The 72,089-nt window shown below is 33.2% G+C and overlaps 1 protein-coding gene across 1 annotated transcript; it reads left to right on the forward strand.

The window, feature by feature from the left end:
• The first annotated feature begins 32,427 nt into the window (after positions 1–32,427).
• On the forward strand, positions 32,428–32,927 carry LOC149562185 (uncharacterized). Its single transcript, XM_089823863.1, has one exon. The coding sequence runs from the start codon at positions 32,469–32,471 to the stop codon at positions 32,664–32,666; it is 198 nt and encodes a 65-aa protein (XP_089679989.1). The 5' UTR covers positions 32,428–32,468; the 3' UTR covers positions 32,667–32,927.
• The last annotated feature ends 39,162 nt before the right edge of the window (positions 32,928–72,089 follow it).

The raw sequence follows: 72,089 nt of genomic DNA on the forward strand, positions 1-72,089 counted from the left end.
ATTGAGGAGAAAAGAGCAAAAGGTTTGTGTTTCAATTGCAATAGCAAATATAGTCAAGGACATAAATGTAGTGAAAAGATATTGTTCTATATTGAAGGTCAAAGTGAGAAACAATAGGATGAGCCCATATCAGAGGAGGATAGGGAGTTAGGTGAGGAATCACATGATTCTCAACCAATCATTTCTTGTCATGCACTTTTAGGTTTCAATGCACCACAAACTCTCGAGGTAGTGGGTTTCTTAAAGAAGCAGAAAGTAATAGTGTTGATCAACTTAGCTAGTACTCATAATTTCATCAAAAAAAAGTTGGCAACTATTCTAAATTGTTTTATATATCCAGCCCCAGAGTTTCGGGTTTTGATTGTAGATGGGGGCATAGTTAATTGTTTAGGGAAGTGTCATAGTATCAAATTATCCATGGGAGATTATAAACTTTATACTCCAATGTATGTGATATCCATGGGTGCAATGGATATTGTTTTGGGAGTACAATGGCTTACTACATTGGGAACAATTGAGATGAACTTCCAAGAACTATTCATGTGATTTCAATCAAAAGGAAAGGTAATGGAGCTAAGGGGATTGAAGGAAAAATCTCTACAAATGGTAAGCTCTCATCAAATGCAAAATTTTCTTAAGAAAGGTGTGGATGGATTTGAGGCCCAACAATGTTCATTAGAAGTCTCTCAATCTAATCCTCTTACTCTTCCAGATTTACAAGCAATAATTGATTGTCACTTAGTGATTCTTGGAGATATGCCTAAAGGACTTCCTCCTTAGAGGGATCATGACCATGTTGTACAACTAGTTTTAGAGAGCCAACCACCAAACATTAGGCCTTATAAGTACCCACACATACAAAAAAGTGAGATAGAAAAAATTGTTGATGAAATGCTAGAGGCATGAATTATCAGGCATAGCCAAAGTGCTTACTCCTCTCATGTTGTGATGGTGCATAAGAAGCATGAAACTTGGTGCATGTGTCCAAATTATAGAGTGCTCAAAAAGTACACCATTAAAGATAAGTTTCCTATTCTAGTCATCAATGATCTTCTAGATGAATTAAATGGAGCTTTGTATTTTACCAAGTTAGATCTTAGATCAGATTAGCATCGAATTCAGATTAAGGAGGAAGATATTTTTAAGACAATATTTCAAACTCATGAGGGTCATTATGAACTTTTGGTGATGCCATTGTTGGGTGATGCGATGTGCTCCCCTGCCCACAGGTGGTTAATTATGTGGTGTTCCATGTTCACTAACAGTCATGGCTTTTGGTGCAACGGAAAATGGGCCTTACAATTGGTATCAGAGCCTGGTTTTGGCTTGGTCATGGGTTCAAATCTCCCCGGTGCCTTTCTGACCCGCGTAAGCACCTGGTATGCGCGTCGAGGGGGAGATTTTTGCGTGATGTGATGCGCTCCCCTATCCACAGGTGGTTAATTATGTGGTGTTTCATGTTCACTAACGGTCATGGCTTTTGGTGCAATAGCAAATGGGCCCTACAGCCATTTGATCTTACCAATGCACCATCTACATTCCAAAGTTTGATGAATTCCATCTTTAAGAAGTTCTTGAGAAAGTTTGTGTTAGTGTTTTTTGATGTTATAATAATTTATAGCAAGAATTGGGAAGAACATTTGCAGCATGTAGATCAAGCATTACAATTACTCAAAGATCATCAAATCTATGCTAAGCCATCCAAGTGTGCTTTTGGTCTTAAGTAGGTGGAGTATTTGGGACACATAGTTTCACATGAAGGACTAAAGGTGGACCCTAACAAAATTAAGGCTATTAGGGCCCATTTGGTTGCTAGCATAGGAATTGAAAATTAGAACAGAAAAATGGAATGGGAATGGAAATGGGGAATGGGAATAGAAAAGGGCAATTCCAATCCTGTTTGGTTCACTTGGAATTCAATTGAGAATATGTAATCCATTGTTGTTTGTACAAAAATGGAATAGGAATAAGGTTAAGTTTAGTATTTTAAAAAATATTTCCCTTAAATTTTTTTTGTTTTTAATTTATTGTTTTTTGGTTAATTTTTTCAATGATGGTAAAAAGGTTAATTTATTTTCATTTTTATTTTATTTATTTCATTTTTTTAAACAAATAGATATAATTTAAAAATTTTATTAACAAAATGTTGAAAAAAAATTAATTATTTTTAAATTCAAAAAAAAAATTATTTATTTTTTTAAATTAAAAAATAAAAAATAATTAATTTAAAAAAAAATCAAATTGGGAATAGGAATGGCCTATTCCAATTACAACTATTTTTTGGCATAGACATATGCTTATTTTAGGGACAAAATTGAAATATGTCTTCCTATTCTCAATTCTGATTGAGGGTACCAAACAATGAATATAAAACATATTCTAACTCTTCCTGTTCCATTCCTATTCCAGCAACCAAATAGGTCCTTATGGAATGTCCTATTCCAAAAACTGTTAAGAAGCTGAGGGGTTTCATGGGTTTGATAGGATACTATAGAAGATTTGTGAAGAATTATGATCGTATAGTAGCAACCCTTACCACTCTATTGAAGAAGGATTATTTTCATTGGAATGAATCTGCTAATGCATCATTTGAGCAATTAAAGAAGGCTATGTGTACAACTCTAGTGCTTGCCACTCCAAAAGTCACCAAGGAACTCATTGTGGAATGTGATGCTTCTGGAAATGGGATAGGAGCAATTATCATACAAGAAGGTCAACCAATTGCTTTTGAGATTCATTAATTAAAAGGTAAAAATCAACTCAAACCTATTTATGAGAAGGAAATGCTAACAATCCTTCATGCAGTTAGAAAATGGAGGCCTTATTTAATGGTTGATACTTAAAGATTAAGACTTATCATAATAGCCTAAAATATTTTTTGGAACAAAGACTATCATCAGAAGAGCAACAAAAATGAGTCACTAAGATGTTGGGATATGACTTTGAAATTGTATATAAGAAAGGGAAGGAAAATATTGTGGTCGATGCACTTTCCAGTAAGCATGAAAAAGATGAAGCCTTATTGTGTGCCCTTTCAATATTAAAAAAAAATTGGGTGGTAGAAGCCAAAGAAGAGTGGCAAAATGACGTTGCAACAAGTAATCTCATCCAACAAATAAAAAGTGACCCTAGTAGTTCATATAAGTTTTTTTTAAAGGGGGATATTTTTTGGTATAAATAGTGCTTGTATCTCTACAAGAATTCCACTCTTAAACACAAGATTCTCAAAAAACTACATGAACCCCCAATTGGTGGTCATTTAGGATTTTTGAAGAAATATCATCAGGTCAGGAAAGATTTTTTTGGGGAAGGGCTAAAAGGTGATGTTCAAAAATTTGTGGTTGAATGTCTGGTTTGTCAACGAAATTAGGGGGAAACAATTAAGACACCATGTCTTTTGCAGACTTTATCTATTCCTAGCCAACATTGGGAAGAGGTATCCATGGACTTCATCACAGGGCTTCCCAAATCTAAAGGTCATAATGTCTATAAGGAAAATTTTAATAAAGAAATAATATAATAATTTCCACATAACCCATAATATATCTGAAATAAATACAAAATTAGTAATCCACATGCAACAAAATAGACAACATACCCACAAAAAATGTGACACAAGATATACCCTGGGAAACCCTCATTGAGGGAAAAACCTAGCCTCCAAAAGCATCCATCTCCATGTATTATTCAGCAAAAAAGACCATTGCAATACAACCATGAAAGTCTTCAAAGCCATAGCCACAACCGATAAATCCATGTGAACAAGCATGAATCTACACATCCCATGCCATGCTTCCAACCTTCACAAATGCTCCCTTGTCTAACCTATCAAGCCTTCTCACTCAACTCTTTCCCATTTTGTCTTTTATCTTCTCTCTCCCACCAACAACTACCCTTGTGGCTTCTTATATAGTAGCAAGTCCTTCTACACACACCTCTAGATGTAAATTGTGCAAGTATGATCTCTCCATAAAACTCCAACAAGAAGCCTCAACAACACCCATACCATACCATATAACTAATTATGGATGTAAGCCTCTCACAAGAAGATCAAACTCATAAACCATTCCTAATCCAAGGAATATGCCCAATATAAAACCATCTCCCAAACTTAACCAGCATAACAACAACATATGCATAAGGAGATAAACAATGCTAAACCATCTCTTAAATGAACCCTCCAGAACTAACTCATGTAATGTAGCTCAAGATCCATATCCATGAAAGGCAAGCATAAACATAATTCACCTAAGAGAAACAATGGGCTATACCTCTTAAGTAGCAGATTGTCAGGTAGACCAAGAGTGGGGAATGAGAATGCTCATCAAGATATCCAAGTCTCCAACCAAGACTCATCTAAGAAAAATATCTTCTCAAGTCCATATCAGGTGAATACCCCTCAAACTTCCTACTGAAATCATCAACCATCCCAAAAAATACTTTTCTAATCCAAGAGAAATCAACATCACCACCATCTCTAAGTATCCATGAGCACCTATAACCAATCAATCCATGCCAACTCCAAATGCAACATAAAAATATCATGAAGTATCCAGCTTATGATCAATATACTCAATACTGAGAAACTAAACCAAGATCAACGTCAAAGTTCCAACCATGGCCTTAGGAACATAAACATTGCAACATAATCTTACCATCTCAACCAAAGAGATAACATTCTCCATATGAACACACTATAACATGTCACAACTCCAAATATGTATCAAGAGTATACCATGACATAATAATGAAACCATCCTCACACCAAGGATAGCATGCCAAGTGAAAGCATAAACCACACCTTTACCAAGAACCTTGTTAGTCCTCAAGATGCAACCACCTCCACACACCATCAAAAAACCATCTCACCATCTTCATATGCCATGAAGATAACCAAGTGCACTATGCAAATGTTAAAGACACTTCAACAACAATAGGATCTAAGACAAATCTCCAACATCTACAAACACTCAATAAAAATATCAATGCCAAAAACTCCCACTCAACCATGGTACCAAGTCATCCATGGCATCATAAAATCCATCTCCTACGTGAAGATCCTCTAGGTCTACACTCAAAACCAAAGTGTCAATACCAAGTGAAACCAAGATCTCCAAACCCAAGAAAATAAAAACTAAACTAGGAAATAACCCTGCACTGTCACCTCATCACTATCACAAGCTTCCACTAAACTGTGTATCCAAGCTATCCATGACATCATGATGGAAAAGCCATCCCCTAACCATGAGAATCAACCAAGGCATCAAACCATCAAAGAACTCAAAGTGCACATCATGAGCTCCTCAAAACAAACTAAATAAACATGATCCTCAACCAAGAAGATATATGACCATAACCAAATCAGGAATCCAAGCCAATGAACATCAAGGATGTACTTGTACATCTAATCATGTCATGCAAAAATCCAAGGCACCATGATCACATCCATGAACTGAGAAACTAACTCTCAATATGTCTAACTTGTCAGCATAAAATAGTCAACCACAATCCTCTACCATGACTGTACGTGGTAACAACATCTCATCCCATCTACATGAAAAAAAAACTAGCAAATCATGTGACTTAGGGCATATAAAAACCAAAGTCAAGCCACCAATATGAATATGAATCAATAATGAATGATCAATGGGCAAAGACACCTGATAACCAAGCTATATATGCAACCTATAAGTATAGACTGCTTACAACACTACACAACTTGTAGACCCAACAAGTCATCATGCATATCCAAACCAAAACACTGATAACCATACCACCATGAGATCAATTTAAAATATGAACCCAGTATACAATAACATCAAATATTAAATCTCCAAAATATACAATGTCATAAACTCACAATGTTACCATAGTCAATATATACCATAAACTATTCAGATCAATATATCACCAAATAAATCATGCCAAACCTACATCAAATCTAAACCAATGTGTAGAGTTCTCCAAGAGCTTTATGTTGACTACTTAAAGTCCAAAATCTAACTCTGTATGCCCATGTTATGCCCTAATTTGTGCTCAAAATAAAAATCTAACATTTGGGCTCTTAAAATCTGACAAAATGTCAAAATCACAGAACCAAACCTACACCAATTTTTAGTGCTTTGAATTATTTTTTCAATGCCTATAAGAAGTCTAAAATCTAATATCTTGAGAGGAAGTTATGGACATTTTACTAAGATAGTCTTTTTACCACTTTCATTGTGATTTTTTTTTTTGTGATGAAAAATTTTGACGAGATTAAATTTGACAGCCATCACGGGCTAAAACTAAAAACTCTTTCATTTCCTCTGAACATGGCCAAACTAGAGCAGATTGTATATCAAAATTGGTGAGGTCTATTTTTACCTAAGAGGTCATTTCTGCAAGCTCCTCCTAAAATCCTCATTTAAATGAAACATCCAAAAAATCCATTTGCCCAACAATTTCACATGTCCAAAAAATCTACCAACATCCCATCATAACAAAAAATCCAAAAACCTCATATTTGTAATAAAAACTCATATATATTTTCCTATCTTTTATCGTCTCATGCATTCCCATGGATTTGATCTAAGGTTATAATAATAAAACCATAGTTCTGATACCACTTGTAAGGAAACTTGCAATAAAGAAATAATATAATTGTTTCCACATAACCCATAACAGATTTGAAATAAATACAAAATTAATAATCCATATGTAAGAGAATAGACAACATACCCACAAAAAATGTGACACAAGATATACCCTAAGAAACCCTCATTAAGGGAAAAACCCAGCCTCCAAAAGTATCCATCTCCATGTATTATTTAGCCAAAAAGACCATTGCAATACAACCATGGAAGCCTTCAAAGCCATAACCACAACCAAGCAATCTATGTGAACAAGCATAAATCCACACATCCCATGTCATGCTTCCAACCTTCACAAATGCTCCCTTGGCTAGCCTGTCAAGTCTTCTCCCACTTGACTCTTTCCCTTTTTGTCTTCTATCTTCTTTATCCCACCAACAACTACCCTTGTGGATGCTTATATAGTAGCAAGTCCCACAAAACCACCAAGTGGTATTACATAAACCATGTGCTACCTAACCCATTGACCCCACATTTATTATTAGAATTTTAATTCTTTCCCCCAATATTAAATAATTATATGAAATATTATCACAATGTTACAATACAACTCATCAAGTATATCCTTTGGGAATCTTTTCCATGTTGCGTGTTCATCTAGATGCAACATTACATAATAAAATAAAATAATAAAATATAACAATATTATGCAATGTGTGCAACACCCATTATCTCATCAATGCCATCATGGTAGTAGTTGATTGCCTCATTGAATATGCACATTTCATTGCACTATCACATCCTTTTACAACAAGTATAGTGGAAATTTTTTTCTTGGAGAATATCCAAAAGCTACATGGTACACCCAAGGTTATCATTAGTGATTGTGATCCTATCTTTACTAGTCACTTTTGAAAAGATTTATTCTCATGTTTGGGTACTCACTTGGCTCATAGTTCTTCATGCCATCCTCATAGTTCTTCATACCATCCTCAATCAAATGGGCAAACTAAGGTTGTTAATAAATGTTTGGAAGGATATCTACATTGTTTCACTTTAGAAAAATAATCTCAATGGGTAGATTGGCTACCTCTTGCAGAACGGTGGTATAATACTTCTTTTCATAGCTCATAAAAAATGTCTCCATTTTTGGCACTTTATGGATATTATCCTCCTTCCATCACATCTCATTAAAGGTGTCACCAAGAATTCATGCAGTAGAGGACCACTTGCTTCATCAACAACCCTGTACTTTCAAGACTCAAGGAGAATTTAGCTATGATACAAAATCGAATGAAACAACAAGTGGACCAACATCGTAGTGAAAGAAAATTTGAAGTTGGAGACAGGGTCTTCTTGAGATTGCAGCCTTATAAACAAATCTTAATGAAGCAACAAAAAAAGAATAATAAGTTGTCTCCAAGATATTATGGACCATACCAAATCATGCAAAAGATTAGTAGTGTTTCTACAAGCTTGAGTTTCCATTGACAACAAAGATACATCTAGCTTTTCATGTTTCTTGTTTGAAGAAGGTAATTGGGCAGAATATGCCTACTCAAATAGTACTACCAGAACTTGATGAAGAAGGAAGAATAATTTTGGAACGAAAGTACATTCTTCAAACATGCACAAAGAAGCTGAGGAACAAAACCCTAACTTAGTATCTCATCCAATGGAAGAACTTAGTAGTTGAAGAGGCCACATGGGAGGATGTGGAGTTCATTCAAATTAGCATTGAGGAAAATGTTTCTTTAAGAGAGGGGGCATGATACACCTTAATATTAGTGTATATAGATTTATGAATAGTCAACTTGTGGCTATCTTAATCCTTAATTAAGTCATGTTATCATTATTATATTATTATTTATGTAGATAGGTCAGCCTAGGTGTTATGTAGGGTTGTGTCAATTCAACCTAAGCATAATTAGATATATATAGGAGGTTGTGAGTCTTATTTCAACATCATATTGTGAAGTGTGTTCTCATTGGATATATTTGGAGGTTGCCCCCTCGAAATGGCCTATTACTCAGTTATTATCAAGTATTTATATAATATTTCATATTGTTTCTTCTATTGTGCAAGTTATTTCATTACACAAAGAGTGTCATTACTAAAGGTGTAAAGCCCTGCTAGAGAACCCAAAATAAATTAACCTATTATATCACTAAGTTTGCCAAAAATATTTTTTTTTAAAAGATTAAAACAAGAGATAATATAGCGAAAGCAATAACTCACATACATACACAAGCAATACATTAACAGTCACATGGCATAAACCAACATGCATAATCATCCTCTATACAAGTCATGGGGTATGAAATGCCAAAAGAATATACATCAAGATAAGATACAACATCTCATAGGATCTCAAATAATCACAATACAATAAATTAGAATATGACCATAGAACAACTGCACATGTACATCCAACAACCACATCTAGCTGTTAGATCTCAATGGTATAAGAAACACTACCACTCGACCTCATGGAACCTAAATGGCCCACTCCAACTATGTTGAGAAGATAATGTTAAGTCCCAAATAGATAACAATCCAAAAGTCGTAACAAGAATCTAGGTCAAGGAATCTTGGTAGAAATCTATCACAAAGGTACCAAGTACACAAGTAACTTCTAATCCTAGAGGCAACAAAGACAGGTAGGAAACCTAATATGCATGTGGGCAAGTGTCATCACATGAATCAACTCTAAGGTTACCCTGGTAGCCGCTCTAGACTCTGGGCCCCTAAAGACTATGCAACATCAATATCTTTTTTGATAGATAAGGCTTACTAATGAGGCAAGGTCATAACCAAGCATCATCTCTACTCCCATCCTAGCCTATATTAGCACTCGAGGCATGGGTGAGGTAAATCACTGACTCTTCTCAATTCATTTTAACTCAAATTAATGAAATGTTATCACTTATTAATACAACTTACAATGGGTCACCCAAGCAACCTCTTCAAGACTCTAGCCTCCATTGCAAGTTAGTTCCTAGTATATACATAGATAACCTACCCTAAATTCATAAAGAGTATTATTCATAAAATCACAATATTCACCTCAGTCCTATACAAGCAACTGGAAAACACCACTAGATAAATCACAATATTCACCTCAGTTCTATACAAGCAACTGGAAAACACCAATAGATAAATCACAATATTCACCTTAGTTCTATACAAGCAACTAGAAAGCACCAATAGATGAATCACAATATTCACCTCAGTCTTATACAAGCAACTGGAAAGCACTAATAGATAACTAACCAAAAACATCATAGGTTACACCAAGAAAATCATAATACATAAGCTTACAAAGGGGAACTCAATCTCATCGCACAAACACATAGATATAGCACATTGGTTGGGAATAAAATAATCGTGACAAAAAACATCACATAAAAGCATCACAAAAACAACCATTTCCCAAGCCTCTGGTAAACACGTCTATATGGTCAAACTACTAAGTTTCCCCCAAACCCGCAACAAAATAAAACATGAAATCTTAATAAGCATTTAAAACAAGTGTAGTTATTTAGTTTTCTTTTTATAAATATAATTTCATAAAAAATGATTTGCGTTAAATTCAAGTTTACATTTCATAATCGTATCACATTTGGATAAAGGTTATTAAACATGCAATATTATCATGTTATTAATTTAAATAATCTTTAATCACGAATGATTTAATTAATAACATAAATGTATATTATTAGTTTAAATCTTAATATCAATTTCATTTCTAAAACATTAATTTGACTTCTATTTAAGTCCAATACTAATATTTATTTTTCCTTTAATTCATAATGCAACTAGAGATAACTCAAATTTGAAATTATAATTTTAATTAAGTTATCTATAATTTCTCTCATAGTATTTAAATATTCACAACTAGATGATTATATAGTGAACTCCACTATAACTTCCCTTAAAATATAACTAAATTACAATTATTTATTTATTAACTTCCCACTTGCATTAATAAATATAAAATCATTTATATGCAACTAATAGTTTAACTAAACTTAAAGATTCTTTGATACCAACATCCACTTTATAACTAAATGAGCAGTATTCATTTAATTTTTTAAATTAATAAATAATAATTTTTAAAAAAAAATTAGAATTAATAAATAATTTTAAAAATGTCTTTTAAAAAAAAATAAAAATAAAAAATCCAAAAATTGAATTTTTTGAATTAATAAATAATCATAAAAAATATTTTTTTTTAATAAATAAATCTGAAAACTATATTATATTTTTATAAAATAAAAATAAAAATAGAAATAGTATTTTTGCATGCTTTTGATCTCTCAAATAATGCAACCATACTATACTTAGTTTTTTTTTTATATTTAGTATATTTGTTTTCATATGCATGTATAAGTTTAGCTACAACATGCTTTTCTCTAAAATAATCTTTTGTTTTCCAATAAATTTTGTAATTAAATTATTTTAGATATAAGAAGAATATTTATCTTTATTTAGAAAACTCATGATAATTCTCATTACAAATTTAAAGTTCAAACCGCAGTTGTTCAATTTGTTTTTTTTCTTCCAATTTTCTATAATCAAATTAGAAAGTGTTTTAAAAGAATATAGTCATAATAATTTTCTAAAATTTTCTACAATTTTCCTCAATCATGTTTTCTTGATTAATAAGTTTTCCTTTTTAAAATCTACAACATAATTATTTATCCAAATATTAATACAATAAATTAATAAGCATTATGCAAGCACCTAAGAAGACACAAAGTAGACAAATCTTTCAATAAAATTCTACAATGGGTTTTCAAACCTTACCTCAAAACAACAACTAAAATCTGAGACAACCTGTAAATGCATGCAAATCCAAACCCTCTGAAACTTTCAACAATTCTTTTGGTCAAATTCCAAGTTTTGCTCCCCAAAACCTTTGTGTGTGGAGAAATGAGATCTAATCTCTTAATAAAGAAGTTCTCAACCTAGGGTTTCAGTTTTTCAAACATGCAAAAGTCTTTCTTTTCATTATTTTTATTAATTTAATTCTTTATGCATACTTTTTACTTTTTAATTAGAATAAATTTTATTTAAATTGTTCTCACTTGTTGTTATTTAATAATAAAACTTAATTAGAAAGTATATTTATTACTGTCATATTTGATTTTTGGGCATGATTGTGTGAGTTTTTTTGTCATCAATGTTTCGAATCATACTACATGATCCATCATCAGGATGCAAGAGAATCAAGGAGAACAAAAAATGTAGAATATAGTGTAGGATTTGAGCAAATAAGCCAATCAAATCCACAAAGCCTTCGAATCCCTGCATGCAAAAACTTGTCACAGAAGAAAAAGACGAGAAGAGGCAAGGGTTTGCTAAAAAATGGAGATAGAAGAAAAGTTGCTCTCAAATGAAAAATGCATAAGAGATAATGAAAAAAGTGCAATGCTCAACCTTATAAAGGTGAGATAGAAACCCTAAACTAAAAAGCTAGGTTGCACAATATAATTAATAAAATATTAATTATATGCACCTACAAGATAGCTTAAGAAAACTAGAGTAATAGGCAAATTAATTAATTAAATCAAAGTGATTTAATTAATAAGTGCAAACAAATAATTACTCTAACACCCCCCCTTAAGCGAAGCTCAGGAGGTAAGCTAACCTAGCACAGATATGAAAGTAGAATTGGGTCCCGGCAACAATGCCTGATTAGGTACCCAATTACAACAAAATCTCTATAAAGAGGAGAAATAGAGAAAACCACATGGGAAAAACCCTACTCCAAAAAGAGATAGCAAAGAATGTTCCAGAAGAAGGAACAAAGAGATTAGAAGAGAATCATTGAAGCATGAAGAACCGCAAAACTCTGTCAAAATGTTGATCTATAGAACCTCCATGGAAATAGAAGGCATGAACCGAGCGTGTCTATATGGTAGATGATCCATCTCACCGAAATGCATAGGTAGCCAGCCACTGCAATCGCCTAGTATGTAGGATCAGGTACTGAATACATAGCTCACACCAACGAACCATCAACCAAAGAAGCATAGAACAACAATATAACCTCCCCTTAAGGCAGGTGAGGTGACAGGCAGTTGAAAAGGTGGGCCAAAAAATCTCCTACAACACAGGAACCAGACACATCGAGAGTGAGGTACAGACACCAATAAAGGCACGTGTCATCGACACTACATGAGAAAAAAAGAGAAAGAGGGCCTATAAGCGGCAAACAACTATCCCCCTCATGGCACTTTATATAATAGTGCGAGTACAACGAATCACAATGATGAAAAGGATCCTGAAACACAAGAGTGGCACTTTATCTCAGTGCGTTGCATAAAAATGCTTACAATGAATATCAGCAATGATCAGAAAAAATATAAGGCTGAAACAACAGAAGGTAGAGCCCAAAACAAAGCAACTGAAGCAACAAAATCGATCTCCGGACTTGAAACAAATAGGATATCCACCAGAATGCTAAAATGCAAAAGACTGAATAGGATTTTCCTGGAATAGAATTTGGAACAACAACTAGCATCACTAGAAAGAGCACAGAAAGAGCTTTCCAGCGATATAAAGAAGTCCAAAATCAAAGATCGGATGCTCAAGATACGCCTCCCGGAGTGCAAAATAGAACATCCAGCTTTGACTGCCAAAACAGGCAACCAAACTGTAGAAAAACATAAAAAAGCTTGTACCATCATCTCCGTCTTGGAACTAGCTTTTCGGCACATTTTTTGGATGGAAAAAATACGTCTGTATGCTCGAGTTACGGAAGAAAAACCTCCAGGGCCTCTGAAAATGCATGAAATTTTTTTTTTTTTAATAAAAAAATTTAAAAAATCCCACCACCCTCGCACCACTGGCAGAGCGGAGGCCGGGTGGTGGTTGGGCAGAGGGAGGGCTGAGCGCGGCGGGGCCGCGGTGGACACCGCCGGCAGACCGCCAGCGGTAACCGCTAGCGGTGGCCGTCAGCGGTGGCCGTCAGCGGTGACCGCTAGCGGCTCCACTGCGGGTTGCTAACCGCCGCGGTTAAAAACCGTGCAAAATATTTTTTTTGCGATTTTTTTGATTTTTCCGCCTCGGAGTGCGTGCAGAGGGCTGTACGACTCAGCAAGCAAAAAAAAATTTACCTCCCAGATCAATGTTGTCCAAATCGGACAAATTTTATATCAAAATGGGGGTTTTGACATCTTTTGAATCCATCCGTGAGGTCTGTTTGGCCTCAAACTGCTCTGAAAATCAGTGACCCCCCTGTTTTCTCAGAAAAATCTCAAAAAAAACACCAGATCTAATCCGCCAAACCCTTGTTCTCCCTTTTTCTTGAAACATCGAACAAGCTATAGCAGATCTGGCTCTGATACCATGTAGGATTTGAGCAAATAAGCCAATCAAATCCACAAAGCCTTCGAATTCCTGCATGCAAAAACCTATCACAGAAGAAAAAGACGAGAAGAGGCAAGGGTTTGCTAAAAAATGGAGATAGAAGAAAAGTTGCTCTCAAATGAAAAATGCATAAGAGATAATGAAAAAAGTACAATGCTCAACCTTATAAAGGTGAGATAGAAACCCTAAACTAAAAAGCTAGGTTGCACAATATAATTAATAAAATATTAATTATATGCACCTACAAGATAGCTTAAGAAAACTAGAGTAATAGGCAAATTAATTAATTAAATCAAAGTGATTTAATTAATAAGTGCAAACAAATAATTACTCTAACATATAGATCTAGGCAGGGAGATAAAAAAGGCTGGGGTGATGGAAAGGGCACCCAAAACTAGGAAGACACCCCAGCGTTTTTTATCTCTATGCCTAGATCTACATCCTATATTTTTTGTTCTCCTTGATTCTCTTGCATCCTGATGATGGATCATGTAGTATGATCTGAAATGTTGATGACAAAAAAACTCACACAATCATGCCCAGAAATCAAATATGACAGTACTTATGGATTGTGGAAATCTGATAGCTCTGAGTATATTTATTAATTTAACTACTAATAATATTTAGAGTTCATTTAAAAATTGAAACTTCTAAATTAATTATTATTAAATTAAATAAATATAATAACACCAAAATTAGGACTTTTAATTAAATCTTAAAATTTATTTTATCTATTTAATTAATTAATTAAATATAATTAAAATTTTATTTTTAATATAAAATTTTCTTTTAATTAAATCATTTAATAACATGTTTAGTTGATTTAATTATACTTAAAATCACAACATAACCACAAACTCAATAAGATAAAACTCAAGTAAAAAAATTAAGTACGAATCAAACTCAAAGGTTAAAAATCTCGAATTCATGTCACTTTGATGAATTCATAAAGGTAAATGAATCAGATACTTGTCATATATTTTAGGACAATTGGCTCAGGTTTAGGATTTTGACTTGAGAACTATCTCCCCTCTTTACCATTGAGATATGCAAGATGAGACACTCATCTTGGCAATTCAGGGAAGTTGACGCCCGATACCTACAATTTGCATAAAAGCCTAACATGTACATATGCATATATATCTAAACTAAACATGCAATGACAGAGAGTGGTACATCATGTAGATCCCAACTAGTAGGTGACTATGACTCCCTTCCTCAACTACATCAAAAACGTCAAACATAAAGTAAAACATACTTGTACACCATACACATGCAAGTATGGAGTAAGTAACCATAAAAAAACATATATAAATCATCCATCTAACTATCATAATGAAACAACTAAGATCACTTAATGAATATACAAAGCATCATCATCGAAAGAATAAACATGAACACATGAAATAACTGAGTATCAAATAGCTCATCCAATAAATAACTAAGTATGAAATAACATCAACCAAATTAGGTAACGAAGTATCACTAAATCAAATCTTGTAACCATGAAAAATTGACCTAAAAGAATTCAAAAATATAATCAAAATATAAACCAGGGGTAGGCACTACAAAAGGAAAATTGTTCTCAAGAGTTTGGACATTCATTTTGGGTGAAATTTCTTTGTAGTGACATAATGGAGCAATTTAGTGTTAATTTTAATGTAATTGAGCATGATAGTGAATTTACTTTGCATAAATCTTCTTGATAGCTTGCATTTCTCATTCTAGGATTGTCACTTAGGAATGCTTAAAATTTGAGAGCATCATTAGTCTCCAAATTTGGATAGAGATGAGATGATTATAGTCTCTCAATTTGACATATAACATGTTAGATCTTAATCTTTGGTCAAATTGAGTAGATTGATATAATGTTTCATGAATATACATTTATTTATACACTTGACTTCAACCTTTGGCTAACAACATGCAAGCTTGTCAACATTTTTCCCTTTATTTTAATAGTCTCTCAAAGAGGAACCCACCACTTTCTCCACTTTGTCATGGGGCCCTTAGTGATAGTATCTCTTGGATGGTTATTTGACAATGTAGGAAAAATAATTCTTTGGTTTTCCACTCTCATATCAACATTGTGGGTGAGTTGTCTCTCCACTTTTGGGTGGGTCACTAGTTATTCTACTTAAGTGTTTTAAAATATTTTTGACCTTGTTGTAAATTGCCTTTTTAGGTTTATCTTTGTAAGGGTTAGAGCCCTTGTTTTGTTTTGTTTATTAATAAAAATATGAAGCAAAGATAAATGGGGCAATAATTATTTTGGAACTCTCATTGAAAAGGAAAAACAATTAAATCCACAATAGTATTCTCTGAATCTACAATGAATAACTTGCAATATAGATATTCAAGATTTTCTAGGAGCTTATCCCAATGAATTGCCTATAGAAGACAATGATGGTTTTGTTGGATTGTCACTAAAAGATCCATTTGAAATAACACTTAACTTGGTAAAAATAGAAGATGATGAAAACTTAGTGCATACCAAGAACCACACTCTTTGCACTCTAAATGTTTTAGGAGTCTATCATGCCCGCCAATCAAATTAAGTAAAGGATGGGAAATAACCAAACAAACCAAACCATGATCTTATGATGAACATTGTGGAGATTGACTAAACGAGTTTTAATGACTAACTTGAGCAAAGGAGTAAGACTCAAGGGACCTAACCCAACTCAATAGATTTCTCTATCACAATAATTGAAAGTATGAAGATACGGAGAAGAGTATTTACTAGTTACAACCCAAGGTATACTAGCATCTAAAATATCATTGAAGGAGAAAAAGAGGTGACCACCAACTCAAAGATTAACAAATGGAGAACATCAACATAACAAGGAAAAAGGATTGTCGTCACCATCGAAAAGGATAGAAGCTTTGATGGAGCATCCAATACGGCTTGAGTGGATAAGAATCTAGAAAACACATTAAAATTGGTACATAATGATACATTGCTTTCAAACGAGAAAAGTTTTAAATGGTTATATTTTAACTAAAAACTGAAATAAAGTATGGGGTAGCGGCCAAATCAATGCATGGGCTTTCTCTTTCTAGTCGCTGCCTTTTTATGGGGCGGCCATTGGATTTATCTTCATTGGCATTGACCATTCAAATGTTGTTTACTGTCGTGGTCGGCTTCAAATCAGCTGATACATTGTATTTGTTCGCCCACTTTAAAACTACCTTAAACGTGCCATGTGGAAAATGAATTTTAAAGTAAACATGACCAAAGTTTTTAATGTCTAGTGGCAACGTAAGATGTACATCAGTTTGAATGACCAACGACATTAAATCAAACATCACTTTATAATATTGCAAAGTAATATTCCATGGCTCATGTATTGTTAGGCAATCTCAATTACTTTGCACCATGATTTAAGATTTAAGATTTAATTTAATTTTTTTTTTTAAAATTTAAAATCTTATATATTCAAGAGATGTCAACATGTTGTAGACATGAACACAGTTCATATATATATGATTTACTTTTAATTACTTCTAATCATGAGGTGAGTCAAGAAGTTAGAGTTGAATTCTTAATTACATAGATCAATTAAATTAATTTGATTGAGACAAACAATGCGTGCATCTATGCAGTCTATATAATTTTTTAACATAACATACATGTATAAATGTTTCTATGTATATTTTGTATGTGTTTTGCTTATATAATAGTATACTACATGATCTTAGCAAGATTGAATGCTTGATTTTATAATCATTAAATTGGTCACCTATTTAATCATGTTTTATTGAAGGGGTTTTTTAATGTAAACAATGTGAATCTCTTAGAGGTGTTCTCATAATTAATTTTGATAGTTTTGATTTTAGTTTGATATCCAATTTACAATAATTGTTAAAACATATTTAAAGTTTTGTTTCTTTTAAGAAAAATATTAATCCCTAAGATCAATATTAGGAATCTAGAATTTTAGCGAAAGAACAATATTTCAAACACTACTAAGATTGTGTTTGTTCTAGAACTGCTATATTATTTTTATTATATCTCTTTAGCTAAATCAACATAAAATTCAAAGGATAAAATAATTAATAAATTTATATAATAGATGTGAAACATATCACACCAACAAGTGCAATACGAGATTACAAAGATATAATTATGTATTGATTATTTAGAAATTAATTGAATAAAAATTTAAGTAGAGTTTTCAAAGTTTTTATACCCATTTAGAATTGGCACAAAGGATATAGGGAGGGAACCCTTTAGGGTAAGACTCATATCAATTCCTTACAATAAGATATCCTTAGCCCAGGCAACATTTTTAGTATTATAGCTTTCCTTTTCCTTTCAGTTCTCATTTTTAGGTTAGCATTCTTTCTCTTAGATGCTAAGTAGTCTTTAGATGGTAATCTGGTATTGATATTTAGTAATCCTTTATTGAATATTATATTTATTATGGTTAATTCAATTAATCACTTATCATATTTTCTTGAATTAGAATTCGAGATGAAAATGGAGCTTTAGGTAATCACTTAATGAAATAAATTAAAGCAACCTCACTTTGAAGAGTCTGTCGTTCCTTATTAAAAATATTCTAATGATGTTTTACTAACATATAACTTTGAGATTGAAGTTGTGGTTGAGTGACAGGGGCATTTTAATTAGCAGAGCTCTTAATCTAAGTCAAGTAGGAAAAGAAATATAAGGATAGATCCATGATACAATGGGGCAAAAAGATGCTCCAATTCAAGGTTGCAATGATATAAATATAACAATATTGTTCATAAAATCTTATGTAAATTGATATTTGATCCCCAAATAAGGGAGATCAACATATGTATAAATTTATTTTATAAAGGAAAGGTATGCCTTCTTAAAAACACCATGAATTTTAAGGGACATATTTACTTCTGAAACAAAACTTCAGTCTCGAACTCTACCAGGGGTTTGCTTCCTTGTTCTTTTTCCCTTGGTGCATGCACTTTGAATGGGGAAAAAAAGATATAAAATAAATTTATCCTGAAATATAAACATAAGGCATTAGCCTTTTACCAATAAAAAATAAATAAAATAGACAATTTATCATGCATTATGAATTTTTCTATATTATACTTGGTTATATCTATACATAAATATTTTTAATGATAATATAAATTATAAAATATATATTAGCCTCATTTAATAGTAATGAAAAATATTATAGTTTATGTGTCATCTAGTGTAACTAAAAGTAACTCATATAAGAAAATATTCTTGTATTCTATCAACCTATTCAGTTATGTACAAATAGAAAATAGACATGTTTGATAAAATGTTTCCATTTGATTGAAAAAAATGAATGTTTTCATACTTTTTTAAAGGAAAAGTTAATGAAACATGGATAATGATATATAAAGAGGGATATGTATCTTTGTTTACTAAGATACTTCCTTTAGGTTTTAGATTTAAGAGTTAGTATATATGTGTAAATGTGTCTGTTAAGGTAGTGAAAACTTGTTTATTCTTAGGATAGGTAGTTATTCACATTGATAGTGGCTATTGAAGTTGAGTAAATTCTAACTTATTTCTATTTCTTTATAGCAATCTATTCTTGTGTTTCATATATTTATAATATTTAAAAGTTACATTGTCTTTCTTATATTTTGAATGTATTTTTTATAATAAATAATTAGATAGAAATATGTTGGTTCTAGTCAAACATAAATTTCACTATTTAAAAGTTATCTTAAGGTTCAAAGCATCGACAAAAAAGGTTTAGTTGTATGGTTTTATCTAATGTTAAAAAATAGCGATAAAATTAGAGATAGAAGAATTTTAATTTTATTTATTCTTTAAATAAGTAGTGACTAAAATGTCTTATTGAAATGACACCCTTTCTAACTAATCTGATTGTTCTTTTGCAGAAATGTATATAAGAACAAGGTTATCAATATATATATCACTCCTATGGGGACATGATTCATGTAGGGACATGTCCCTAGGTGATGTATGTTCCTTCACCAATCAGTGCCAATGATTCATAACATCATATATTATGAATTATGATAAGTTAATTGATTAATCCCAATCATCGTTGATAGTAATAATGCCAACAAGAAAGCACATTGACTTGATTCATATTCACTTAAATATTGTATCGGGTTTGGTACTTATGTTTATTTATATTGTATCGTCATATAGTCAATTTAAAATATTGATTTTGCAATTCGATAATCTAGAATAAACAATATGTGATTGTTATTATATATGTATTAGATATGGAATAATGGGTAATGGACACCCAGGAATGCCCAAAAGTTGAACCAACTGCTGAAATTATATTAATTCTAAAAATGTTGTAATCAAGTACAAAGAGATGTCTTCCAAAGGCCAAACCCTAAGGGAATGACGTCTAGAATGTTACAAGAGAGGATGAACGTCCTCTAATGCAAAGAAAGATATGTGATTCACACATCCAAGCTGTTATCAAATGCAAGTCATAATCATTCGATACAATAATCCCATGCTAAACAATGAGACTCTCACCCCTATTTATCCTATTCCTTCACCCTTCTAGAAAGAACTAAAACATTAATTAATTACAAGTGCTAGAAGCTTCCCCCTTCCAATAATTAATGCACTCTCTAGAAACTCCTCTCTTGCAATAATTAATTGTGCTTCTAGAGGCTTCCACCTTTCCAATAATTAATACACACTCTAGACGCATCTCCTTTGTAATACAACAATTAATTAAATTAATTAAATATAAAGCCACCTTTTAATTTTAATTTATTTAATGACTTTATAAGAAATTAATTTAATTTTTTCTCATCCTCCACTTAGACTTTGGAGAACGTGAAGGCCAAAAGATGGGATCATTACAAATCCGCCCTCCTTGAAATTGCTTGTCCTCAAGCAATTAAGCAACATAATGAACTCCAACCTCCACCTGGATCCCAATTGAAGTAATGTGTGATATCCATATAGACATTAAACAAACTGCAAATGAACATCATTAGGACCAACCACATGTCCTGCAAGTTAGCTCCCAAAACTTGTGCTGATGAAGTATAAGTCTGGATGTCACCAGAAGGCGGCTCCATAGAAGATCTCTGAAACCTCTTCCTCCCAACTGCTGCAACACAAAACTAAATCTTTGTAGATAGTGAAAACTGAGCCCATCTCCACTCAGGTGAATGATTAACATCAGCCTCAAACATCAGATTGTCATAAGACAATGTTGCATCCATGTTGAACATAGTACTATCCCAAGAGTGAACATTAACACTTTGTTGATCGATAGTATAATATGACTCTATCAGTATATTGCTCACCTCATTAGCAATAACAAGTGTACTATCATCAGAGCACACATCTACAACCGCATGCTTATTACCAAACTCCTCATTGGATGGTTCAACTAACATAGAAGTGGTTGTTGATATGACAATTCCCTTGCATTCTCCTAATTCCACTATTGCTACATCATCATCCCCTGACAAGGCTTCATATGTGGTCTCCTGACTTTGCACGCATGTCTCTACTGACTCTATCGAAATGCTCACATCACCAACATCATAATTGGTTGGCTCTATACATGTCTCGATCCCACCTGAGGAATCAACTACCTTCTACTCTGGAGCAGCATACAAATCATCAATGTTGATGCCCATCTGTCTAGCCATAAGCTGCAACATCATATCCATTTGCCTATTCTGCTCCTGTTGCATACGTTGCCCCTTCTCTAATGTACCCAATAACTCTTTGAACAGTACCTCCCCCTGATCTGGACCAGCATTCCCGCCTCCGCCTAATCCTGTATTCCTGTCATCTCGATCACCCATATTGTTGTCTTGATCAAAGAATATCTCCTCCGTGTCTGTATGGCTGGATTCAATGTCCCCCTGCATAGATGTACTAGACTGTTTGCTTTGCAAATCTGAAATCCTATTTTGTCTTGCTCTGGTATTGCGAAAATTATAAGGCCCCTGTTGCATGCTCAAACATAAATGCTTAGCCTGTGTTTTTTACTTACTTTTTCCCTCTATCCGGTTGTTCCAAATTCCCTATAAGACCTCCACAGGATGGTAGGACTTATAGCTCTGATACCACTGTAATGGGCACCTACTAGTTATAACTTCGTGAAACACTTTGTAAGCAAGCTCTGATACCACTGTAATGGGCACCTACTGGTTATAACTTCGTGAAACACTTTGTAAGCAAGCTCTGATACCACTGTAATGGACACCCAGGAATGCCCAAAAGTTGAACCAACTGCTGAAATTATATTAATTCTAAAAATGCTGTAATCAAGTACAAAGAGATGTATTCCAAAGGCCAAACCCTAAGGGAATGACGTCTAGAATGTTACAAGAGAGGATGAACGTCCTCTAATGCAAAGAAAGATATGTGATTCACACATCCAAGCTGTTATCAAATGCAAGTCATAATCATTCGATACAATAATCCCATGCTAAACAATGAGACTCTCACCCCTATTTATCCTATTCCTTCACCCTTCTAGAAAGAACTAAAACATTAATTAATTACAAGTGCTAGAAGCTTCCCCCTTCCAATAATTAATGCACTCTCTAGAAACTCCTCTCTTGCAATAATTAATTGTGCTTCTAGAGGCTTCCACCTTTCCAATAATTAATACACACTCTAGACGCATCTCCTTTGTAATACAACAATTAATTAAATTAATTAAATATAAAGCCACCTTTTAATTTTAATTTATTTAATGACTTTATAAGAAATTAATTTAATTTTTTCTCATCCTCCACTTAGACTTTGGAGAACGTGAAGGCCAAAAGATGGGATCATTACATAATGCAAGCATTATATATATGTATCTATGTATGTATGTATGTATGCATTAATCCATGTATGTATGATTATCTTTTACATACATACATACAGACACACACACATATGTATATATATATATATATATATATATATATATATATATATATATATATATATATATGTATATATATATATATACATAGATATATATGTATATATATATGTATACATATACATATACATATATATACATATATATATATATATATATATGTATACATATGTGTATACATATGTATACATATATATACATATATATACATACATATATATATATACATACATATATATACATACATACATACATATATATACATACATACATATATATATATACATACATATATATACATACACATATATATATATATATATATATATATATATATATATATATATATATATACATATACATACATACATATATATATATACATACATACATATATATATATACATACATACATACATATATATATATACATACATACATATATATATATACATACATACATACATATATATATATATATATATATATATATATATATATATATATAGATATAGATATATATATGTATGTATATATATATATGTATGTATGTATGTATATATATATATGTATGTATGTATATATATATATGTATGTATGTATATATATATATGTATGTATGTATATGTGTGTGTGTGTGTGTGTACACACACACACACACACACACACACACACACACACACACACATATATCACTTAAGAAATATAAGGAAATGATAAATAATAGTAGTTTACTCAAGTATTTAATTTCTTTGATTGGAATTGTATGACTGAAGCTACAAAACATCAACAACTAGTTGTATAACTTTGTTAGGCATCAATGCATTTTAAAGGTTAATATCTATAAATGAATAATAGGTATAGGAAAATAATTTTATGACCTAGTCTATTGACAATTTTTTACTTTCATATAGATCTTAAAATTATTTTATAATGTATATACTCGCATTGCAAATCTTTATTTTTTAGATTTGCTTTTCTTATTTACTCATATGAAATGTATATGAATTTAAATTTTATTCCCATGTGTTCACTATCCACAATTTGAAATCACTTAACAATATTAATGAACTAATATAATTAAATGCAATAAAAATATTAACCAATAGCCAAAGGATGGTCACAATTACTTAGGATATATAATATGTCCCAAAACATATATTTAAAGTTCCTTTTGGGAAATGGTGAAGGTAAGATGGAGAGAGAATAAGGGTTTTCCCTAAATACTAGACTCCTCAAAGATGAAAATATTAGAACTACACTCATGGTTGTTAGGACGTACAATAAGGAGATTATTAAGAATCCCAATGCCATTGATTGATAGAATAAATGTATCTCTAGCTGGGAATCTTTTCAAGGTGGTAGGTAAGAAGAAAGCTAAGGATTTTAGGAGGTTGGAGAGTGAGATTCACAAAAGACTTTGTCAAGTGTAGATAGGGTGCATCAAGATGACCCATCTAATCATGGAGCCCTAAATGAGGCTACCAAGTCAAGAGATTAGTGAAGAAGATTGTAGAAGGGCCAAGATCTAGTCAATTAGCCATGGGGCTAGGGGATCGAAGTAATTCTTTCAATTTGTCAAATAGAATGAAGCTAGGGAGAGGATTAACAATTTATGTGAAGGAGGATATATTATTAATTCTAAGAAGATATTGTGATGAAATTTTTGACTTCTACTCTAATATTTTCACTTCTAAAGATAGTGGGCATAACATGATGGAAGCCAATGCTAAGATTAGTAGTGCCATTCCTAAGAAGGTTTCCATGGATGATATAATATTTTTGGACAAAAATATTTCTATACAAGAAACCACTAAGGAAATTTAGAGTATGCAGATTGATAAGGTTTTTGGACTTAATGGAATTCCTGTAGAACTTTATAAGGACAATATTGAGTGGGTTGGAGATGATATTTTGTAGGTTCAAAATGAATCCTTTGAGAGGGATTCCTTTGGACCCTAATGTTAATATGGATTTGATTAAACTCATCCAAAAATAAGGATACATATCTTTTAATCAAGAATTTGAGAACAACTACTATGTTGAATGTTTCATACAAAATCATTGCTAAGGTTTTGGCTCTTAGATTGGAGGACATATTGCCAAATATTATTAACCCTATCCAAATTGGATTTATTAAAGGAATGTATATTATTGAGAATTTAGTCCCATGTTCAAAAACCTTGGATTGGCATAAAGCTTCAAGTCAACAGGTTTGCATACTTTTGTTGGATTATGATAGAATTGAATGGAACTTCATCTAGATGATGCTTTTTGGCTTTAGGATTTCGAAAAAAATTCTATAATATGGTGTCCATCTTGATGAAGGGGTCTTATGTTCTAGTACAAGTTAATGCTTTGAGATCTCATTCCTTTGAACTTACTAGGTCCATTAGATAGTGTTTCCCCCTTTCCCTTGCCCTATTTGTTATTACATATAATGCTCTATTTTATATCCTTAGAGATAATTCCCTATCCCCCAAGTGCAAGCTTCAGTACTCCCTAATGGAAACATTAAGATATTTCAAATGTAAAATTTTTATATGAAATGAATATTCTTACCAAGATAGATGAACAAAATTTTTATCACTTGATGTGAAAGTTGAATCTATTTTGTAGTGCATCTAGGAGTAAGGTCTCGCTCCCTAAATATATTATCTTAGGTCAGAGTGATGTCAAACCTCCTTAGTGAAATAGGTTTTCACTTACATGGGGTGAGCCTAGTAATGTTATTAGATGGTTGTGGATTATCTTCTTTGTTGAACCTAACCTTAAGAATATGCAGTCTAGTGGATTAAGAATAAATTCACAAGAAACTTGGTAAATAGAATGACTAGTATCTCTCATTAGCTAAGATGTTTAATGTTTTTGAGATGATTCTCTCTTCATCTACCATATATTATTCAACTACACCATGTTTACCCATGAACAATTTAACTATGTTTAGAAGAGAGTCAAGGAATTTGTTTGGTTTGATGAGAGAGGTGGTAGGAATGCTCATGTTTCTTGATGGGAATGGTGTGCTATGAGTAGGGAAGTGAGTGGTCTTAGATTGAAATAATTAAGGATTTAGGTGATATCTCTGGCTATCAAGTATATTTCCATGTCTCTCAAGGTAATAAACCCTAGAAAATTATACTAAAAAACATCTCTATAGCCTATCCCTTGAGAGCTTCTTCCTAGAAACACCTGCATATCAATGAGCTGATAGCTAGGTCTAAAATTTTAAAGGCTTCTTGGAAATGTTGGGATAAATTCATACATCTTATCAAAGGGAATCAGGCATCTAATGAGGACAAATAGATTTGTAGAGAAAGATCCATCTGATGGAACATACAACATGGTGATAAACTGTTAAATCTGTTACAAGGGTGCTTAGCTAAGAAGTGTCGCAATAAAGGAATTAGAATTTTTGTTCACTTCCTCATTGATGGTAATCTAATTTGGGTGTCAGGATCTAGTTGAATTGAATGATCTTCCCTTACCCCATGGAGGACCTATTCCATATTGAGAGAAGTTTTCTTGCCCCTTAAACTTCCCAAATGGTTTTGCAAGGAATAATATAGCCCATGGACTCCATGAGATGGCCAAATGCTTTGCTATTTTCCCTTTTCAAATCCAAGACCATTTATAAGTTTCTTACTGATAACTTTGATATTGTTGTCCGCATCAACTATACATAGAATCTCCCCCTTTATCTCCCATCTTGGACCAAGATTCTATTCTAAAACTGGCATAGACCTATTGAGCCTAAGTTATTGTTCTTCATGTTGCTTGTTCTTTTACAGAGGTTACCTATTAAGAAACCTAATAGGGAACCTAATGTCTACTCCTTATGTTGGTGTGATGACTCCATCCCCCATATCCTAGATTTAGTTATTTCTTTTTGAAAATGAAGTGTGGAATATGTCAATCTCTCTATTTATGATGTACCCACAAGCAAATTTGTTAAATATAGAAAAATTAGTAATCTCTTCTACTATGTTCATTTTGGTTTATATTTTGTGGTTTATTTGGAAAACTCATAATTATGATATTTTTAATGGGAAATGAAGATGACTTGATGAGTCTCTTAGGACACTTGTGCATCATTATATAAACATGCAGGTTACTATGGTGTTGAAGATTAATGAGAACAAGTTCTTTGAGCTTCTTAATCATTACTCTCGAATTATGGGAATGAATGACACATCATATGGATACATAATAAAGTAATAGATGAGAACATTCAAAGGAAGATTGAAGAAGAATTGAATCCTAACATGCTTCTTGTGGTGATCTCCTACCTAGAGTTAAAGATATGAACCCACATGTTGTGCTTGAACTTGATGACAAGATTCTCAAATGTTGCCTTGCACCATTGGCTTAGACTACCTGGTTTCCCTCTTGATGAGGATATATGTCTTAATTTTTGAAATACATATGTAGTATGGTGTAATGACATGAAAATTGCATATGATCCTAGTGTAGTTCTCTAACTTGCAACTTTCTCCAAAATAAGGGGTTGGTTTGTCTATGGTTTTCAAATACTCTCATTAACAAATTGTTGATGTAGCAATTTTTCCCCACCTTATAATTAACAGGGAGAACATATTTGGAGCGATATTAACCATTTGTTATTTTCTAACATGCCCCAATTTCAAATAATTTATTTTCTATTTGTTTTACTCTTCAACCAGTTAATTAATTTAAGTATTTTTATCTTCGATTTCCTTTATTTATGATTTTTGTGCTATTTATTTTATTGTGATATAGAGTTTAGATATGATTTGACATAATTGTAACATTTGGTTAATTTTAACTATATATTAAAGTGTTTTATGATAAACTCTTGAGTTGTTTCTTTCAAATGTGTTAATCATTTTGATCATTAAAATCTATTTGACATTCTATTTAATTACATAGATAAAAAGTTTTGGGTTAAATTGTATAATTTGGTCACATATGAAAGTTTATCAAAAGATTTTAAAACTTGAATTGTGTTTCTTTTTATCCACTCTTCAACCTAACCTATACATTTAATTTGAATCCTATTATCACATCAAGTGTTAATGACTTTTCTTGAACCCCAAGTATAATGTTATAAGTTAGTTATAAGAACTAGATCACATATTGGTATTTATTTATCAATCCACAACATAATTATATTCCATTAAACACCAAGTATATAATCCTTTATCACACCAACTTTATTAACAGAAGTTTTAGTGGTACAACCTTGTCAAAACCACAAGTTTAATGCATATCTCTCTAAGTACCAAAATGTGTTAAAATTTTTCAAAACAAAAACTACACATAATTTTTATGAAACCATGAGAGACAATTGTGGATTCATTATAACACATAAATCCTTGCAGTGGCATGTGTGGCGATCACATAGGATCTTGCCTACTTCAAGAATGATGACAATACATTTATTCTAGGTTAATATACATACCTCTCTTTTTTCTGTGCCTTTGAGAAGTTCCCTCATTATTCTTTTGGCTTGTAGTTTTTTTTTTCACAGAGGCTAGTTCTAGTGACTTTGTTACTACATTGGTGAGTTTTTGTGTTGATTAGTTATGGGTCTACAAAATCATATTTCTTTTGACTTATATTTTGAGAGAAAGGATGGGAGGGAGTATGTATTAGATTGAGACAGATTAGTGTGAACAATTTAAGAAAGATCCCAAGGTTTGGGAGATTATGGAAAAGGGGAAAATGACATTGTATATTGATTGCATGAAGGGTTAAAACCCTGACCTATCTTAGTAAATTGTGATTTCTTAGGATGAGGGGAAGGTTTTGGGAGAAGTGTGGAATTTATGATCACTTTGAAGACCACTTCTATGGTTATGGGTCTAAGTATGGAGGGAGAGAAAATCCTATTAGGATTAGAGGGACAACAATAACAATTACATGAAAATATATCCAATATCAAAAAATAAAAAAGCACAAAAAAGAGAACACAAGATACATAGATTTAAGGTTGTTCACCCAATCCTTGGGCTACATCCACCAAGAGTGAGTCCAATATTCTTATATTTATTGAGTGATTACAACTTGATTACAATCTCCAATCCCTTATAGCTCGATATCACTACAAGAAGCTACTTTCTCACTACACATTATGAATTCCCTAACCCTAAGCCATTTTATACAAGCTTTTTGCCGCTTACAAAATTAGGGCAAGAATAATTACAACATGTTGGCCTCTAGAAAAATAGCCAATAAAATAACCCCAAAAAGAATAATTACAACATGGAGGCTTCATGAGAAATACCTTGTTTAGTATGGAAGGATTTTTGTACAACTTTGCTAAGGTTTTCATCAACTCTTCTTTTGTCTTCACTTTTGTAATATTAAATGCCACGAATTGTGCCAAGAACAAATGAACACTTCCAAGTACCTTTCTATCTAGAATATCCTAGTCCTCTTCTGAGATATTTGCATCTTTCTTGTCCTTTCATCCAAATGGATTCCATAGATCCTTTTGATAAAGATAGTCTTACATTTTCATTTTTTTATAACTAAAAGTTATGCCTATTAAACTTCTCAACCTTTAGCTTACCCTCATCTGTCATCGCTCCTACTTAATTGTGAGACTCCCACTCAACTGTGAGACTTTCGTACAAAGGATAACTAAAACAACCTCACTCCGATACTAGATGTTAGGGTTAGTGGGACATAAATGATAATTACATGCAAATATATCTAATATCAAAAAATAATAAAACACACAAAAGAGAACACAAGTGTCAAATATTTAACGTGGTTCACCCAATCCCTAGGCTACATCCACCAATATGGAGTCCAATATTCTTATTATCCACTAATTACAACCTAATTTCAATATGCAATCCTTACAACTAAATACCACCACAAGAAGCTACTATTTCATACACATTATGAAATCACTAACCCTAAGCCATTTTATACAATCTTTTTGTTGCTTACAAAATTAGGGCTATAATAATTACAACATGTAGGCCCCAAAACAATAATCAATAAAATTGCCCCCAAAAAAATTTCCTCGCAGGCTATGCCTCAAAACCTTCGACAGTCGTGGGATATCACCCCCGACTATATTGGGAGCTATCGCCCCTAAACCCCCACTTGAGGCCTGACTTGGACCCAAACTTTGACAAGGATACATGGTGAGTTTACAATACTTTCCTAACCAGTCACCACAAGATAACGAATCCCCCACAACACCAAAATATCCTTCAAAGAGACCTACAAGCTACTTTTGGAAGAAAGTGAGAAAATTATGAGATTACAGCTAGGTCTCAACAAAGAGAAGCTTACCAACATTAAGAAAATTGTGGTGAAGATCTTTGTTAAGTTTGTGAGTTGCAAGGGAAGATATAAATGTTTTCGCTCTTGTATTTTTCCCATGCTCAATAATTTTTAGAGGGATGTGAAATTATGTTTTTTGTATTGGATTTTCTCTTCACTTTCCCTATCTATTAACAAGTCTAAGGTTAAGGGTCTCCTTCCCCTAAAAATTACCAGGGCTTGTTGTTTAGGCTTTATAAATTCCATACAAACCTCATTCCATAAAATGCCACTAATTTGATTATGGAATTGAACAACCTTGAGTTTCCCCTTGTTTCATTCTCTGTTAGGTAGTTGTAGAACCCCCAAACACCTCTAGAAATTCCCCTATTTCATGTATCAAAGTGCTTCCATATCGTAAAGCTAAACATAGAAAAGAAGACTAGCCTAAGTTGGTTGAGAAAACTGTTGAGGTTTTTGATGATTTGACTAGAGGGTCTCATTGGAAGATGAAATCCACCTAGACTCCAAATCACTCCACCCATCACTCTGCTCCCAATTACCCCAATATTCCTTTCTTTCCCCCCTCCCCTAAGATCAACTTGGGTTATCCTAGGGACCCTAAAATTCCTCTCTTTGGCTCTCCTTCCCTTTTGCCTAGATTGGAGGAAGGAGGTGTTGATTTAGAGGCTTTGGCCTTAGACAAGCTTTCAATTTGTTAAAAAAAGTTGAAGGCAATCACCAAGTGGATCTTATTTCAACTCAATATTGCTTAGTGAGAAAATTAATAAGTTAGAAGCCCTAGTGGAGGTGAAACAAAAATTGGAAGACTGGACCACTAGTAGACGAGATGATGCTTTGTGGAAATTGGGTAAAGACCTGGGGGATAAACTACATAACTAGTCCAGTTTCTAGAGGAACGTGATTCTGAGACTTGTTATAAGGCTCCTAGTGAAGAAGAAAAATATGATATTATTAATGCTTTGGGGTCAACTAAGGTTTCCCAAGAGAAGTTGGGTAGACAACTCAAGGAGTCGATGTCGCAACACAAACATGCTTAGAAGAGGATGGAATCAACCATTGGTAAGATTAAGGAGGAGATTGAGGAAATGAAGCCCAAAAGAAAGAAAAGGGATGAAGCTTCGTGTAACGAGGAAGTTATGTAGAAAAGTACTAAATAGGTTTGTGGGACGGGGGATGGTACTCCTTCCTGTCTTAAGCTCAAGGAGTTGTAGATGTTAAGGTTGTTGTTGATGGTCTCAAGGTTGGTTTGTTTGGTTGGGTTCCTAGTTTGTGGTACTAGTTTTGGCTTTTGCTGGCTTTTTGGTTTGTTGGTTCATGGTTGTTGGTCATCAATTGTTGGATTGTTGGTTTGTATGAAACCAGAACAAATAGGAAAAGTGAATCTAGCAAAAAGAGAAAAAGTGAATCACAAATAAAGATAAAATTACAATACATGGACTTTTCTTTCAACATATGAATGCAACACAAAGATAAAGTGGAACTCAAACAAAGTTAAAAATGCTACATGAATTTTAAGCTTATGAAACTAAAAGAAAGAGATTATATAAGTCTCAAACAAAGAGATAATGTGAATCCCAAACAAAGAATATAATGTATGAAATAGAGTTTTTAATTAATCAATGCACCACAAAGAAAGAGAGTGAAACTCAAACACACTTCTTGAAAAAAAATACAACCTACCTATCAAACTAGAACAAATAGATAAAATGACTAGAAACAAAGGATAAAATGAATCTAAAACAAAATAAAAATGATAGTATTCATTACAACTTACAATTTTCAACCTGCCAAACTAGAACAAATAGATAAAATGACTCTAGAAACAAAGGATAAAATTTATCTAAAACAAAATGGAACAAATAGATAAAATGAATGTAGAAAGAAAGAATAAAATGACTCTAAAAGAAAATGGAAAACATCCATCAACACCCCCAAATAAACATTTGACCATATTTAATAATTAATCAAAAGGATACCAAATGAGTGGCGAACAGAGACAACACACAAGGAGTGTTAGGTACTTAGGATTTGAAAGGTGCTTTTGTTGAAGTTGACTAGGGAATAAGAGTAGAGAAGAACGGTCAATAATGAAAAGGCATCCCCGTGCCACCTTTGGTATAAACAAATGGGGGTGACCCCAAACACATGGGTAATGGGCAGAGAAGTGAGACAAGGGTGGGGATCCTTGTCAGCAAATGTCACTGTGGTGGGCCCCGTCTCTAGAAGCCTAGTCGGCACATTATGTCGCGACCCCAGTGCTGCCCATGTGACCCCGTAACTGCCCGGGCCCCTCATGCCTGCCCGCCCTTTTTATACTTGGAAAATGCGCCCTCATCATTCCATTCTCCAACAACAGCAACAACAATGGCGATCAATTTAGGGCGAGAGGAAAGGTACTGGAGCAGCAACAGCACAAGCAGTATTGTATCTTCGTCTGCTGCTTCTTCTTCTAATGGCAGGTCAGGATCCGGCTTGAGCAGGCGCTGTTTGAGTGTTATTAAGGAGCAGCGCGCTCGCTTATACATCATCCGCCGCTGCATCATCATGCTTCTCTGGAAGTGATCGCCGCTGTAAATATCCCTTTTTGAGCTCTCCGTTTCTCTGTCAACAGACTCGAATTAGGTCCTCTTTGTGTCGTTTAAGGCTTCTCGGCTGTTCTTTGCGGTTGTAGCACTGTGGATTTTGCTGTATGAATCCCGTGCTCCTTTGAATTAGTGTACTTTCTTGGTTTTGTGTTGGCCGGAGGCCTGTAAATGGATTTCTGGAGGATCCGGACTTGTAAATGATGTTAATTTATCTTATTCGTTCTGGAATATTTTGCAATTCTCTTTCTCATGATGTGGCTGAATTCGTGTTCTGTTTCGGATGTGAAATTTTAAAATTATCCTTCCACGGTTATTTTACTGTTTTGAATCAACCTCTTGCGGTCGAACTGTTTCGTTTCTACTGAAACAATTTATAATTACCTTTCTGCGGCTAAATTAATGTTTTGTTTCTAGTGAGACGTTTTCTAATTATCATTTAAATTAATAATTAGTCTAGGCTGGAGGCTTGTAAATAGAACTCTGGAGGATCCAGACTTGTTGTACATACCGCTAATTTATCTTCTTTATACTTCTGAAACATTTACTCTTGTTCTTCTACGGATAATTTAATTTTTTCCGTTGAATTGTTTTGATTCTGCGGTAATATTTTATAAATAGCCTTCTGCGGCTGAACAGTTTTTCTTCCACTGTAGACAATCCTTCTGCGTCTGAATTGTTTTGTTTCTCCTCTGAAGTTTTCTAATTATCATTTAAGTAAACAATTAGCGTAGGCTGGAGGATCCAGACTTGTAAAAACTGTTAATTATTTTATTTCTTCTGGAACACTTTACTCGTTCTTCTGCGGATGAATATTTTTTCCCGACTGAATTTATTTGATTCTACTGAAAAATTTTATAAATATCCTTGTGCGGCTGAAATGTTTTATGTCTATTCTAGCATTTGAATTATCCTTGTGCGGCTGAATTGTTTTGTTTCTACTGTGCCGTTTTCTAATTATTACTTCAATGAATAATTAGCGTAGGCTAGAGGCCTGCAAATGGATCTCTGGAGGATGCAAATACTGTTCATTTATCTTATTTGTTCTGGAACACTTTACACTTATTTTTCTTCTGCGCGGGATGGCTTTTTCACGGTCGGAATCGTTTTGTTTCTAAAAAACTTTATAAATATGCTCCAGCGGCTAGATTGTTTTATCTCGACCATATTTTTATCAATTGTCCTTCTGTTTCGTTTCTACAGTATAATTTTATGATTATTTCCTACAACTTGCATCCTGAACATGAATTTTTTTGCCGTTGAATCACAATTCTGAAAAATCATTCAACAGTGAATAAATATTAAAGCACACTGCGGGTACCGTCAGTACTGACGTCAAACAAATACAATGGAATTCCAATTTTTTTCTTGTATTCTACGAAAAAAATCAATGAAATAAATAGGTAGCAAGAAAATATTTTAATTAAAGATACACTATCCTACATAGTTTATTAAGTCTAATTTTCTATGTTTCAATTATGGTTATGCAGCTTGCGTGCTGAACCCGAATGCATTTTTAGTATTGAATAATAATTATGGCAAATTATTTGAGGGACGGAAACAAAGCACTCTGCGAGTGCCGTCACTGCTGACGTCAAAAAATGATTCTAGAATTTTAATTTGGTGTACTTTAATTTATAAGAAACTTAATAAATTAAAATATTTTTAAAGTTCTCGACGGGAAAAAGATAATTATAATTATATAATTATTTTGTTTGTATTTGAATTGAAATTATTTACTATATTATGTTAAACAAGAAATCAATGAGGTTTAATTAATACTTTTTAATGAATATGAAAGATTATAATTTTATAACGACTTTATTTGTATTTTTTGAAATTAAGGTTGAATTAAAATGATTTTATAAGTAGAATGATAAGACAAATATTTTATTAATTTTATATTGTTTGCTTGAGATGGAGGTTTGATTAAAATAACTTTATTTAATGTAGTTTACATGTAATCAATAAAGTGAGATGGTGAGAAACATATTTTAATTAATTTTGTAAAAAGATACTATAGGTTCTACTTTTATAATTTGTTTGTTTAAATTTCTAAATTGATATTGCATTGAAATAATTAGATTAATGAGATTAGACGGTTTATGGACTTCTGCAATTCAAAGTTTTGTAGGAAATGTGACATTTTCGAGAAGACTATTCTTTCTCTTGTTAATTTGAGTTGGCATCTTTTAAAAAAATGTAGTTTGGTTTCTTTAGGTGATTTTATCTCTGAAACAATTATTTTTTCTTAATGTTTGTGCTTCCCCAACAACTCTCTATAGAGCTACCTTCTCTATATTCATGTACCTTCAATCTTTAGATAAAATGCCCTCTACTCGTACTCGCCTTGGGATTTAAAAATATAAAGTCACTTCCACTATTCCTTAACTATTGTCCATCTACCTTTCTTATACTTAAAAGCCTATGTGAGCTAGTCCTTAGTTGAACAATCAATTTTTTTGCACTCTATTTTTAATCTTATAGAAGCCTTTTTTGTAATGACTATAAGGTTGACTTTTATAATACAATAGTAATTTCTTGCCCGTTTCTATCCCTCATCATTATTTAGGTTGTTTCTTTTGCACTCTATTTTTAAGCATTTGCTAACGTGTGCACATTAATTTAGGCTAATGCCCCACTTTCCCATCCATTTGTGATTTTGCTTCATACACATATTCTTTTCTCCATGCAACTCTTTTCTTGCAGCTATATGCCATATATTGATTATCATATTTTTTTGATTTTTTGAAGTAACAAAATAAAATACTTTGGAAATTCATGTCTGTGAATAATTTTGGAGGGAGCTAAGAGCTTATTATAAAATTGATTTTGAAAGTTACATTTGTGGATTCTTTCTATTTGTCTATATGACAAATTAAATAATCCAATAGCCCATACCTTGTACCATACAACACTACTAATGTGACTTGAAGTATAACCCAAATACTACATTGGTACTAAGTCTATATTTTTGGTCTTTTAACACCATTTCAAGAAGGTCTCTTTCAAATCAAAAGTTGGATTACTTCTTCCTTTTCAAAATTAAAACTTTGGTTTTGTTATTTTTGTATTGATCAACAACAAAAGAACGGTGTGCCCCCATTCTTTGATTTTGTTAATGTTCATTAATGGCATTAGTTAATATAAAGAGTTTTAGAGCCCATAAGTGATTTGTGAAATCTTGGGTTTTTTATGACCATTAGAAATAGGTCATTGACATAAAACAAGGGTTTCACAACATATTTTAACCAAGTAGACCCCTTTTCAACCATTTTTTTTTTAGCTACTCACCTATCTTGCTGATGTATAACCTAAATAAAGTCATGCATAGATATTTTTCACCATATCACTAACCAAGTCATTCCCTTTCCATCTAACTTTGGTATCTAATCTTCTAGCTTTCGATTTGCAACCTAAACAAAGTTGGGGTAAGAGAGTAACCTCAAGTTTGATGCCTATGCAATTCTTAGAACCTTCCAACAATCTTGGTTGTGTTTTGATTTTAGCCTTGAATTGCTCCCATCTACTTTTGTGAGTTTATAATGCACTAGAACTCCTGGGTCTTCTCTCCCACTCCATAATTTATTCTTTTGTACTATGTAAGTAAGTAAGTAAGTGGATTTTATAGTCCACGACACTATGCCATAGTTTTTGGATTTACATATGGTGACAGTGATATGGGACTACCTCGTACTCTTTTTCGAGAGGCGCTTGGCGCTACAAACGAGGCATACATACCCTACCCCCTTAGTGGGATTTGAACTTGTGACCTCTCTTTCAAGAGTACAAGTTCTCCACCACTAGGCCAACTCGGGTTGTATACCTTTTTTGTACATAAAACCTTTTCAATTAGATGTTTGAGTAAATGATCAATAATTAAGTGTTAATGCTTATCACTCTCTATCCTTATTGATCTACCAACTACTAATCTTATATTCCACCACCTCCCAACTTTTTATATATTAAAAAAAATTCTCCCTTATACTTCAACAATTTATAAGATTGTTTTTAAACAAAAATATAATTTAAGTAATTGTTTACTTAATCAAAATCCGTAAGATAATATTAATTATCCTATAGAAAAATCATTTTCTCTTTTAATTCTAGTTTATTCTTGCGAAGATTAGGAATACTATGTTTATCCGAATATTAGATACAGCTAGAAGATAAAATAATATAAATATAAAAATTCTCAAATTTAAAATAAGGAGAATAATGACGTGTATTAGTAATTTGATTTGAGCATGGGTCCTCCGTCCGCTTCAAAATTGACGTGGAATTATTCCTCCACCTAATGTCGTTTGTAGGAGGAATATTATTGTTTTTTCCCTCTTTATAATTTTCTCGCCTCTCAGAGTTTTAAAATGATGACACCTCCATAAAGCATTTTATATGTCTCTCGTGCTAATCAACCATAATTAAATATTTAAAAAATTTGTATAATTTAAGTTAATTGAACGAAACACATTAAAATAAGTGTAGATAGATATATGATTGGATAGGAATCTGTTGGAATAATTTAATGTAAAATAATAAATAAAGTATAAGTGAGTTTAGGTTTTTAATTGGTGATGATGATAAGGTTTTAAAACTTAAGTTTTCTACACTTCATAATATGGACATAATCTTTTTGAATGAAATTGTTTGAGAATTTTTATTATTCAATATAATAGCATTATATTGTATTATATTTTTTATAATATTGTATTATTATTATTTTTTATTTATTTGTTATTTATTAAATTTTTGGTATCTTTTTAATTTTATTTTGTTTTTATATTATGCTCTTTTTTCTTGTTTCATTATTTTCTTATTATTTTCTAGTTTCTTTACTTTCTTATTATTTTCTAGTTTCTTTTTATGTTTTTCACTTTTTACTAGTCATTTTGTTTCTTCTCATTTCTTGTCATTTACATCTTTTATTCTTTTTTCTTTCAACTAACTCTTCTTTTTTTCCCTTAAAAATTTTCACCTTTTTTTTCATCTATATATATATATATATATATATTTGATGAATAGTCCTTTTCAATTAATAAAATTTACTAAGATTACAATTCACAAAAAAGGGCCCGGGGATACAGGATCACCCCACGAATGAGTTCAAACGGCCGAAGCCGGAATAAACAACATGGCCTCAGCTAGAAACTATAAACTATTCATAAAAAAAAACACTTTTAACAACCTCATGCTGCCAAGGCAGTACCAACAGAGGGAGGAGGATCATCTTTATCTGGAAATCCCCACGCATCAGTGGGATTGTGAGGCAGACTGGGAACAGTCCAGTCGTCAGTAGCATCAACAGGGTCTGGGGTAGTCGCAGTCTCTGCATCCTTCTTGTCTGGCCACGGAGGAGAAATTGCTAAAGCTAGTCGAAGAAACTTGCCAGAGTGCGCCCGTCCAGGGGGAGGAACCAGAGATCGGCCAGATCTATACTCTTTTTGATGAAGAATCATTAGATATGATTAATAAAAATAATTACATTTCTATCCAAAAGATTATATCCATATCCATGATGTCATATTTTAGAAAATAATGCCTTTCTACTTGTAATTTCACTTAGAATTCTTTGTTGGATTTTTATTCAATTAAAGGACAAATTCATACTCTTATAATTACTTAACAATTGTATTAAACTTAAATGCATGTCCTCAATTTATCTTAATATATATAATTTTGTCAGACAACCTTATTACATGAATGAATCTCTATTTTATCCTTTCTAAAAAGAGTAAATTGATCTAAATTTTAGTTTTTTTTTTTTTTTTTTTTTTTTTATGTTTTAAATTTTTTTTTTTTTTTTTTTCTTTAAGCATTATTTTTTAGTTTCTATAATTTATTTAGTCAATAGAATATTTGTTAGACATATTATATTTTTATATTTCTCTTATTAATTTTTCATAATAGTTTTTTTGATGATTTTTTAAAATGATATTTGATAAATTTAATTTAAATAAATAATATTTATTAATCTATTTAAAAGATTTTAATAAATATTATGTTATTTAAATTAAAAATTATTAATAATCTAATTTGTTCACATAAGATTATATTTTTAATATCCACTTTTAACTATTGTTTTTCTTTTCTTATTTATTTTAAAAATAGTTACTTGTGATATCTACATTAGATTATGTTGTGATCTTTATTTATTAAACTTTTGATTTTTTTAATTGATTTAGATTTTAGTTTTTAAATTACTTTAAATTATTATTTTTATATTAATTTTTTTTTTCTTTAAACATTTTTTTTTTAGTTTCTATAATTTATTTAGTCAATAGAATATTTGTTGGAGATGTCATTATTTTTCATATTTTTTTTTGTATTTCTTTGTAATAAATTTTTTGATGGGTTTTTTTTTTTTTTAATGATTTTTTTTTTCATATATGATAAATTAAATTTAATTGTAAAATCTTGAAATTATTGAACATGTTTCTTAAGCAATATTCAAATTTCCTAAATATTGAAAATTTTATATCTATATTTTAATCTTCAACTTTTTTATTTTTGTATTTTTATTTTAAAAAAATTATATCTACATTATTTAATGTTCATTCTGCGTCTTTCTCTTAAATCTCATCTCCTATCGGTGCACTCATTGCATGTACAAAAGCATGCGAATGCTAGTATATATAATTTTGTCCTACAACCTTACTACATGAATGAATCTCTATTTTATCCTTTCTAAAAAGAGTAATTCTACAAGTAAATTGCAAGGACATTATATCTTGCTCACCCCCTTTGAAATTGATCAAAGCTAGAGGCAACAATATTTGCTAAAATCATTTGTAGATTTAAAACCACAAATATTTAAAGAGCTAGACATACCGAAAATTCATCTTGAGCTAGAAAAACACTATTTACAAATAGAACCTTCAAACATTTATTGAAGAGTTGAACATCAATGATAAATCGATCGACTTCTATTTGTAAACATGTAATATTGTAAAGACCAAGAATAATAACATAATGCCACATAAGAAAAAATCTAAATTTGGTTAAGGTAACTAAAAGTCATAGTCGATTAATTGATAAGACTAGTAAAAAAAAATTACTCATATAATAATTACAAAAAAATGACCTAATTTATTGATTAACATCAATGATCAAGTGCACAGTTTATCCATTTTTAAACAAGTGAATAGATACAACAAGGATAATCACCATTTTGTTGAGCATCATACACCATGAAGATACAAAATACATCAAGTAGATGGGCTAAAAGGTTGTAATGAAATATGCATATCGATATGTCATCAAATAATTGTACATCTACATGCTTTGGTCTCTTAAGCTATTATCCATCTATCCATCCACACATTTGAGATGAGAGTTTGGTCAGACACTTTTTCTGCCCAAACACAAAGTAGTTAGCTCCCTTGGGGCTAATCTTGAAATGAGAGTGCATCTCCTAATGGATCAAAAGGAATCTGGTGCAAGCTCAAAACCACCTATTTTCATGATAAGTCTAAGTAGAACTAACATAGATATGACTATATATCTATGTTAGTTCTATCTGAAAGCATAGTTCTTATTTGCATAATTCTTACGTCGATTAGTTTCTTCCTTAAACTGAGCATGAATTAGAGTTATGTGTTCCAAGAAAATTAACCAACATATTGAATAAAACATGTATTTCCAAAGCTTAGATATATGCATTTAATTAACAAATTTCTATTGATAGGTAAAAGAACATTAAATTTTACCCTTATTTGATTTTTCCATATTCAACAACCATCCATAACAAATGTAAGTAAATAAAATCATATGCATAAAGTATAGGAAAACATTCCATTTCTATTTGAATATTGATTTTATTCATGTGAATCATAAAAATAAGATATAAAGACTATTAAACCTTTATTTCTACATAATTAAATGCATAGTCTAAAATATTTGATCTTGTGTTCTGTGACTATTTTCTTATGGATTGATATTGTATATATATGTAGTTCAGTCCTATTCTAAAATACTTAATAAATTTGAACAAGATAAAAAACAAGAAATGGAAAAATCATATCTAGTGAAATAATAATATACCTGATACAGTGATGCATTACATAAAATAGGTGTTTATAGCAACCTTCCCAATTGTTCAATTTAGGAATTTAAAAGATAAATTATGTATAGTTAGCTCAATAAAGAAGCGTCTAATTGTGAAATCTATTACAGATTCAAATAAAAATAATGTAAAAAAATCCTTGTAAACCAATTTGGATTGAAGATTTTAAATCAATGTTCAAAAAGTTACATAAACATGAAATTCATAACCAACATCGAAACACAACCTACACAAAAGAAAAGGTGCCACATTTTATTCAATTATAACTAATCAATTGTTGATTAAGTAAAGATTCTCTTAGATTTAATATAACATGAGAATCTAATAGATATGCCTAACACCATAGTTTTTTTTTTAAAAGATCACTTCTACAGAGTGTATTGTGTTCCTCTTAGAGATAAAAGAAAATATGAATTACACCAAATATTAACTAGTGATACTTATCAAAGATTCTTTAAGAAATTGTAACTTTGAAGGAAATTAATTTCTAAGTCTTAATAAAAACAATTTTATTGGGTAATTAAATGGGGCATGAGGAAGAATATTTATCTTATTATTAAAGACCACCATAGTATGTTGAAACCGTTGGATAACCATTGACTTAAATGAAAAAGTAAATATACTTCAATGACCATGAAATACATTACCATGAGATACAAGATTAAAACTTGTTCCACTCAGAGAAGACATTGGTTTAAATATAATGTTGAGCTTAAAGTGATTCAAAATCTCCTCATTACCACAAAATTCATCCAATGAATGATTTATGTGGCTTCCTCTTAGAAATTGACAAAGTATTTTAAAAATATAGACAAAGAACATAAAAATATAAAGAAAGAAAAATGATTAATTAGTAGTTAAGAAAAAATGAATAGCTCAATGAAGAGATTGTTCTTTACTGCCAAAATTCTTGAGATGTAGAAGCCACCAATTAAAAGCATTTTAAACTCTAATCACTACACAAAACTCTAGTCTTGTAGAAAACTCATTTCCTATCATGCATATGACCAGAAGAAGGTATCACACTAGATAGTTGTTCTTCCAACATGTACTGAAATTTGAAATTTAAAATACTACTTGACTTGGTATCTACAACCATGTTAATTCACATAGACACACAAACACTGCACACACACACACACCCACGCACGCGCGCGCACACACACATTTTTGGCATAATTGATGCTGATGAGATGAGGAAGTCCAATGTTAAGTTTGATTATGTGTGAACTATCAATTATGGACATCATTGATATCAATTTGTGTGTTCCTAATTGACTATATTCTTGATGTAACAAGTCATGATAGAATAGATGAAGAAAATTTTATGTTCTGACTCATGGTGCATGGTTATGCACATAGTTTCTAGAGGTGTTTATTGTGTTATCTCGATAATCAAACATGTTCATGATAAGTTTGGTGCAAGCTATAGAGTGTTTGGTGAAGTTCATAAATTGGCTCATCATTTTTTAGCAGTGCAAAAATATAGAAGAAAATTTGATTGGTGTGTTCTATAGAAATAGAAGCAAGTGTTGTGATGGGGAGTATTTGATCTTGATAATATTTTTGGGTGTTTTTTGCAACCATGACATAATCAGTGCTATGTGGATAAAGTTATAGAATTATGATGTTTTGATAGTAAAGAAGTGAAGAATAATCAATTAGATAATTAATCGATGAAGGTAGATTTTTTGGTGAGGTTGACTAAAGATTGAAGGATATGTGATGATGTGTCTATAATGATGTGGAATTTTAGGTATGGCTCTTATTGTTGACTATGAGTTATAATTCATGAAGATATTCATGAACCTAGGGAAGTCTAATATATTTTTACTCTTGTTGCCAACCAAAGCGTAATTGGATCTTGATGTCCTTGTAAGATGGAAAATGACCCCAAGTTGTCAAGCAAACTTTCAAGGAGGAAAATTTTAATTTTAGACGAAGTGTTGAGGTGGTGGAATTCCTTAATAGATTAGATTTATTAATATCATTTTGAATATGATAATAAAATTAGAGTGCAAAAATTGTGTGTGTGGTGGTGGTGGATCATGAATTAAAGAGTGTGATTCAGTGGAAAAGTTAATTTGTGTGTAAATAAGAAGTGTGAGCTTAATTGGATATATACAAGAAAGGCATTGATTCTAATTATTAAATCAACCTAATTGTTCTTTCCTAACAATCGCAACAAGATAAATCCATTAATCGGGTAGATCCTAATAGATCTCTATTGTAAATCCTTTAATAGGGTGACAATTTAGCTAGTGTTTGAAGTCATTCCACAAGGCTGCCCTAATAGGGTAAAGATATTAATAGGGATAAAGGGAAATCCCTTAAACAAGTGGTTCCTAATAGGGGCAGTTCTTTAAAATGTTAGAATTCTTTAGAATAACTGAGAGGGGGGTGAATCAGTTATTCAAGGTCTTGTAATGTCCAATTCAAATTTTCTAATAAAACAGGGGTGAATCAGAAGTACTATCCTTTTTACTTTCTTAACATGCATACAATTAAACATGAAAAGTAAACATGCATCACACCATAACACAAAGGATTTTGGTGACCCAGAAACCCTCCAAGAATAAGAAGGTAAATCTGGGGTGGGGATGATACCCACAAAATAACTGTGTAGTTGATTTCAACCACTTCTGATGATCTGCCCTATTAAAGGCTACAACACATTGTTAAATGTGACCCTGTTAAAGGATTTGTGCACCCTGTTAGGAGTGTGCCCTATTAGAGGACTTAAGAACATTCAACTTAGAATGCCACCTTGTTAAGGGATTTACATAGAGCTGTTAAACCCACCCAAGTCCATGGGATTTACAATCACCTTCTCAAAAGAATCTTTTATCCCTCTCTAAGGATCTCCCATCCTTCTCTTAAGGATCTCTCATCCTTCTCCTAAGGATCTCCTATCCTTCTCCTAGGGATCTTCTATCCTTTTCCTGAGGCTTATCCTCCTAGTTGTTAAGCTAACCTAGCAATGTAGGATTTCAATATCTAATACAATGGTAAGAGAGTATTAGAAAGGTTTTGACCTGATAAAGATTGCAACCCTATCCTTGTAGATTTTAGATCACTCTTTAGTTCTTTTCTTTGCTTGGCTTTTCTTTCTTGTAGTGCTGATAGCTTGTTCACCCTTCAAGATCTATCTCCTTGAGTTCTTCCACTCGTTATGCCAATGCACTCTATGGTCACTTGATCAACTTAGAGTCTTGATGCTCTATTTTTACTCCTCACTGTGTCCTCTTCTTGACACTTCACACTAGCCTTCTCTTGGCTTCTCTTACATGACCACACTTATGACCAACTCCCTCTCGCATTCTTATGATCTCTGACTTGTAACTCCTTATAAAGAAGTTTTGTTCTTCATTTCCCGCTCAAATCTTAATTTGATTTGAGAAAATGATATTTTTTTCCCTCCAAGTTGTTTCTTCTAGAAACTTCATGATAAATCCATTAGCATCCACCTTGAATTGGTTTGCATGGTTCACATGAAATTCTATGACATCTACTCATCATCTTTATCATCCAACTAATTCACAAATTTCAATGTAACAAATTTTTTGTTACTGATCTGGAGAATCTTTGACTTAACAAATAATGCAGCAATTCAGCATCATTGGTTTACTGATGCTTGGCACCTTCTATGTTACTCAGCTCCTACTATATTTACTGATGCTCGGCACTTGAAGAAATTTGCTCGGCATCCATTACCTTTTTTGGATACTTAGCACCTAAAGGATTCTGTGTTACTCGACACCTGAATAATCACTCGACTGACACTGAAGTTGAACTTGCTTAGCTTCAACTAAGAATCTGCTCAGCTCTAACTAGCTTGCTCAGCTCTCTCCAATGAACTTAGTTAGGCTTTACAAATGACTAAGTTAAACCTTACATCTTTGATGTGTCTCAGTGTGTCCATCCTCTTAGAGTATGTCATCAATACACTATTTCATCAATGGCTTAGCTGATCCTTATACTTCATTACAACATCATAAATTCAACCTTTCTCTAGGTGCTCTAGTTACATCTTATTGATTGCCTTCTCCTTGTCATTCAACCAATTGATAGTATTTGGATCACTTAAGCAATTGTCATTCTTGCAAGTAGCAAGTTTGACATCAATGAAAAAACAATGATTGAAAATATTCTTTACCAGTTCCATTATTCTTCATTCATGATCTTTTTCAATCATTTTCAACAATCTCCCTCTTTGACATTGATGGCAAACCAAATTGATCAATTGATCAACTTAGTTACCACCAAAATTAGATACCAAACAGAAAACTAATTGTCATTACATATCTTCCTCTTTGTATCATGTCTCCCTCTTTTGTTCATACAAACTGATTCCTTTGTTCTACTTCTCCCTCTTGACTGTTGCATCCTACTGATCTCATACATCTCCATATCTTTACCTTTCATTGATCAGTTTCTCATAAATCTCCCTATTTGACATAAATGCCAAAGATGTAGCATCTTCAACATGCTGAATATAAGCTTTGCATCTCATGTTTTCTCCCTTTGTCACCATGCTTGTGACTGATCTGGAATTTTTGTTCCTATTGTCATCCTCTGCATCATTCTTCTGATATTTCAATTATCTACTCCTGTTGATGCAGGGAAGCTTCTTTATTGCTTTAGACTGCTTGAGTTCGGGGCATTACCCCCAACTTGCCTCTAAGATATTCATAAGTATCCTTGCACTACTACATTTAACATCATTTTTTGACCAAAAATTTTGACCATCAACTAAATAAATTTAGGGTGGTCGAAATGTAAAGGCAAAAATTTCATTTTTTTACATATAAGACCAACTTGTTGGTCAAAATTTCGACCAACACAGGGCTTATACATCCACAAAGTTCCAAAAAACATTTTCCCAATTACATTTTTTGCACCCAATTTCATTTGACATTTTTGGAGCATTTTTGCATAGTTATCTCTGCATTTTTGCATGGTTTTCTTTGAGCCCAGTTTCGTTTTAGGTTTTCTCCACCCACTTGATTAATGACGCCTGCTAGCCATGGGAATAATATGAAAGGGGGCCCTGCATTTGCATCAATATAGGGGGGGTTGAATAGTACGAAACTCTCGATATTGTCTTTCTTTCATTCTTCCTGATGTGCTCGACTTCAAAAGCTATTCCATTCACGACCTCCAATCACACCTGCATCTCTGGTGGTCGAGGAGAGGGATTTCTTTTCGAGCATATTTCCATAGGTACACATATATTTTTGTTGTAGGTTTTTATGATAATATTGAAGATGGAAGTGAATACTATTACTATCATTATTATTTTTTATGTCAAAGTTCAGCCATTGTTGTGTAATATAAATGGGAGAGTCTCCGCTCAAGTGTTTTTTCTCAGTGATGTTTTGATGATAAGTGTTAAAAAGAGTCTAGTTGCAAAAAGAATGTAATGTACTTGTTGTTTCATTTTATTAAGAGTGTGTAGATGCAGATTTATCATTTGGAATGTTGGTCTATTGTAACAACTATTATACTTTTTATTATAGTAATTATGAAAGAAAAGAAAGGAAATGTATATGCAGAAGCTATAGTTGTAAAAGCTTAGAAGAAATAATAATGACAAATTTTTTGTTTTATAAATATAGTTGTGTTGGTATCATATTTTTCTTGTATTTTTGTTTTAATAATACATAATTATATTGTATCATTTAGACAACAGTTTCATATTCAAAAAAAGAACAAAAAGAAAAAAAAATTGACTGTGTTTCTCTCTTCAACTCTAGAACATTCAACTTAAACATCAACACATAAAGATAATAATTTGAAATTTGGTGTGTTTAGTGCTTGGAGTTGTACCCTCAATACCCAGGCCATGTGGGCTATAAAACATGATATTCATGTGATTCTATGTTAGATGATGATGATGATAATGAATAATCACCATCTACTACTAGCTCATGTAGTGATAAAAGGTCTTCAATGCACCTCTAACTACAAGTATGCCATGGAAAACTTGTGATGGAGATGACTTCTCAAACTAATAGACTATCATGGAAATTTTTTGATGAAGATGACACCTACAAATACTGGACTATCTTCAAAAACTTATGATGAAGATGGCACCTAAATTTGCTAGACTATAATTGAATTGATGTACTTTGGATCCTTCATTGAAAGTCTTTGTCATTTTGTTAGAAGATGATTTATCTTCTAGTTCAACCAAAAGAATCTCTCTCCTATATTTCAACATTACATTTAATTTTTGCATTGCAATTAGGTCTTCCTACAAGGGTTTCCATTTGGATGAATAACAAACTTATTGGTGTTTTAAAACTACTAAGCAACAAAATGCTTAATACCAAGATGACAATACTCACACAGTCTAAAGACTAGCCAATTCTTATTATCAATTGTATGTGCACACCATTTGGGCCAAACTTCTACAAAACCAAGGGTGGTTTTCTACTCTTTTGGCTCTGCAAAACTAGGGTGGGTATACCCAGGGATGATACAAGACTGGGAAAACTGTATGAGAATTATCTTAGTTTCATTCTGATTCTCATCTCAAATTCTCCAATACATGTACAATTCTTGATACTTTAATAAACACATCCCATATAAAAGATATGGCCAAAAATCCTCTATAGGTCTGTAGATGTTCTCAGCAATAATGGCTAACTAAAGCTAAAACATTCCATGCAAACAAGTAGAGGCCAACTTTGAAGATCTATAGGAAATAAAAGTAAAGTTGATTATAATTCTACATTTTGACAATCATGTGTGACACATTTCTCTTTCAGTTGGATTAAATTTGATCAGTGCCTAATCCATTGGGGTTCAGAGTCTACTACAAATCTCTAGATCTAATTTGTTGCCTTACAACAAATTTTATCAGCAATTCTTATCAGAAATCGTCATTCAAAATCCTTTCCACTACTGCAGCAACCTTATCAAATTCATCAAAGCTTTTACTTAATCCATTAAATTAATAGCCATGATAAACAGATATACAACCTAATTGAACTGCATTCAATTGCACAAGCCTTTACTTATAGAACATCAAGATAACCAAGTAATTAAAAGGAGACAAAGTTCAGAAAGAACTGATATGGGGATAGTTCATAATTTGTATTCATTTTTCTTGAAAATTGTATATAATTTACAATAGACTCAGAATGACCTTCAGAAAGAAACACAGATCATTCTATATTCATGTATTCTCAAGATTTGATAGAGAAAATACATCACGAATTTTTGCTCAAAAATGGTGGACCAAAATAAGACTAAGTGTATCACTTAGCAAATAGAATTCGGACATTTTCTCTTGCCTTGGAATTTCACTTATATAGTGTGAAATGCAACAAGCTTCAGGCTAAGAGAAACTGACAGGTGTCTTTTACAAGGAATATCTACATACACCTATCACAAAATGACAAAACTATGGGTAATAGAAGATATCAAAATCAAATCATTCCTTTCGGTGGGTTAGCTTCTGTTACATGTTCTGATGTTGTTGAGTTGGCTATTGATCTGATTCATCTTCATATGTAACTGCTAAATTAGCCAACGATGAAGCTTGTCTGACGAGGGCACATTAACCTCCACCTGCAGGCTTCCACCACCTTCATTCTGCATGGTAAGGACAACTTCTATCTTTTCCTTTTCTTTAATTGTGTTGGCATCTTGTGGTCCTAGTTCTGCAACTGAAAGCGATAGGTTTTTCTTGTCTTCTTCTTTTGATTGGGTTTTAGTAGTGATGGTATCAATGATTTGGACTTCCTCACCCTGCACCTCATCATTGTCAGTTTCATCTACATCAAACGGTTCACTAGAAGGCATTTCTGCCATCCACTTGTCAAATAATGTGTCATCTGGCCAATTGAATGCAAAATATCCTTCTGTTTCTTTATTATATAATCAACCTCATTATCAATATCAACAAATTCTTGTTTTAAAGAATCAAAGAATATTTTGGCTTTCACTATTTCTTCTGTTGTGGTGGCCCACCATGCATGTCCTATTTCATTTATGACTTGATTCATTCTTAAACAGAATAAATCATCAAGTTCCTTTGCCCATTCCTCTTTGCTTTTCAAACTATTTTTATTATCTAGGGCATGAGGAAATAAATTGAATTTTTGGCTCTTATATTTGTCTAAGTAGCCTATTATTATCTTCTGTAAATGTATCCTTTTACTATCAAAATCAACAAGATCAAAAACAATGTCAAAGGTTTTATCAATCTGATCATGAGAATTATTTATAACAGATAGACACAATAAGGTTATTTCTTTCTCCCTTCTCACCCATTTGTTCACAATAGGCTTTAAAGCCTCATCATTTGCTTTTAACTCCTCCCAGATGTTAATCACCTTGGCCAATTGATCATGGATTAGTGGCCATTCAACCTTGTCTCCTAGATATGTAAGAGTTGTTCTTAGTTTATCTTCATATTTAGATTCTAGCTCTACATGTAAGGCCCATAGTTTACTCTTTTCTTCTTCAAAATCCTCAGTAGTGTAATATTGTGGCCCTTGGGGTGTGTCTGGTATTTCAATGAGGGGGGTAGATTTGAAAGGTTCAACAGGGGGGCGAGGGTATGTTATTTTAGGCCTGGTGGATTTTCCTAGTAGCTTGTTCTCAAGCTCAACTCTCCTTTTTACCTCTTTATTGTAGGCATCCACAACTGCCTCATATTTACTTTGTAATTCAAACATTTCCTTTTCCTCCCTTTTAGCAATAGCCAAGGCAAACTGAGAATAATCCACATTCATGTGGGCTACCTGTACATGTGAGGTATCAGCAACTCTCCTCACAATAATATTCCCTATCAGTCCTGAACCATCAGGCTGTGCCGATACAATCCTGGGTCCTCTTCTTAATGACCACATAACAAGAGCAGCTTGATCATCACTAAAAGAAGTCCTTGCAAATTCCTTTTTATTTGGGTCTTGTAACTCCAGTCTATTAGAAACAGAGTTGAAAATCAATGCATCTGCAATATCCCAATTAGGCAACAATAGTATGTTAGAAGTTTTTACCATTTGCCTTCCCTCCTTAGGGGTAATGTTCTGGAATTCTTGCATCATTTGCTCCTTTATTTGGTTTTGGATGGAGGCTTCATCCATTTCTGGATGCTCTGTCTTCATGTTCTTACATCTTTCCTCAAAATTGTGGATGTTTTCCCTCCAAGCAAATTGATGGAAAGCCCTAGACCTTACAAAATTGTCATCTGACAAAAATTGCTGGCTGGCTTGTTTCAAAATAGGGTCCAATTCCCTTCCCTTAAAATCAGCTATAGTCAGCTCGAGGCTTGACACAAGAGGTTCCTGGGGGTTCCCTTCATTGATCTCTACTTGAGTGACAAAAACTCCCCCTTGTGATCCAATTTGTTCAATTTGCTCAATAGTGAGCTGCTCCTCCCCAGTTCTCAAAGGGGTCTGTGAAGGTGAAGAGTCCTCAACATGAGAATCCTCCTCTCTTATTATTTTCCTCCTCTTAGGGGAGGGCTTAGTAGGCCTCTCTTCCAAAACCTTACTAGTGGACTCAATTATTTGTTTGCCTTTGTCCACTGTATTCTTTTTATTTTGAACAATAGTATATCCCGACCTTTTTTGGACAGTTAATTGACCTGCCCTTATATTGGGAGTAAAACCCAATCTTCCCATTACTTCCCAGGCCTTATCCGGGTAGAACCTAATAAAGAATTGCTTCTTTTCATTCATTGCCTCTATTATTTCAGGAAAATTATTCATAAGTTTTCTCATCTTATCTACATTTGTAACTGCATCGTCCAAAGGACTATAATCTGGATCAAAGCAATGAATGAAATCCAAAATTTTAGAAAAGACTTTCCACTTTTCTTTCCTAGTCTCTTGCTCCTGCAAGGAGTACTCATTCCTTATTAAGTATTTAGAAAAATAAAATTCATGCTCAATTTTACCAAGCTTAATTCTCTGCCTCAGAGCCAAATGATAAAATCCTTCAGAATCACAAAAATGAGGATAGGAAGTGGCCATCTTATAAGGATTCAAAATCTTGTGCAAAGAAAGCCAACCTCCTTTTGTGATTACAAAATGATGAGCCACTGTGCAAGTAGGAAAAATTGACCCCTTTTGTCTTTTCAATAGAAGGGCTTCCTCCACTGCTCCCAGTTGCCACAATATCTCAGCAACTCCTACCTTCAAAGGCACTTGGTAGGGTAGTACGTGAGGGCTTCCTTTAAAACCATATATTCTAAATACAGTAGAAATAGAATATGGAATGACATCTCCCCAATTATGTGAAACTTTCAAACCACTTGGGTTGTCCATAGGCCTAATGAGATTCATTAATTCTTTGGGGATTCTAGGATTGTCCCTTAATAGGAGGCATCTCAGCTTTGAAGTGAAATACCTATCAAACCTGACAAAACTGGCATTCTCTGCATCCCAAGTCATATCTGCACTCCACAATTGAACAAGGAATGCTTCCCCACTCTCTTCTCTGTCTAATTCCATTTCTTTACTAAAATATGTTACTCCCTTGAATAAGAACATGTGCATTAACAGAGAATAATGGCCAAAAGTTTTTTCCACCTTACCCTTAGTAATTCCAATCAGTCCAATGTGAATCTCCTCAACTAAGTAAGAAACAAAATCAAAAATTATATCCACACCAAAAGAGGAAATCTGAGTAATCATATACATAAAATCCATAGACATGAACTCTTTTTCATCTCTCCCAAAAACTTTACACAAGGACCTATATATTTCTATAGCCCTAGAATTGAAGTATGCCCTTTTGAAAGGCTCCCTGGAGGATGTTGTTATTGTTGTCAGTGTTCCAATTCTACCTATGTGTGTGTTCAACGCTCCTTGCCTAACTGCATCTCTCTTAGACATATACTCATTTTCTAACCCTTTCAAATCAATGGGCACATGATAATCAGTGACAGGCCCTAAACTGAAAACTTCCCTAATCTCCTCTGCGCTAATTGTAATCAAGATTTCACCATCAGTTCACCTCACTACCCTAAGGGCTTGGTCGTAATTCTTAGCTACACCTTCCAAAAGATCATAATCCATGAAAACACTGGGAACCACCATTTTCCCTAGACCAAAATTCCAAATGTTGGCATGTGGGGCAAAAATGTTCCTCTTTGAAAACCATTTTTTGAATAAAACAAGACCAGTCTGTGAAGTTGTTGCATCCCTAACCCAGTTTCCTTTTTCATACAGCCCATCTGCTATTTTCAGCCTAGGGTTTAATGAAGTTAGCCTCTTAACTTCTACAGTTTCAACAGTGGAAGAAGGGAGCAGTTCAAGCAAATCATTGTGGACATTCCTATCCAAATAGTTCTCTTGACCAGAAAATGCTTTCTATTTTGGAGCCATTTTAATTAACTCTCGAAGGAATTGAAACAACAGGAGAGTTATAATGTAAGTACTTACTTTGAATTTTGCTCTAGTTCTTCTCAGTGTTACTGCAATCTTTCTGCGAACAAACTGCTTCACAATCTTATCGAATCCAACATGGTCTTCTCAACAACTGTTTCTGCTTAGAAATGCTCTGAATCTTTGTTCGAGTATGGTGGAATTAAGAAAATCTTCTGTGTTATACTCTATTTTTCTTCACACGCGAAGCTTTCATCTCTCATAAATGCACAGGGTGGCATCACCTTCTATATTCAAATTTACACCATGGATTTACAAAAAATCATACGATCCAGGGATGCAAGCAAAGATGACTCATGTTCCTCTTGACAAGTTGGCAGTCAACCCAATGAAAATTTTCCATGTGCACCTTTCCTTCATTGTTGGCACCTCTGAAATGGACCCACAAAACTCTGAGGACACGTGTCACTTAGGCGCTATCTCACTATACATAAAGAGTGAGCACCTTGCCATAGCGAGATAGCACCCGTCATTGATCCTAATTTGATCATGCTGATGACATTTGATGCATTGCTCAAAATAAATATGGTGGGCCCCTTGTCGCCATGTTGTTATTCGTAACCTTCGTGCAACTTGCCATACTGAGATAGCAACGATCATGGATCTGAGATAGATCTGACGATCAGTCTTTCATATATTTTGTGAATAGGGTGTGGGTCCAATCATTGATGACGTGATGAAATCCTGGCTATATTACCTACTGCTTAGGCCCCATATTTTTTTATTTCTCGGCCGAGTGCTATGTTGTTAACGGCGAGAAGAACAAGTCCCTGATAGCAACATAGTGAATCCTAGTGTCTTTGCTTTTGTCAGCGTATACATGTAGCCCATTAGATGCTAGCGTGTTCCAAAGCTTTATAATTGATATTTGATGGAGTACTTTCTAGGACCCACTTACTCTGAAAAGTTCCCACAGTACTACTTTCCATCTGGGCACTATGTCACTAACGGTGAGAGACACCAATTCTCCGATAATGACATAGCAATTTTTGGTGACTCATCAAAATTCAAGGTCGAAAAGATAAAGGCAAGTGAAGTCATAACTACCCTCGTTAATGCATCTGACACATAATAAAATAGCATGTGCACCACACAGCCTGAAAAAACTTACGATCATCGAAAAATTTAAAAGTGACTGTCGGCCATTATTTTTGGTGAAGGCATCATGTCGCTAATGATGAAGTGCCCAATTTCTCCAATAGCGACAAAGCGACTAATCGAAAAAGCTAAAATTTTTGTTGATGCCTTTTGTACCTCAATGTTGTAATTCCTTTTCAGGTTCTAACATGTCTGTTGCAAACATGATGAAATATCTCTGAAACAATACAATCTTCGGTCACCGTATTTCCACTTGATGGTACCGCTTTTCAACTTAGTGGTGGTCGCTATGTCGCTAAGGGTAAAATACTTGTATCTTTTCATAGCGAGATAGCGATTTCCATAGATCTTTTAGGGATCAAACAATTAGAAACACAAAAGAAAAGATGTGACTCAGGGCACGAAAAGTTTGAAAAGGATAGGAATCTTTGCATATTTTTAGTTTCGTGCCTGAAAAATTTAAAAGAAAACAAGACCTAGGGTTTCGACAAAAATTTGCTTCAAAGACCTACAAAATATGACTTAGCTAGAAACCCTATTCACCATAGGTGGATCCCAATCTGAATTCTTCTATACCTTGGACAAAGGAATTCGATTATGCAAAAATTCAGACCAACAAAACTATCATGGAAAAATTGTGATGAAGATGCTGTCTACAACTATTAGACTATCATAGAAAAATTGTGATGAAGATGACATTAAAAACTATTGGACTATCATGTGTACAAGTCACAAAATGATTCCAACATATGAAATTAAGTGTACTACATAGGATAGTGACGACTAAATTTCTATGCCCTTCAAATTCGGTGGTTGTAACATTTATACCAATTTCATTTGTGGGATACACACTCTTTAAATACTCCAAGCAATTCCTGAGTGCGGATGTTTCAATTCCTTAGTGTCAAAACTTGAATATATTTCATGCTTATCATTTCCTCTAGCAATTCTTACGTAAAACATCATTAAAATAATTGTTCCCTTTGATAGCGTCAAAGAGTGTATATATACAATATTTTTGAAGTTGTTTTGTGCTAAATGAACCTTTTGTGATCAAGTCGTGTAAATATCTTGGTTGGTACAACTGCAAATTTCTTACTGGCTTTGTACTAGTACCCAAGATTAACATTGATGACATTAGTAGAATTCTAAGTTTTGCTCTTGTATTCCTATTAATTGTACAAGTTGATTGTCGAATATGTTAAAGAAGAAACAAATGCCAGTTAATTTACAGACTGTAACTAACCTGAATTGCTTGATGTATTTTTTAAATGTTGAGATGCATATACTAAGAATTTTTTTGTTGCTGCAGGCCAAGCCATAGCTGACAGACAGGTCAAAGCTTCCAACTATTGTGGATCCTGTGATTAAAGAGTTGCTGAACTTGAAATATCTTTAGCAAGTAAGTTGCATGCAAAATATTTCTTTTGAAGGGAATTGACATTATTTTTAAAAATACATTCAGTTTATACAATTTTACTCATGTTTTGGTGGATAAAAACTTAACGTTCTTCCACATTTCTTGCCCATTTTATTGCATATCTGAAATAAGACATAATCTTGCCATTTTCCAATAGCTAAATGTCTTTAACTGTGATTGGAATTTGGCATAAAATGTATTTTTTAGTTTAGATTGTCAGCTAGTTCTGGTTGATCACCATTTGAAAATTAGAGGTGCTAATCCTTTCATTGAAGATAAAATTTATAGTGCACTACATATCATCACACTTACCCAAAAAAGTTGAGCCAAACATTTGATTATCTAGATTGAAAGTCATTGTCCACTTCATAATCTTAGCAAGAAGAACACCATAAGTGCTTGTGAACCAAGTATTTATGATGAAGCAAGAAGGAAAAAAAAATGAAAAAATGTGTTGAGTCAAGAGATAGACATTGGAAAGAAAGCCATTGATTATAAAAAGTATTAAGATCAAGTTTAAAAATAATGTTTTAATTGACAAGCACAAAGCAAGATTAGTAGCTAAAGAGCAACAAATTTTCCTTGTACATCTGTGCACTATCTCCATGATTCCATGTTTGGTCCTTAGCCTCTTTGCAATAACCACATGATCGATGATTGCCAAATAGTGCCAACATGCTATGTGGAAAGGCCCTTTCTAGATCATATTTTAATGCAACAATTTATCAAACGATCACGCTTTGAGTGGACAATGATCATCTTCAGCCATGTGACTTTGGCTCATTGCTTCAAATTTGTTAGAGGATATAGAAACTTATTGATTGTAAACAACAGGTATGTTCTTAGAAAAAAAACCCATACTCATTGTAAACAGCAGGTATGGACTTAATGCATATTTCATGAGTTGTGGTTCATAAAAACCCATACTCATCAACTTGAATTGTTTGTTTAATACCCAATGCATTGAGGTGATGCTTACAATTTGAATTCATAACAATAATTTCTCATCAACTTAAATTGTTTGTTTAGTACCCATTGCATTGACATGACACTTACAAGGTTGAAGTATTGCACCTTCCTAAAAGGTCTGCCTACTCAATTCCATGATGATCCAACTTTCCTTGATCCTTGGGAGAATGATGCAGGAGCATCAAGGTCAAGGTTGAAGGCATGAGAAGACATTAAGGTCTCAAGATAACCAACATGACCATGTTAGAATAGTTGATGTAATAAGACCCTATGAAGGTCCTTTTTGATATGTTTGTAATCATTTTAGTTACATTTGAAAACATTAATTAACAAAAACCATATGTGTAGATATAAAAATTAATCACAACATGTCCAATTTATTTGTACGTATATTTTCCTGTGAAGAAAGACCACACCTAACAATATGAATCTAGAAGAAAATAATGAGACAATGGCTGCATTATGGGCTCAATTTCAAAGAAAACCTGATAAACGTTATTGTCCTTGCAAAAAGTGTAAGGGTTTAAACAATCGAATAATTCTAATCACAACAGGCCAGAGTCATTATAGGCAATATGGTCATGTTGAAGGGGGCAATGATTTTCGTCCATTGCTGAATGTGGATTTCCTACTAGAGGAACATGGAGGTGTAAATATCCCAGTTGAGGATAATGCTCCCATGGAAGAAGATGATAATGTGCCAGAGGACATGATTGAAGAAGATGGTATTGGGGCAAGTGATGAAGAGGCTCACAATGATGGTACTAAAAAATTTGATAATAATGATGAAGATGGTCTTGATATACCTTTACTTGAGAAGGCACACGAGCCCTTATACCCAGGTTCCCAAACAACTCTATTGTCAGCTATAGTGTTGTCGGTGAACTTAAAGGTTATGAATAGGATATCCAATGTAGCAATGTCACGTATGCTAAGGTATCTCATTTTTTTCATCTTCAAGGTTAGCATACAATTACTATTCATTATATTAACAATGCATATTTGTTGTTGTAGGTTGATTAGTGAGTTTTTGTTACCACCATCAAACATTTTGCCTTGTTCGTACCGAGAATTATCTAACATTATAGATTAGATTGGAATGAAGTATCAGACAATACATGCATGTCCTAATGATCACATTCTATATCATAAACAACATGAATTTGCAACAGAATGTCTTGATTGTCATGTTAGTAGATATTGGTCAGATCAAATAACAAAAAAAGTGCCTCACAAGGTTCTTTGGTACATTCCCATTATTCCACATCTGGAATGGTTATTTAGGTGCACTAGCTTGGCACAATTTATGGATTACCATGCACACAATAGAAGTCAGGATGACATTATGTGAATGGCTGCCGATGGTTTTGCATTTAAAGAGATAGAAGAAACATGGTCACACTTTAAAGAAGAACCTCGTAATCTGAAACTTTCATTGGTGGCGGATGGTGTCAATCCATATGGAGATATGAGATTTGTTTACTCAGTATGGCCTATTTTTGTTATTAACAATAGCATTCCTCCTTGGATGTCCATAAAGAGGGAGCACATAATGTTATCAATGATTGTGCCAGGTTTTTTTTTTTTTTTTTTATAGTTATCTAAATTAATTTATAAATAGTGCATGAAAATGGTTATAATAATTACGTAATGTTTATGTTCATTCAATTGCTAGGTAAATACCAAGTTAAAGATATGAACGTTTATATTGAGCCCCTAATTGACGAGTTGTTGAAGTTATGGAATGGCATCACTATGTATGACATCTCTAGACCGATAGGACATCGACAATTTCAATTCCATACAATGCTTGTATGGACAATACATGATGCCCCTGGGCTAACTCATTTTTCGGTATGTTATATTGTTAAGATCACATATTTTTGGTCTATTATAGTGCTTACACATTACTATCAAATGCTTAAGTTGCGCATGATAATTGTACATGATCCAATTATACATGATCTTTTAGGTCTTCAGATAAAGGGAAAATTTGCATGTCCAATTTGTGGTCCGAAGATGAAATGTCATCATTTGAGAAGTTTAGGAAAGTAGGTGTTTGATGAGTTTAGACACTTTCTCCACAATAATCATAGGTGTAAAATTGTCGAAAAACATCTTTTCAATGGGAAAGAAGAGACATCATCAAGGCCATGAAGAATGACACCTCATTTATGGAAGTTGGAATACGATCGACTAAATTGTCAAGGTAATGTCCAATTTTTCGTCCAAAATTTACAATTTGTATTTTGATATTGTTTTTTATTTACTAATGTTGTAACTGATGCTCGTGAAGGTCATCAAGGCATCAATGACCAACTTCCTAGAGGAATGAAAAGTTATCCTACTCAATTTAATAGGTTACCATACTACAAGGATCTCCCAATCATGCATTTGTTTGATGCTATGCATATTGGAAAGAATGTAACAGAGACACTATGAAAAATGTTGGATGGAAGGCATGATAGAGAACAAATTGCTAAAATTTATACTGACATTCATGAATCTAATCATGCACTAAAATTTTTCATTGAATCAAATAGGAATGGAGACCGCATAAATACAAGTGCCCTTCCTTGGTTATTAATGGAGCAACAAAGTGATGCATTAAAAGAAGTCATAAAAAAAACAAAATTTCCAATAGGATTTTCTACAAATATAAGCACTCTTCTATCAAAGAAAGGTGATTTTGGGCCAGGGTGGAAGACACATGATTGGCATACCTTCCTCAAGGTAAGTCATGTTTTCTATTTATAGTATATTTGTAAGATTGAATGTAGTACCAGTTGCATTATTTAATAATATATTGAAATGATTGCAGTTCGTCCTACCTCTATCCCTTCCACAACAGTTTGACAATAGTATTAAACAAGTTATATATGATCTTGGAAAATACATGAGGTTAGAAGAGTGTTTTTTCTTAGATTTGTAGCTTTTTATTTGAAATCTATTGTATAATTTTATTTGAAATCTCCTCTATGTATTTTTGCGTGTTGAATCTCATTTAGGTGGTTATCATTTAAAGAAATTGATAAAAAAGATATAAAATATTGGAAGAGAAAAATTTCATAGCTTATGTGTGAAATGCAAAAGTGTTTACCTCCAATGTTTTTCAATGTTCAAGAACACTACCTCATACATCAAGTTGAGGAGATTGAATTGTGTGGACCTGTACAAGCTAGATCAATGTGGATGGTTGAGAGGCATTTGAAATTTATGAAGGGCTTGGTTTGACAAAGAGCATGTCCTGAGGGTTCTATGATAGAGGGATATATGGTTTATATCAATGAATATCTTCCAAAGTTTGCAGCAGGTATCCATCTCGATCACATTTGGGATCCCAACTGTAATGACAAATTCAAAGGGGAGTACCTGACAGGGAAAGGTAGATTGAGGAGGGTGAGAGGTAATTATAAGTTTTTTTTTTGTAATTTAACAATTCTTATCCATCATCAATATATATAAGTTGTTTCTAACTGGTGTAATTAGCTTCTTTATAGTTTGTCGTGAGTGGGATGCACTACACTTGTATAATGCAAACAATCTTGATTGGATGATAGTGTGGATTGAATAGTCTCAAGAAAATGGTCACTCATTAACATGGGATGGTGTTGTATTGTTGGTTAAAGAAGCTCATCGTAATGGAGATCCCAATGTTACGCCAATGGTACTTGATCTAATATATGGCTTAAGAGATACACAGGTATGCGTAAGATTACTAATCATGAGACATAAGTTTAATATCAACTCACAGTCAATGAGAAGATTCTTGACATGTTTGAATAATTGCAAGTCAAATAGCACAAAGCTATGTACTACCATAGCTATAAATTCTGCACAAAAAAGTTAGATGAAACAAAGAAAACGTGTGATTCTGGGATAAGTGTTGTCTTTGCGATCACCAATATTTCATCTAGAACTAACATACATCCTCAACAATCTGAAAATTGATACTATGGCATTTTGAATGATATACTTGAGTGTGACTTTAATTCATTCAAAATAGTTCTATCTATCATCAAATGGTTTAGGTTACGACTGAATCGAAATGATCCCGATAGGACTGTTATTGAACATGACAGTGGATTTACTATGATTAATACAAGGTCATTTGAGCTAGTCGGAGATGAGCCCTATGTTCTTCCAAGTCAATGCGAGCAAGTGTTTTAGTTTGGTGTTCTAGAAAAACTAGGTTGGTCATTTGTTGCTAGACATGATCCAAGAGGAAGGCTGGTAAAGTATAATGTCATCAAAGAAGAAGATATTAAAGAAGCACAAGAGGAAGTAAATGATTATCAAGAACAACAGTTACCTAGTGATGAAGAAGAAGATGGTGATGATTTTGGTCATGCTAACGATAATGGTGATAATGATGATGATGATGCTGATGGTGATCATGATCATGGTGACAAAGATGGTGATGATGGTCATGATGATGATAGTGATCAAGAGGATGATGATGGTGATGAAGATGGTGGTGGTGACGACAACAATCAAAGTGACAAGTATGATGATGGTGATGATGATGATGATGACGATGATGATGACATGGATGACGATCATGATGATCAATGAAATCTTTAGGTATGATCAATGTCAACTATGATGGGGTCTTGTATGACCAAATATTTCTTTCCAAACCATATGTGCACATATAAACATTAAGTAGAACATGCCAAATATTTTTTTAGATATAAACATTAGTTACGCTAAATTTTTAACTTAAGACAAATGATTTACATATACAATCTACTTTATTATTAATATTTTTTTTGTTAAGTCTATTACTTTAATTTCACTACTGATTTCTAAGACTTACTAATTTTTTTCACAAGGTGATATGGATGCACCATGTCAGACACCTTCAGTAGAGGTAAACATTAATTATTGTAAATTTTAATGTTACTATAGAAACAAATGTCCTATTATTATGTTCTTTTCTTTATGGATTTGGAGTTATTTTGATGAAAGTATACGAATATTTGATGTCACAACTGATAGGAAAAAGCTACAATGATCACTGATCAAATGCAATCTGAAATATGGGCGTCATATCTACATGACATTGGCCTTAGTACTGACCCTGTATTCATCACCCAACAAATTACACAAAGATACACTAATGAGCTTGTTCAAATTATCATCAAGGGTGACAGAAGTGAGGAGAAAGAGGCACTGAGAATAGAATTGGGCCGTAGAATCCAATCTTTGAAAGTAAGCAGTAATTCAACTAAAGCAGTAATAGAAGTTCAATAGATATTAATATTTTATAGTATCTTATGGATCATGATCTCTGATTTTATGTGTTCTTGTATAGACATATGTGCTAGTTGCGACATCACATGCTAAACATGGTCAGGGTTGTTTCACAATACCTTTGTGTAAGTAACACTTTGTTTTGATCAACATTATAACACTTACCTTTTTTTTTTGTCGACGTTTCTCGCTAGTATCCCATTTGATCTTTTATCCATTGCAAATTTCTTTGCTAACAATATTCTATTCTTTAGCTCATGATGAAGTGTGAACTCCTCCTTCGGTTGGTGGTCCACTATTGTCTGCTGCATTGTCGGCAACAAGGACCATGCAAACATCATCGTCTATGCCCAGTAGAACTGGTAAAACCTTGTTTTGCTATATTTTGTAATGTACTATATTTTGTAATGTCTTTCTACAAGTTGATCAACAACTAAGTAGCACATTAGTGCTTAAATGGTGTCTACAGAAGCTTGCATACACACAAACACATGCATGCACACACTACGCATACATACATACATACACACACACACACACACACACACACACACACACACACATATATATATATATATATATAGCCACACATAGAGAGACATGGACATAGGCAGGGAGGTAGACCAACAGAGAGCAATACTAAAATTGTCATTTAATTGTTATGATGTTTCAGTTGATAGAGCAATAGAGAGCAGTACTACTAAAGCTGATCCATTTTCTGGAGCAGTTCGTGTGATTAGTACTGGTTTGTATGAAGGGACATTGTTGCTGAATAAGAAAACTATGTTTCCATTAATAGAACAAAAGCTTTGAGGTGCTTTAAAATTGATATTTTTTAAAGTGTAAATTTAGTTTACTTTTACATTACTCATTTTGGACTAATAAATCCTTTATGTTTTTGTAGGTAATAATGCTTTCTTTGAATATCTTTTTCATATGACATTGAGACTGTTTGGACCCACCATATGCAAAAGGTACATAGTTTCATATCATTGCTACATAAATTTTATTTTCTTCTATTTATTGTAATATATTAAAGTTATTGATCTAACAATCTATTTGTTTTTAAAAAGGTGGAATTTACAAGCTGGGGAATTAAAAAATCAGCTAATTGCATCCATTGAGGAGAAATTTGGGAAAAACATTTTTGACACTGGCCTACTTCTGAAAAGAGCAGCAAAGCATATAAAGACTATGAGGGATCAATATAGAAGGGGTCTTAAGGATAACCCAAAGTACAACCATCCTCCTATGATTCCACCAATTGAGTGGAATGAAATAATAGAAGATGAAAAGGAGAAAAGGCTATGTGAAGATAGAGATAATGAAGCAACACAGGGCAAAAAGAGGTATGTCATTATAGTATTAAGTACATTGTAATCATGCACTAATTATTGATATTTGTAAATATATAATCTAAGATGTTTGAAATTGTTCATAGATTGTAGGACAGATCTGTGGCTACAAAAGTGAGAATAGAAAAGGTTGGCCAACACAAACTTGGCTTTGGTGGCTATATGAATTTGCAGTCTCAACTTGTAAGTAGAGCAATGAATTTTTTTTTTTTTTTTTAAATATAATGTTGCAAACAATTTTGTTTAATGAAACCATACATGGAAAATTGACGTTATCAAGCAAAAACCACAGGGCACAGATTTCAATGTGGAGGTCACAAATGAAGATAGAAAAATTGCCTTGAAGGAAGGCTATAAAGTTGTGGTTGCACGCCTATGTGAAGAATCTGTAAGCCTTGCCCAAGAATCCAGTGCACCAAATGATATCTCACAGGTAAATTGGTCAAATGAAAAGTAAATGAAATTAAATAGTTGAGAAGATTCTTTTTTGGTATTAGATATAAACGTAAATTGACTACATAACAATGTGCATAACATTTTACTGCAACCTTCATATCCTACCACAGAACCTGCTCCTAATGAAGGCCATGATGTGCATTATAGTGGTGGAGGTATTAATTTGCTATTGGAAATTAATTATGCAATTATGAATACAATTTAACATCTTCAATTGGAATTTGACGTGTATCCTTTTGATGAATATTTCAGAGCATGTTGAACATCATGCTGAAGGACTGGACCATGTTCCAAGTGTTCAACATGTTGACGTAGTGGCAGATCAAAATGTTAATGTACATGATGTGGCATTTTCAGGTAAGAAAAATGCATTTTATGTTGTACTCGTACTTAATTACAAACTTGTAATAGTTAGAAAAAGAAAAAGAGTATGCCAATTTATCACATTCACTTGTTCTTGCAACAGAGCCCCCTTTAGTGCAGCAACCTCTTGTTCCTCTAAAGAGAAGGAGCCATCATAATTTGACATTACACGTGCCAGAAGAAGAGGAGAATGAAGCAGATATGGATGTCTCTATGAGTGCTTTTCTTAAGAGAGCTCAAAAAAACAAAAAAAAGAAATGATGTTTTAAAAATCTTCTTTGATAAACCTTGTTGGATAATGAAAGAACTTTGTTTTAAGTAATTATGTATGAATGATGTGTATTAATACATATTTTTATTTTATGTTAATGAATTTTGTTATGTGTTAATGAAGTTTTGATTAGTATTGTGTATTAATGATTTTTATATCATATTAATGAATGTTATGTGATTGTGTTGATTGAATGTTATAGTTCATAAATGGATGAATTAATGAATGAAGTATGTAATTAGATGATAATGGGTACTTTAGATTGATGTTAGGGGGAGGGGGGTGAGGCTAGATGAGCTTCCACCTTCACATGGTTGGCCTTGTTAAGTAGAGAATATTATAGTTTTCTTGAAACCAAGTGAAGCTCAAATTTGTTAAGTCTTCAAACACACATCCCAATTCTCTTTAACAAGACTGAATTTTTTTCGCTTGTAATATTCTCATTGCAGTCATCTTTTGGTTCCTTGAGCATATAGTTCTTGCTTAGTTTAAATCCCAATTATTAGATATTTTTCCACATTGGAGTTAGTTTGGCATAGAAACCTGCATATTTTATTATATATATTTAGTCAACTGAAAGCAATGCAGAAAGCATTCACGTAGTTGATGTCTAACAAAAGAAGACAAGATGCATATACTATTTAGCATGGAAATCCTTGTAGGTGAATTGTGTGTGTATGTACACACACACACACATATATGTATTTATGTATATAACTTCAAAAAAATGTGTAGACTCAATTAGCAAGAGACACCAACCTCAAATCATGCAATGCAGAAGGAACTGACCTTTGAAATGCAAAGTGTTTATAATGTAGGTAGATTTACCTTAGATCTCCTTAGAGGTCTTCAACAAACCTGCCTTGTACTTATGAATAATCCACCAAGATTTGAAATATTGTTTTTCAATAAATGCTCTAAACTTGGAATATACCTTCATAAAAATTCTGCCTTAAATCTGCTCATCATATTCAAAATAAGCCTTCACATGTTTGTTCACTTAGGTCTGATTTAGTCTTCCACAAATTTGGCTTATAATTATGCTCTTGAATCTCTTAAAATCTTCTTTGTATTCAAATGATATTTAATGAATTGATTGATACAAATTTCTTCATACTTGAATCCAAATATCATTGTCATTGTCAAACATAACACAGACATAAAATCATTTTGGTTATTTGCTTGTTATACAAGTTAGTCTTATCTTTTTGGTTTTCACAAGTCATGCACTTATGCATCTTTGGGATATCCACAAGCTATTAGAGATGTTTGGATGGTTCATATCCTTATTTTTTTTGTTTTGTTTGTAGGGTTTTTGCCATGAAGTCTAAGGATAGACATGTTGGATGTTTGTGATAGACATGTCCACCTATAAGAAAAGTATCAAATGTAGAAAAAATGCAAAGAAAAGCTTGTAAGGGTTTTACGTGTCTTTAGGCCTAGTACAACTCGTAAGGGTTTTAGGTGTCTTTGGAAGGGTTAGTGAAGTTATAAAACCTTTGAAAAGGTTAGTGAAATATATTAAAGGCATATATGATTGTAAGTTGTCGAAGTTGGCACTTTGTGTCAACTAGACAACAAATTTCAATTTTTATAACTAACTGGTAACAGTTAGATAGTTAGACAGTAGTGGTTGTTTACTGTTGTTTGGTTATTTAGAAGGGATTTGTCGAGTGTTTGGGGGAGAAGTAGAGTTGGGGTGGTGAGACAAGGCATTGTGAAAAAATTATAATCAATAAAATAATCTTGTTCTGTGCAATTCAGTCTCTGTCCCATGGAATAGTGAGTTCCTATGATGTATCAAATGCATTTTGACTAATATTTAATGTGAGAACATTTTATTATTTTTGTTATCTTGTCCACACATTCTTTTAATTTTCATTGTGGGTTGAGTAAGGAATAATAGACTGGTGCATTCAAACTAATGACTGGTTAGGCATAGTCAATTGTACTTATTCTGAAGTTTCCAATGTAGATTCTCTCCTACCACCTGTAGTCACTGTTATTGGTGAGAGACAATGAGGATGTGATAATTTATTTGTACTATATTAACCAAATGTAGGAGAGTGGGAAAACTTGGTGCAAGTGCAGTGTTGGATGGTAATTGTTGATGGAGGTTTAGCCTGGATTAGACACCAGTCTAATAGACAGTGGATCATTTCATGTTTGAAGATGTTTGGGGGGTGAATCCTTCATGTTTGGGGGGTGTCTCTGTTACCAAAAATGAGACAGTAGAGCACTGCTAGTGTTATGGTGGGCAAAATATGTCTTTCATTGTGATAGACTATTTCTAAGTCATATGTGTTGTTTCTTGCTATTGTCAAGCAGTCTTTGTTTTCCTTGAGACCATGAACAAAATTATCTACCATTTTTGCTAATGATAAACTTTTGACTTGAACAATGATAAAGTTTATTAGTAATCATTATAGTGGAACAACTTTTGACTTGTTCAAAAATTTTAGTCGAAGGTGTTGGAATTGATAGTGAACCCCAAGCTCCTAGAAATCACCTGCAACCAAAATGCATGTTACATCTGTGTCTGAGAGAGAATATGATCCAAAAAGCATGCCTACTTTGGTGATTTGGCTATTTTTGCAGCACTACAAAGTGTCTTATAGTGTTTCTCATTTTCTTAAATAATAGGCAATTAGTTCATGATTTCATCATATCTTATAGTGGAACAACTCCAAGAATCTTTGGTAAATTGCTTGCTATAAGACTTTCTTGTATAGGACACTCAATAATATGGGCTAAGTGGTGGGCACAAAGAGGAACAAGAAAGGATCTGTATAAGTGTACGGTGCAGTAGAATTCAAAAATGAAATTATCTTAGTTTCATTCTGATTCTCCTCTATTACCCTCACATACATACACAACTCACTTCAATTCTTCAATGCTCTTAAACTTATACACATCCCTTATCAGCAGATCTAGTCATAATCCTCCTAAAATTTACAAATATTCCTAGAAATAGCAGCTACCTAAGACTCAGGAATTAGATATAAATGAGTTGAGACCAAAATTTCTAATTCTTGAACAGGATTGAAAATAATTTTGATTTTGTAAGATGATTTGATATGCAGTAGCAGAATTCATCCTTGTTTACTTTTGATTTATAGGACCAGTGCCTTATCCATTGGGCAAGAAATTGACTATTGGTGGGATATCTAATTCAAATAACTTGTATAAGAATTAATCAACTACAATCACCCATCTCCATTCTTATGCAATATCCCTTTTATGAACTCATAAAACCTACTAATTTACTGAAGCATTTATATAATTGCTTGAATTAAAAGCAACAATAAAACCAGCATACAACCCATCCAGACTGCATTCAACCAAATAAACCTTATTTAAATGAATTTAAAGTAAACAAACCCATAAACTGGAGACAGAAATTGATGATCCACAAATATAGTGTAAATACCCCTTTGTATTATCCTTTTCATATGACTAATACAATAACCAATAGAAAACCAATTGAATGCCCAGAATAGATTGCCATTTCTATCATTTCAATTTTCTTATCAGAAAGTACAATGGAAGTAAACTCAAAACCTCTACATACTATTGGACTGACTGAATATGTACTCTTCTTGAAAGAAACAAAAAATTGCACAAGTTTCGGACCATCACAATGCCTTGAAAACTCATTTATATAGCATGAGTTGCAACAAGAAAAGGGCAATTATGATCTGACAAGTGTCCAAGGAACAAAGCATCATAAAAAAGACAAAAACAATCACAACAGAATGCCAAACATATCAAATATTCCTTCAGGTAGGCTCGTTCCAATTGCTGTTGTGAATCATCAACTTCTGATTTGTCTCTCATTATTTCGGCTCCTCAAAATACGTGGCTACCAAGTTGGCCAAAGAAGGATGATCTTGTGATACCTCCAAATCAGTTTTCTCCTGCAGGTTCTCACTGCTTTCACCTTGAGCAGGCATTATTACCTTTTCCCCTTCTTTTTTCAATTTTGGTGCAGAGGTGTCAAAAACTTGCACCTCACCTTCTAGTTTCTCATCATCATCTAAACTGTCCTCCTCTAACTACTTGTCCAACATAAGATCTGCCATCCAAGTGTCAAATTGTATATCATCCGACCAGCTCAACTGTAGGATATCATTTTTCTTTTTTAAAATATAACCAGCCTCCTTTTCAAAACCAACAAATTCTTGCTTCAAAGAATTAAAAAAAATTGGACTTTAACCAATTCCTCTGTCATGGTGGCCCACCAGGCATGCCCCTTTTCATTAATAACTTTATTTATCCTTGTGCAAAAAAGGTCATCCAATTCTTTACTCCACTCTTCCTTATTTTTCAATTTCTTCTTTCTATCCAAGGCACAAGGAAATAGATCAAATTTTTTATTCTTGTACTTATTCAAACAAGAAACAATTTTCAGTTGTAGAGCAACTCTCCTGTTATCAAAATCTGACAGGTCATTAGCAATATCATACAATTTTTCAACATGGTCATGGGAAGACTTTATAACTGAATAACATAGAAGGGTGATTTCCTTTTCCCTTCTTCCCCATTTATTAACAATAGGCTTCAAGGTATCATCATGAGTTTTCAATTCCTCCCATATATCTATTACTTTTACCAACTGATCAAAGAATAAGGGCCACTCAATTTTGTCCGCTAAATACATTAGAGCCTTTCTAAGCTTATCCTCATACTGTGTATTTAATTCTACATGTAAGGCCCATAGTTTGCTCTTCTCTTCTTCAAATTCCTCGACTGTATAATATTTAGGCCTTTGAGGTGTGTCTGGTATCTCTACAAGGGGGGTGGATTTAAAAGGTTCCACTGGAGGATGGGGGTATGTTATTCTTGGCCTTGTGGATTTTCCCATTGCCTTGCTTTCAAGTGCAATTCTCCTTTTTACCTCCCTATTATAGGCCTCAAGAAGTGTTTCATATTTATTCTGTAACTCAGACATAACCTGTTCCTCCTTCTTAGCATTGGCCAACACAAACTTAGAAGAATCCACATTCCAATATGCTGCCTGAACATGTGAAGTGTTAGCAAGCCTTCTTACAAGTATATTTCCCATCAACCTAGACTCGTCTGATTGTGATGGTGTGGCTCTAGATCCCTTTCTCAACGACCAACTGTCCAATGCAGCTTGATCTTCAATGAATGAAGTGCCTTGGAAGTCTCTTCTATTTGGGTCTTGCAACTCCAATCTACTTGAAATAGAATTGAAAATTAATGCATCTGCAATATCCCAATTGGGCAATAATAAAATGTTAGATGCCTTTATCATTTTCCTCCCCTCCTCAAGGCTTATATTTTGCAATTCCTTCATCATTTCTTCTTTAATTTGGTTTTGCATGGAAGTTTCATCCATTTTTGGATGCTGTATTTTCATCTTTTTACATTTCTCCTCGAAAACATTCATGTTTGTCCTCCATGCAAACTGTTGAAAAGCCCTTGATTTCACAAAACTGTCATCAGTCAAAAATTGATGACTTTCCTTCTCTAATACAAGGTCCAACTCCTTGCTTCTATAATCAGCTATTGCTAGATACAAACTTGGGAGAGGAAGTTCTAGAGGGTTACCCTCATCTAATTCTGCTTGAGTAATAAAAATATCTCCCTGTGATCCCATTTGTTCAACCTGTTCACCAGTGAGATGCTCTTCTCCAATCCTCAAAGGGGACTAGGTGGGTGAATATTCTTCATCTTGAGGCCTTTCTTCTGTCATTACCTTTTGCCTCTTAGGACTAGGCTCTTTAGGTCTCTCCTCTTTGGCTATACTGGTAGATCCTATTATTATTTTTCCCTTGTCTATAGGAGCCCTTTTATTCTAAATTATAGTATATCCAAGCCTCTTTTGTACAATTATTTTATTAGTTCTCACATTTGGAGTGAAAGCCAACCTCCTCATGACCTCTCTGGCCTTATCAGGATATGAATCAATGAAAAATTATTTCTTTTCATTCATGACCTCCATTATTTTAGGGAAGGTATTCATGAGCTTACTTATTTTGTCAGCCTCTGTACTAGCATTATCCAAAGGATCATATTTATTATCAAAACAATGAATGAATTCTAAAACCCGAGATTAAACTCTTCATTTTTCCTTTTTAGTTTCCTGCTCCTGCAATGAGAATTCATTCCTTATGATATCCTCTAGATAATAAGAATCATGCTTGACCGGTCCCAAATTGATTCTATGCCTCAACATCTGATTGAAAAATCCCTTAGAATCACAAAAATGGGGATGAGAGACAACCATCATATACTGCTCCAAAATTTTATGCAAAAAGATTCATCCCCCTTTTGTAATCACAAACTGATGGGCCACTGTGTAGGTAGGGAAAATTGACCCTAATTGCCTTTTCAACAAAAACATTTCTTCCACTCCCCCTAACTGCCATAAAACTTCAGCCATTCCCACCTTCAAAGGAGCTTGGTAAGGAAAAACATGAGGGTTTCCCTTGAAACCATAGATTCTAAAAATAGTAGAAACAGGGTAGGGGATGATATCTCCCCAATTATGTGAAACTTTCAAGTCGTGGGGGTTATCCATAGGCCTGATGAGACTCATTAGTACCCTAGGGATTCTTGGATTGTCACTCAATATGAGGCATCTCAATTTAGCAGCAAAATATCTATCAAATCTGAAAAAACTAGCATTACTTGCATCCTAGGTCATATATGCACTCCACAACTAGACTGGCAGTATTTCCCCATTCTCCTCTTTGTTTAGTTCCATCTCATTACCAAAATATGTCACTCCTTTGAACAAAAACATATGCATTAATAGAGAGTAGTGACCAAAAGTTTTTTCCACCTTGCCCTTTGCAATCCCAACTAAACCAATGTGAATTTCTTCAACCAAAAAGGAAGCAAAATCAAAAATAAAATCTACACCGAAGGAAGAAATCTAAACCATCATGTACATGAAACCAATGGGCATAAATTCTTGTTCATCTTCACCAAAAACTCGGCATAAGGTCCTATATATCTCTACAGCTTGGGAAGTGAAAAGACTCTTCTTAAAAGGCTCTCTAGAGGCTGCAGTAATTACTAGCAAAGTTCCTATTGTACCAATATGTGCCCTTAGTGCACCTCCCCTAATTACATCCTTCTTTTCTTTATATTCATTCTCTAATTCTAGCAGATTGATTTGCACATGGTAGTCTGATAATGGTTCCAGGTGAAAAACCTCTCTAATTTCTTCAAGAGTAATCGAGACTAGAGGCACACCATCCTTTCTTCTTACAACCCTAATGGCTTGGTCATAATTCTTAGCAATGGCTTCAAGCATATCATAATCCATGAAAACACTTGGGACTACTAACTTTCCCAAATCAAAATTCCAGACATTAGCATGTGGGGCAAACAACTTTCTTTTCAAAAACCACTTTTTAAACAAGATAAGGCCAATTTGAGTAGTTGTTGCATCCCTAACCCAGTTCCCCTTGTCATATAGGCCATCACCAATTTTAAGCCTAGGGTTTAAGGAAATTAACTTTTTAACTTGTGTAGGCTGCCCAGTCGATTCTGGGAGTAATTCTAATAAATCATCATGGACATTCCTATCCATATAATTAATTTGCCCAAAGAATGGTTTCTTAGGAGGCATTTTGACAGTATTGAGAGAATTGGAATGCCACAAAGGTTATAATATGAGTACTTACTTGACTTGCTAAACTTGTTCTTCTCTAAACTTCTAAAATTTCTCTCGAACGACAGAAGAATAGTTTCATGTCTTTACCAGGCTTAACATGACACAATCAATCAGGCTCTTGTGCTCAGAAAATTTGCAATCTATGTTTGCGTGGGACTGGAATTAATGAAAATCTTTGTGTTATTCTCTGTTTCTCCCACACACGAAGCTTTCACTTATCATAAATGTGCTGAATAGAAAAATAGAGTGGCGTCGCACTTTCTTTTTTAAACTTGTGTCGTTGATCCTTGAAAAATCCTACGATCTAGGAATTACAACTAAGCTGACTTAGCTTTCTTCTTAACACATTAGCAATCAAGCCAATAAAACACCTCCACCTCTACCTTTCCTTCAAGGCCGGCACTTTAAACCGGGCCCATGCATGACTACGCACACATGTCATCAACTCGCTAACTTGTTAAACATAATTCTCGAGCACCTTTCTATAGAAACCTAGCGATGATCACTGATCTTACTTTAATCGTGTGGTAGACAATTGAAACAACCTTTAAGAACACGATGGTGGGTCCATTGCTTGTTAACTTGGTATACCTAATTTTTGCACATCTCTTTATAGCGAGTCAACAAGTTTCATCAATCTAGACTTGATCTTGTGAACAACAATTTTACTTCAACAGTAGTGGGCCACACTTGCTAACTCGCTATACTTAACTTCTGAGTACTTCTTCATAGCGAGTCAACACCACCCTTTGATCCCAACTCGATCTCATGATCAGAAATCTTCATACCTAGTACACGGGAAGTGGGTCCATGATATTGTTGTCCATGATATGGGCCCTACAGATTTCTACCAAGCATTGGTCGAAAGTTCGACCAATGAATGGAAGAAAATGCACTAACAATGCCAACATTTTTCAACCACCATATTCGTTGAAGTTTTGACCAACCTACTAGATGGTGAAATTTTTGACCAAAAAGTTTTCAACTACTGCCATCTAGTTTTCCACCATGCATTGGTCAAAATTTTGACCAATGCCCCATAGATTTCTACCAAGCATTGGTCGAAAGTTTGACCAATGAATGGCAGAAAATGG

Source organism: Cupressus sempervirens, chromosome 4 (assembly GCF_028749045.1).
Source record: "Cupressus sempervirens isolate cs-2001-9-10 chromosome 4, ASM2874904v1, whole genome shotgun sequence".
NCBI lineage: Eukaryota > Viridiplantae > Streptophyta > Pinopsida > Cupressales > Cupressaceae > Cupressus > Cupressus sempervirens.

Bases quoted from the DNA above. Each gene is read 5' to 3' on its own strand.
- LOC149562185 (XM_089823863.1), top strand. From the start codon at position 32,469: ATGGCGATCAATTTAGGGCGAGAGGAAAGGTACTGGAGCAGCAACAGC.